The sequence below is a fragment of the Sander lucioperca genome, chromosome 1, assembly GCF_008315115.2.
Source record: "Sander lucioperca isolate FBNREF2018 chromosome 1, SLUC_FBN_1.2, whole genome shotgun sequence".
In the NCBI taxonomy this organism is placed as follows: domain Eukaryota; kingdom Metazoa; phylum Chordata; class Actinopteri; order Perciformes; family Percidae; genus Sander; species Sander lucioperca.
This window is the reverse complement of record NC_050173.1, coordinates 276,709-344,846: the sequence shown is the minus strand read 5'-3', so window position 1 is coordinate 344,846 and position 68,138 is coordinate 276,709. Positions and strand designations below refer to the sequence as shown.

Here is a 68,138-nt window from a genome sequence, read left to right as displayed (position 1 = left end):
AAGAGCATACAGTAGTTTAGTAAAACACATTGCTGGTTTGCAGCACACCAGTATCTGATTAACGTTACAGATGGTAGCTAGCTAGCTTTGTTTCTAGCTCCAGGCTAACTTTTTTCCTCCCACCTCCAGCTAGCCGTGCTCTGCTCTTGGCAGCTAATCTTGTCAGCTCATCCTTCTGTTTCTTCCAGTATTGGATTCTCCCGGGGTCAACGTCGAAATATCTCGCAGCTTTTTCACCCTAGTTTTCCTCCGCATACTTTAAAACTCTTTTCGTTTAGTCCGTCAATAGCACCAGAGCCTGTCATTCTCTGCTGGCACTAAATGGGACCTGTGTTACATCCAATGTAGCTACTGCCATCTATTGGCACCTGTATGTTACTACAAACTACACTTGGCTGAGTAACACACACAGCCGCATTGACTAAAATACCGGTAGGACAATAATACTTTACCATAATCCATAATACCATAATATGAGTACCATAATCCAGAAAAACAAAGTGTGGAAAAAAGCATGAATATATTGTTGAATCTGTTAAATTAAATTGGTAGAAATGTACATTATGATGAACTTGAATGCACTATGCATTATATGAAAGGCACTTAGGAGATTATCCACACAAATTTTTCCCCGGCCTTAATTTGAGGCCGGCCTTTATTTGTCTGTGTTGTCCACGCCCCCGGCCACTATCAGAGGCCCGGCTTTTAATTGACTACCGGTTTTTATTTGAGGAATTACGGTAGTTGTATTTGTATTAAATTATGAGGACTTGTGTCAGTTTTTGGTGTGTTTGCATAGTTGTGTGTCATGACGGATGTCATACTCTTGCTGCAGAACAAATCTACCTATGGGTACAAATAAAGTAACCTGCACCTGAGCTTATGAGTTTGTTCCTGAAGCGTTTTCGTACATGTGAAAGATCTGCCAACCAAACATATTTTGTATTTGCAAGGGAGAAAACTCTCCTACTTGATAAATGGTGTTCAGCCGGTAACGTGACAGATTTTGCTCAGCTCCTTGAACTGTTGGAGGAGTTTAAAAATTGCCTTCCAGAGTGGATCGTGTTTATTAGAATGAGCAGAAGGTTTCCAAAGCTACTGTGCTCGCAGACGAGTTCGTTTTGACTGATAATCAGACTAAATGTTGTTTTCTCGTCACTATTCAGATTGTTTTGAAGGGGCGCTATTTTGCTATGACCAACCAGTAGTGACTAGGGGGGTACAGATTAACTATTAATAAGAGTCAGAGGTACAGTTACAGCAATACCACAGATTAGTCAGGAATTCTGTTAAAAAAAAAACAATGTCCTATCAAATCTGTACAAATAACTCTCTTACTGTCTGTGTGCCCCTGTCCCTGTGTGTGACCGTGTCAAGAGTCATGTTTCCATTCAATTGTCATGCAAATTTTTGAAATATCACAATGTGAATTGGGCGCGTTTCCAGCAACTGGTTTAGAGAGAATAAACTAGTGACTGTATGAAACAGTACATTAAGGACAAGCCCAGAAAGTAGGGATACAAACCACCAGTGATGGACTTTCTACCATTCCCTCATTAGTGGAGGTTACACAGTTTTTGTACAGACCATTTTACATAAGCCCTGCCCCCTTTCAGGATTTGTTGAACAAAAACACTGGTTGTTGTGGGACCATAAGAACAAATTGTATTGGTTTTCCACAGACTGAGCAGAACAACAACCTGTTTGTGAGGTTAATGTACATCTGTGAAGTGATGTGCTCTTAAGTGCACAAAACCTTCATTTGACAGACTGTGAAATGTAAAGTAAAAGGTGCTGGTGTGTGACAGCAGAAACACACCGCACACGGAAGCGCCGTGAATAGCCGTGAAGCATAGATTCATGCCTGATCGAGCACCTGGCAGCCGTGCATTTCTCCGCTGCGGTCGGACAGATTGGATAACATTTGCGGCTTTTCGTGGCACTTGGTGTGTGGTGTGTTTCTGGCGTAAGGCTGTACCTGTTCCGGACGCTGTTACTGATTACAGTCAAAACATGGATGGTGTGGTGTCTGACCCAGTAGAACCACGTTTCTGTAACAATTTCTGGCCATGAAGTTCCTAGGTGCCTGTTGCTCCACTGCTGCCGGGAACTGTGCCATTGAAAAACCCAACACTGTAAAGCAAATCAAACAAATGCAACTGAAATGTGAAAGTCTGTGAAATGAGAAGGTCTTATTTGTCCTGTTTACTGTAGGGTCTAAGATGAAAGCAGCCAAAACACTGTATCACTTTAGATCAGGGCTCACAAGTGTGTGCACATACACACAGATATACACACCATCAACAGCAGCAGAGTTAGTCAATCTGTGGTGTCTGTTTATTCCTCTCTGAAATAGAGTGCTCATCAATAGAAATCAGATTGACTGAAACCATGTGGCTCAATAAAAGCAAGTGTGTGTGTGTGTGTGTGTGTGTGTGTGTGTGTTTGTGTATTGTTCAATCACTATCCCAAACCTTATATTGCCTTGGTTTGCCACATATTTTATAATTCTGAAGAATTATAAAATAACCAACAACCTATAATATTTAAAAGTTAAATAACATAGTAAGCCCTTTGCCGATACCAAACTATTATAGATTGAAGAAAAAGAAAAGAGAGGTAGTTTCAAATTGACTGTATTGATGATCAAAACATAGTTGCACAATATAAAAACATTACTATACAGCAATACAAATAATAGGCTGAAATTGAGAAACTGTTGGCCCACTAGCGTGCAATGCTGGGAAGCAGGGCGATCCCTTCCGTGAAAAAAAACACCTATATGGACACGTACCATAAAAGATAGCCTCTGGTATAGCAGCAGATGTTTTGGGGCCACGTACTCTTGGCAAGTTTGCAGCTGCTAAGCACAATGAAATCTGAATACATTTCCACAATAATTAACGCAAATGTCATTGATATGGGCTAACCATGTGCTATTTGTTTTCATTTATAGCACTAAATTGCATGGTATTGTTTTTACGTAATACATAGAAATGTTTACTGACTACAGTATGATGTTAATCTGCAGTTTACAACAAAACATTTTTTTGTAATATGAACTACTGTCATGATTATTTTCTGTTATGTTCCGTTTCCTGTTTTATTTTGTAGTCTGTCTTGTCTCCCTTGTCTTGTCTAGTTTACTTCCTGTCTTTGTTTGTTTCCCGCCTTTTTTGATTGTTCTGCCCCACCCTGATTTGTTCCACCTGTTGTATCACCTGCCCCTTGTTAGTCCCCGTTACCTCTTGTATTTAGTCTTTGTGTTCCCCTTGTCTTGTGTCAGGTCATTGTATTTCCTGTGTATGGTTTTCCATGTTGGAGTTGTTTGTCTTCTACCCCTTTTGGTCTCGGTGTTCCTGTTATTTTTGATTGTTCCAGTTTTGGATTCTGCCTGCTGTATCAGGGGCCTGTTTCACAAAACCAAGATAAGGGATTAAGCCGGGATTTATCAGTTATCCTGGATGATTTAAGCCTTGACTCGGTTTCACGAAAGTGGAGGCACATAAATCACCATGGAGATTTATTCTGTGCAGCTAGCCTGCTCCCGACCAGGCTAACAGCCAGGATTTATTTAATCCTGGAGCCTTTTCTGATCACCCAGCAGTGGTTTTACCCTATTGTTATCAGCCTGGATTAAAATACAACAGGTGCATATTGCTGTTCCTTTAAGTACTGTTATTATTTAAAGTTGTGACCATTATTTTTTTTAAATAATTATTCATGTGACAGTCATCATTACTGTTATATTGCTGTGTGCATACTGCTGTTCATATTGTTAGAAGTTTGATGACTATGACAGTTGTTGAGATAATTAGAAAAGGCTGATATAATTTCAAATGTTTTAAATGAAGTCTGTTACTAAGGGCAATACATACAATGCTGTACATTTCTATAGTTGACCAATGCACCTTGAATTATTTTAGTTGATTCATTTATTTTTAATTCTTTAACAATAAGGATCATGTTTGTTCCGCTTCCATGTGCATTGTATTTGGCATTCTTAGCACACAAATTGTGTTGTCCAGTAGACTGGGACTATAATTTGGGAGGATTGTACAATTTAAAGAACATATCCTAATTGTACAATCCTCCCAAATTATAGTCTTAGTTCACTGGACCAGTAACTATCTAGTGATGTAGGCTACTCACTAGATAGTATTTTATTATTATTCATGTAACAACAGTGGAGAGGACACCTCAATGGTTTTTGACCTTATATTTAGCTGGAGGGGAAATAACTGATGAATATACTCTGTTCCATTCATGTTTACAGTGTGCATGGAATTTATCACTTAATTATCTTTATAGTTTCTAGATTTTAGAGTCGCATTTCTTCAGTGTCTTTATTTTCTATGTTCATATATACAAGGGAGCAAGGCATATAATATGTAGAGAAGGAAACTCGTCCTCTATAAAAAATTAAAAAAAACACGAGAAAAAGCATGGCAGATAATAGCGGACAGACTGAATGATAGTCTAAAAATATACATTTATGAACTACTGCTCTTAACTGAAACCATTCACTGAGTCACTGTCATCTGCAAAAACGAACAGTTGTACACTTTGCATTAAAAGCGAGCAGTGGACGTTAATATGACTTAGGAAATTTATATTTTAGCCCATAAGAGAAAGGGAGAAACAGAGTGAAAGATATTTATGCATCATTTTCTAGTGTTGTAGAAAATTGATCTTCATGGTAAATTTCCTGAGTAACATTATCTTCTGCTTACTTTTAAGGCAAAGAATACAACTGTTAATTTGTGCAAATGATTAGTAGCCTAATCCTTGAATGGTATGATTATGACGGTTTCAGTTCAGAGCAGTGGTCAGTTAATGTATATATTTAGGCTACTTACGCATTCAGGCGGTCCGTGATCGTCTGCTACACTTTCTCTCTTCTTTTTATACAAATAATGTGTTTCACGTCATCATACTTCCACAAGAAGCTGCTGCTCACTCTGTATAAAGTATGTACAATGCGTATTCTCCATTTTGGCATCAGTAAATCTGTGATCGACCTTGCGGTCTTTTGAGGAAAGCCGTGGACGCGCATCTATCTGAATTACTTCAGCCTGGCTTAACCTAGTCGGTCCTCCTCAGCCTGGCTTGGCCTTCGTGAAACGCACCAAGCCAGGATGCACAGATTAGACTAGGTCAAGCCTCGCTTTATCAGTTATCCTGGATTTATATATTCTGCTTTTGTGAAACAGGCCCCAGGACACTTGTTTGGTATGAACTGTGATTTATTATTAAATCTCCTGACAAACCTACACTACCGGCCTGTCTCTGCATTTGGGTCCAACTCATTCTCTGTAGCCATGACAACTACAAACACTCCATACTATATTACTATTGTAGATGTGGTTACTGTGGAGGTAGTGGTTCATTACGTGAACACATCTGTGCAGTATGTTACTATGTAATATATGGCTTGTGCAGCGAGAAAGCAAAATACCATGAGTACCAACAACATGTTAAATAATAGACTGGTAACCACATGGGTTTAGCGTGTGTTTTCCAACAGTTAGGTTTCTCCATAAGTAGTCTCACATTGCCAGCTCTATTTCCACAGCGCTGCGGAGTAAAGTCTGGCTACACCACAGATAGAAAAAAATGTTGGCATTTCTTTAAACCAATCACAATTGTCTTGGGCGGCGCTAAGCTTCGGTCGTAAGGACGGTGGATTGGCTAGACTCGCATTGCCAGACCTTCCTCCGCAGCACTGTGGAGAAAAGTCTGGCTAGTCCACACAGCATTCCGGGATGAGAGAAAAACATGCTCTGGTTTATTGGCATTTCTTTAAGCCAATCACAATTGTCATTGGTGGCGCTAAGCGCCAGACGGAGCACAGTGCCGCTGCAAAATAGCCTCGGGAAGGAACTTGTTTTGGTGGAACGTGTACGTTCAAAAGTTGTATAGCTAGCTGTCTGGATTTACCCTGCAGAGATCTGAGGAGCAGTTAACCACCTCCTCTCCAAAGAAAGAGGAAGGTAAATTACATCCGGCCGAAAAAGAGGGACATCTGGCGGAATTTCCGGCGGCACCGGAGCAATCCCGAAAATGAAACGTTGTAGCTATAGACTAGTATCAGCAAAAGTAACCCGGGAACGGAACTTGTTTTGGTTTAACATGCATGGTTTTCAAAAGAAAACGCAGCATAAAATATTGAATATAGTTATATTAAGTGTTGACACAATATAGTAACGTGAGCTATTTAAATTAGCTGGATACATGGTTAAACCTCATTAACTCCTACCAGTGTATCTCCGTGTGTACTTCGTCCACAGCAACCCCACCAATCTGTCCCAAAACGTCCAAGTTAGAGAAGAAATGCCCTAAACATATTCTTTGTAAATCTTTACAACCATTCCCAGAAAGAACCAAGCAGGCCTGCCTTGTTGCACCATCCACATTTTCTTTAAAACTTGCCATTTTCAGCAGGTAGCTCGCTAGCTCGAAGGTTGTTGTTTCCCATAGCAAAGGGATTTTGAGAATTATGTTCACCCATGATGCTGCGATTGAAACAGACTAGGTTTTCTTTGTGTAGACATGCGAGTAATCAACTTATGTATGAGAGGTGTGTGCATGGCGCCTGGAGGATACAGAACACACGCACGCAGCTGTTTGGTTCACTGTTGCTGGTTGACATGAACACTAACATGAAAAAGGAGGAGTTCTAGGAGCACTCCACTGCAAGTCAGAATATGGTTCTTTCCATCTGCTTTTGGAGGAATCTGATGATGTGTCTGATAAATTACAAATATTGGGGGGGGAGGGGGTTGGAAGCTGGGGAGGTTGATTACATGTCTGGACCAATCATAGTTCTTGTGATCTCCACGTTGTTATGATTATATATATTCTAACTGGAGCCACAAACCACCAGGAAACAGATTGCCAATAAAAGTCCATTTTATTTTCCATAGAATGATTTCAAGTCCTTTCTTGCATGTATGATGATTGCCATGGTTCTAAATAAAGAAGATGCACATTGCAATATTCCCAAAACTCATAAATCCAGTCTACAAAACATGTTAAACATATTATACATTTAAGTCATATCAAAAATCATATATCGTAAATATTTCAAAATAAAGTTTAGACTGACAAACCTTTCACCTTTTTTAGGCTACAGCATTTTTTGTCACATACAGCAAACATCTCCTCACAATCCGCGAGCTGCCTGTCCCCTGAACACACTGTAAAAAAAACGCGGTCTCTGTAGACAGCCCAGGTTCCACAAACGGCAACAAAAACAAACTGTGCCAACCTGCACCACGAAACATGCAAACCGGCAAGAAGGATTTGGGGGGGTTAGTGCGTGGAAGCACGGAAGGGAGGGAGAGGGGACGGGATGAGGAGGAGGGAGGGGCGAGCTAGCCTCGTTTGGTTTGAAAATACTTCGAACGTCGAACTTTAAGAAGTGCCGTCACTCAGCATCACTTAGAGCACCTTTAATGTAATTTCCGTTAATATAAAAAGACTACTTACAATGAAGGTTCATCAAAAGACACGCGGCAACATCTACATACTGCAGCCAAGGTGAAATGTTTAGAGACAAAGGGGAAGTCCAGTCCAGCCCTGTATTTATAATGTGAGAGGTACTCACAGGTACGGAACCACTAGTTGGAGCCTCCTTGTGGTGTGGAGGGCAACAACACTTGCAGTTTGTAACGCGTGGTATCTCTGTAGTCGCAGTAGCCCCCGACATGAAGTAACATTTTTTAGGAGGCTCGGCTCCATAGCTGCTCTGTAACCGGTATTTTCCATTAGGCGCGTCTGTGCTGCGTTTCGGAGTAGCCGTGGGCCCAGCGAGCCATTGAAGTCAATGCTTAATATTCCACCAGCCGCGCCACGGCGCATCCCAGAAGCGTGCGTGAAGCGGCTCTCCGCTCTGCTAAAGATACACGACAGGTCTATTTTCACGCGAACCACGGGGCATTCGGACAGCCGGCCAGGAAGTGAAACAGCGAGTGTATCATGTCAGTTTACCTAACGACAACCCCCAATATCGTTTATGTCTCCTTTACAACTCCGTGGACGACGAGAGATTCATCTTGGAGGTTGAAAAACCAAAAAAGAGAAGGCATGGAGTTTAATTACAGGAGTGCTTGGAGTGGAAGTTAGACACTAGCTTATTAATCACCTGATTGTTCTGTAAAGTACACGTAGAGACAATATAATCTGCGAGTCGGGCAGCAAGACGCTCCGCTTCTGAGACGCTCCAGGTGTCTCTGCAAAATAGCCTCGGGAAGGAATTTGTTTTGGTGGAACATGCATCCGTTCAAAAGTTGTTGAAGTCGTGCAACACGAGGTTGTGAGACGAACAAACCAGGTTCCAGTCCCTCCTACATGCATGGTGCTGCATCCAGATCTAGAGCCTAAACTGTTTGAATCCCTAAAACCTGCAGAACAGTCATAACATGAAACTACATACTCAATTGTGAGGGTGTGAATCTTCACTGGTCTCACGATTCGATTACCATTATCCTGTCAACGATTGAAATCGATTCCATGTCACGATGCATCACGATGCGTCACCTCCTCAATATTATGAAATGTTGCTACTAATGTGTTTTTTATCAACAAATTCAAGCAGTCAGATATATATGAACTCCCTTTTTTATTGTATCTGGCTCTTAAAAAAGACACTTCCTCAATGAGTCTGAACACAGCAGACAGACAAAAGGCAAAAAAAACAAAACACCCTTACTCAATTGGTGTCACCAAATGGAGGCAAAGACAAATGCAGACGAGGAGTTTCAGGCAGAAGGGCTTTATTTTGGGGGGGAAAGCTGCCTTTGGCATGAAATGTGTTTTTGTTTTACTCTAAAGACCTTTTTAAATACACACAAAAAACCGATATAAACCACTAAAGGATGGGGGGAAGCCCAAAAAGCATAACAGGGCCTCTTTAAAGTTGTATAAAAAGATGCTCTGTACTCCAGACATGTCTGACTTCTCCACTAAAATGTGTCTTATTAACAGGAGATTGTAATGTGATCACTTTTGCCAGAGGCTGTAATGCATTCTGGTGACCATCGTTGTGTTAACTCCCGTTTGTGTGGGCACTCGTCTGTTGTCATGCTTTTTCATGTAGCGCGCGGCAGCCGGCAATATTTCTGTGCTTTTAACATTTGGACAGCCCACGTTTAAAGTGCTGTTTAACCTTTCAAAACGCTGCCGAGGCTCTGAGCAACATTTGAATAATACTGTCTCTGCCAACATTTTTACCTTCTGTACAGGCAGAGGCTTGCAGGCAGTCAACGGTATACAGCTTACTACATCAAAAACAGGCCGTGTCTATATTTAGGGTTCAAGGAAAAAAAGTGTATATTTATTTTTAAAACAAATGTTTATTATTCCTTTTTATCACCCGGGCTCTTGAAAAACATGTCAGATACAATCCTTTACTCTCTCCTTTCTGTTTGTCTCCATATTAAAAAACTCATAAGAGATATTTAAACAGTAAAAGGGGTGTTTAAGGAGGCGGATGGAGATAAACTTTGGGCCCTGTGTATTTTCAATCTCAGCCATTCCCCCGGGGCCCTTTCCTTTACCGCCTTTAAGAGAATACAAATCACTTCAATTATTTAAACCTCCAGAGAACTCAAGGGGAATAAAAAACGAATGCACGAGGCAGAAAAGCAGATAAATAAACCTATGTATAAACAAACTCTGCACGCATTAATTACAGATTTCAAAAGACAGCGAGGAGGATGCTGTTAGTCGAGAATAAAGCACAGCGTTCCAGTGTGCTTTGTTGGGCCCGGTGTTGTTTCTACGCCTTACCTACCTTGGTGGTATAAAGCCCACACAGGTAAACAAAGCAACTCCCTTGGTATGTTGGAGTGAAACATCCTCCTTTTCTTCTCTGTCTTTTGTCATCCTTCACTTGATCTGAGATGCTTTAGTCATCTCGTACACAGGGACGACTGCGGCTTTCGTGGGAGGATGTTAGCAACGTGCAGAACGGAAGCGTCGAGGAAATAGTGACCTAGTTTTTTGGGGATCTGTGGTCCCTCAACGCAACAATGTAAAGCCGTATTTGGAAAGCGTTGGGTAAGACATCCTGAGAATGACCACTGCCGAGCTTTTTTAACCAGAAATACACAGACTGTAAAAAGCTGAAAGTTATACTGTGTGTTAGACACAGTGTGAGTGTGTGTGTGTGTGTGTGTGTGTGTGTGCGTGTGTGTGCGTGTGTGTGTGTGTGCGTGTGCCCTTTCTTGTATCACATTGACTGCTCTGAGTCCTGTACAGCCAACACATATTGTACCTCTCTCTCTGTCTGCTCTCTTTTTTACAGCCACACTGTAATATTTGTTACCAAACTGTAAATCATATTCATGGAGCTCACTGCGATGTCAGATCATCACAGCCACTCCTGTTCCTGGCATGTAATTCAGATGACATGCGCAAATCTTAAAGTTATGACCCTTCACATTCCTGTCACTGATTGCTGTGACACAGGAGTGCTTTGATCTGCATCCACTTCATGTAAGGTTTGATGTTTTGTTGCTCTAAAGAGTGGCTGAGCACTACTCTGTATGTACTGCATGTACGCAGGGTGTCACTCAGAACACAGGACCAGCACAGCGGCCAGAGACTGAGGCCTCACGACTGGCTGTCGGTTACTTTTCCCATCAGCAGCTTTGTTGTTGGGCTGCTTATGCTCTGGACCCCTGGGTGGTTGCCACCTTAACCCACGGATACAGGCTCCAGTTCCAATGCCGGCCCGCCGCCTCTGGGCAGGTCAAAATGACTATCATCAGCGACCCAGCAAAAGCCCAAGCACTGGACCAGGAGTTATCTGCCCTCCTGGCCAAGAACGCCATCAAGGCTGTAGATCCTCTGTCGCACCCCAGAGGCTACTACTATGGGTGACAAGCAGAGTAAACCACACGTCCCAGAGGGACCAATAGTGGATATGATGACAACATTTTTTTTAACTGCTCTTTAATGTTTAATTTCTTATACTGCACTGTAACTTTTATTCTCGTATTTTATCTGTTTTTATGTAAAACACTTTGAATTGCCTTGTTGCTGACATGTGCTATACAAATAAAGCTGCCTTGCCTTGTCTTACTACTCAACATACTTCCTAGTCACAAAAAAGACCGGCGGTTTCTGTCCAATTTTGGATTTGAGGGGACTCAACAGATAGTTTTACCGTTCCACATGCTCACTACGGCGGATGTGCTGTGATTTACTGTCGCTCAGGGAGAGTGGTTTGTGTCCATAGACCTTAAGGATGCCTACTTTCATATCCCCATTGTACAGTACGTCAGCACAGACAGTTTCTGCGTTTTGACTATTCTGACCAGCCTGCGGGCAGTGTATCTACCGGTAGACCGGAACCAGGTGGCAGACTTCCTTCTAATTTGTCATTTGTCATAAACATTTCATACTGTTAAAATGCTAATTAAACTCACATTTTCAATTTGAATTCTTCACAAACATTCCTGATTGCCTCCTCCCCTTTCTCTTGTATGATCCGTATGATTCTCTCCACAGCCATGAACGTTGAATTCGACCGTGTTTGATTTGGCCGAATGAACTGGAGCTGGAAATTATCTTCCACAACTTCTGCTGCCATGTATGAACGACACGTTGTGTTCCACATGGCCGCATGTGAAAGCCTCTTGTATGTATCGTTCTTCTTTTCTGCCATGTCAGCATCTGTTGTGGCAACTAAGTTTAACAAGTGGCATGCACATCTTTGGTGTGTGGGAAGCTGGTACTCCAAGCCATTATCTTTCTCCCGGATGCTGCAGGCGTCCAGGTAGTTGACATGGGCCTCCTCAGAAGAATCTTGGTCGGACTCTGACTCTGCATCCTCAGACTGGCTCTGCTCACCAAAAACACTGAATGCTTTAATGAAGTTCGAGCCACTATCTCTGGTGGTTCTTACCACTTTCCCCCTTATTCTATATTGACAGTGTATGTCATCAAGGTCACCTGCAAAGGTGTGGGACCCTTTTAGTCTCTTGCATGCAAGTGCAGCGGACCTCTCTAAGGTTCCCTCATCTATCCAATGAGCTGTAACCCCAGTGAAATTTTGCTGGTGCGCAACAATCTGTGGTGGTGGCAACATAGCTGACTTCAATAAGTTGCAATATCACATTCCTCCTCATTTGATTAGCAGAATCCTTTATTCCACTGTGGATCTGGAAATGACCTTGATGTGGGGATTGAGTGCCACTACTAGCTCTTTAAAGGCAGGTTGTTCAACAAAAGAAAATGCATGAAGCCCTTCACAAATTAAGTTAATAATGAGCTTGTTGATCTTTCCCTGTGTCACACAGCGGTTGCCTCCCACTGACATCGCAGCTGATATTTTTGCCTGCTTGCTTGGGTTTGGTGCTTGTGGATTTGGGGTTTGATGGGCCCTCTTTGCATGACTGAAAGCTGTCAGCTTAGATGGATGTTTCCTCTGTGAAGAAAGAAAAGGCTTTCATCAGTACATCAATCAATGCGGTGTTCATTAAACACACTGAAATAAAAACATTGATAAACGGTTTTCTATTTCTACAGTCATCACATTTTGTCATAGTACTATTACATTTCATAAAGCACAATTCTTGCTAACAGATTCTTGAACAAATGAAAGTAACCATTAAAACAGTTTAAGATACATATTAGTAGACATCAGTTTGTAGTCTGAGATATTTATATGCCTACTCTCATACTGCAGTATGAGTGCCATCTGACAGTAGACACTGCTCTGGGGCAGCAACAACAAGAAAAACTTTGATTTTCATAAAATATTTCTCTGGATCTATCCCTGCACTACACCAGAGAATGAGGAAACACAACACTCAATGAATCCTCCATAGAAATGTATGGGGTTAGCAACATGCTTCCGCAGATTAGATGTGGAGTTACTGAATGCTGACAGTTCAGTCACCTTTGGCAGGCACATCTGGCTTTCAAAGGTGGCCAAGGATTTGTCGTTTTGGGCAGCAGAATTCGATGTTTCAGCTAGCATTTCTACTGAAACAGTCTCTGAACCGTCGTCCCTCTCCTGATCCTCCTCCATCTCGGTCAATCTCCTACAGAAAGACTTGGCGCCTGGCAGCCGATTCGTCACTGTAGTGGTTCCGGTTGTGTTTTCTTTTTTCTTTCTTTCGGTTTTCGTTAGTCAAAGTTTTTTTTTTTTTTTTTAAACTCAGTAACGGATGGAATTTGTAATGTAGCGAAATACAATACTTCACTCAAAACATAATCAAGTACATTTTAAAATAGAGATTTTAAAAACTACTTGAAAAATACAAAATACACAACAAAACTACTCAATACAGTAACGTGAGTAAATGTATTTTGTTACTTTCCACCTCTGTCATGCATGCAGTCCACAGATCCTTGGTTCAACAGTAAACAGCGCTGCTCTCTCCCTCTCTGTCCTCCCCTACACATAATAGAGAGTAGACGCTGCATTGGCTGCTGGGCACAAGAAATGCGGCCGCCATTTTGGACTGGTCATGCTCCTAATTGTGTAGCAGCAGAAGAATCAAGATGCCAGAGCACTGTGCAGCTAGCCTGACAAGCCAGACCCACATCAAGATGTTGGGTCTGGGAACTCACCATTGACAGAGCTCAATCCAAGGGGCGGGATAAACGGTTGCCTTTCAAATTCCCTCTGCACGCAATAGGATAGCGCTACAACCAGGCAGAGCAACGAAGAAGGTAGTGAAGCTAGTTGATAGATTAAACTTTCGCCGTATCCGGTCGGCAAAACTCTGAACACATCTTCCTTTTTTAAGAATTATTTCAGTGCCGTTCTTTGTTCTTTTCTCAAAGAAAAGCTTAACTCCAAGTCTTCCAGAAGACCGCTGTTCCCAGCAGCAGCAGCCATAACCCCGCCTTGGCCGCTTGGCCACACAAGCTACACTTTTCTTGTCATGTGAAATTAGCGCAAATTACAGTAGCTTCCTATGAACTAGCCCTACTGCTGTGTTTGTGTTACTTAGCTTGCTACATTTGACTGGGTGGTAGCTTTTGTGTAGTGAAGCTTTATTCATGGCAGAGTAACTGATAGCTTAGCCTACTACAGTTTCCAAGTAGCTTGCCCAACACTGTATTATTCAAATGTAATTCACCCTAACAAAAGTAAGATACCTCTCATGTCTCATACCCACCCCACTTACTTAAAATAAAAGCAACAGAACATCTGACTGTAGAATGGTTTGCAAACAAGCTTATTCACAATTTCAGCAACGTTGGTTCATTATCAACAGATATGCATCAAAATAGGAGTTTTGTTGAAGAAAGGTTCTAAGAAATGTGAAGGAAGAAAATAAGCTTCACCTCCTTTTGTGAAATGTTTTTTGTGTCTTCCGTTTTCATTTTGAAGATTTTCCCAAGGACAAAGATGTGAGGAAGAAGTGGGAAGTGGCTTTGAGGAGAGAAGGATTCACTACCAGTGTTTTATCAGTGCTTTGCTGTCAACATTTTAAGCAGGGCGATTTTGATAGGATGGGTCAGATTGTCTGATGATGATGATGATGTTATTCCATCCATCTTCAGCTTCAAAAGCTCCAAAGAGTAGGTGTATCATCATCATAAGGCTATTAGCATTCATAAATGTAAATATTTTATTATCAATCACAGGGCAGGGTGAGATACTTATCCCTTTATATATATGTATATATATATACATATATATATATTGTATTATGTATTATCCTTCTTCATTTTAGTTGGAAAAGGGCAGGGCTACGTCTAACTCCAGAAGAGCTGAAGAAAGCCTGTCCGTGGCCTCTCAGGATTCCCAAGAAACGGCAACCTCACACCCACAACCTCAGACTAATGATGTGAATATTTAATATATTCTAATTTAAACATCATATCATAATGTTCCTGGACATATTAAAATCTCACTTGTTTGCTGCTACTGTGTGTGTATGACAAATATAAAAAGCAGTAGACTATAAGTAGACTCTAATATAATATAATCATATATTGTTTCTTCAACTTATTCAAATATCTGACTTTACTGCCACTATCTGTTTCTGCTTCTCTATCATATACAGTATATAGTGTGTGATTTGCAAAATACCTATCATAGCCTACATCACATATCATAGGGTGACAGTCCCCGTTTTTGGTCGCCTGTTCCTGGCTAAATACAGAAAAAAACTACCTCTGTCCCTGTTTTGTTTTTGAAGACACATTAGGTTTTTCAATCAGATTGATAGTCAAACTGGAAATGTCCCCATTTTTTCCCCGTTTTCGGAGATTATGTTCCCAGTTTTGATCTCGGACATCTGGTCACTTTATATCATATATCAGAATATTCTATTACTGTTAAGCCCACTATGAATATATAAATACGCTGAATCGTGTCCTGTATCATAGCTACATGTATGACCTTTGCAGCAAAAAAACCCGCGTGAAAATCAGTTTGGTATTCAGTGAGGTATGATTAATTAAATGCGCTAACAGCTCATTGCATCTGTCAGATTTGGTCTGTACCATCTTAACATGTTAAAGATGAAAAATTATTAAAAGAAAAAATTTTCGTCATAGGGCATGACCGTGGCGGGGTGGCCATTTTGTGCGTTTCGCCATCGAAACAGGAAGTGGGTGTAACTTGAGTGCACATGTCCAATTGGCTCAAAACCTTTCAGGATTCATAAGAGTCCAACACTGAGGATTTATAAAGTCTGATATTTACTCAAAGTCATAGCCCCCCCTAGAGGCAACAGGAAGTAGACCTAATAGTCAAGGTGCTAGACTTTAACGAACTCCTAGAGATTTCATCACATTAAAATTCGGTCTGCACCATCTCAACACCTAAAGTGCCCATATTATGAAAAAATCTCTTTCTGGGATTTGGGGTGTTATTTTGTGTCTCTGGTGCTTCCACACGCATACAAACTTTGAAAAAAAAAACCATCCATACTGTTTTGAGTGAGATACGGGTTTCTGAATGTGTCAAAATCTGCACGGCTTTCTACGTCACTAGCCGAGACGTGGAGCCTAGGGGGCTAACCGTTAGCATGCTAGCTCTAGCATGCTAGCTCGTTCTCAGTGGCAAAACACTGCTACAAAATTCACCCTAATCTACAAAATAAATTGTATAGAAGTACTTACATGTCCCAGTTCTGCAGGTATTCCACACAAAGTTGGAAGTCATAACTCATCCTCTGTAATCTAACTCATTTAGAAGAAGGCTCCCGGCTGATCCTGCCTTGTACAGGGCGAAGTTGGAGAAACAGCTAGCTAGCTCATGTAATCATTACCTAGCTACTGCGCATGTGCGACTGACAACAAAGATGTTACAGAAGTTGCGAGGTCTCACTCTGTAGCTAAAACAGAGACCTGACACAGGGTGAAAAGAGGAGCTGCAGCAATGTGCAGTACAACAAAAATATGGTGTTTTTTGAAAATTAAACCATGTAAACCTATTCTGATACAATCTAAAATTACAATTATGAACCTGAAAATGAGCATAATATGGCCACTTTAAAGATTAAAAGTTATTAAAAGAAAAACTTTTCGTCTAACGGTGTGGGCGTGGCGTGGCGCCCATTTTGAGCATTTATCGATGAACGAAGAAGTTGTTGTAACTTTAGTGTACATTGTCCAATTTGGCCGAAATTTCTCACCATTGACAAGGGTCCAGGCCTGAGGACATTTATAGGCGAAAATTGACTTTTGGTCATAGCGCCTCCCGCTGGCAACAGGAAATCAGCCTTATATAACAAACATCATACGATGTACATGAAACTTATAATGTGTAGTCTACATGTGATACTTTAACCATGCCCACATACGCAGGTCACGCCCCCTTTCATAACATTTGAACCGTTTTAGGTAGTCTTGTGTGAGGTGTCACTGAACTCAGCAGAGTTCCTTCTTCATTGTTGATGGATTGGCCCGCCCCCTATGCTTAAGCCACGCCCCCTTTCATAACTGGTGACCCTTTTGATGTAGACCCTTGTGTGAGGTATCATTGAACTCAGCAGAGTTCCTTATTAATTGGTGATGGTTTGGCCTGCCCCTCTATGCTTAAGCCACGCCCCCTTTCATAATTGGTGACCCGTTTAAGGCAGAGTCTTGTGTGAGGTATCAGTGAACTCAGCAGAGACTTCCTTTTTTATTGGTAAAGGTTTGCCCCGACCCCTATGCTTTGGCCATGCCCCCTTTCATAACTGTATGACATAGAGTCTTGTGTGAGTTATCATTGAACTCAGCAGGGAGTTCCTGCTGAGTGTCTGAGTGCTGTGCAAATGCACGGTCGCAAAGAGCAGCGTTCGCCATTAACCCCGATGCGTGCAGAGGATGCCAGGGCCTGTCCAACGCTGCTTGCAGCTTTAATTATTATTATTATTGTTATTATTACTGTTTTTAGCACATAAAAATGCTTACATTGTGAGAACTGACAGGACAACATTTCACTGAAATTGTATTTTATATGATTTCTCGTGACAAATAAATTGATTGATTGAAACGAAAATTGATTGAAACTAAAATAACACTGAAGAGCCCATTTCTACACAAAACAAAAAAAAAATTGACAACATGAAATAGAGGGAACTTGCAGAACAAGAATTGCATGACAGAGTGCATTGTACGGTGGCCGACAGGGGCAAACGCACTGCAACTTAGTGAAACACATGCAAATAGACAAACCACAAGCAAATTAAGAAAACATCTTCATATATTTGACAACACATACGCAGCATTTAGCAAACGTGCTGCAAATACAGAAACGATGCAAAAAGAAAAGCACACAAACTCCAAAAACAGAAACAATGGAAAAAGAAAAGCACACAATCCCCAAAAACAAATGCACTGCATCCAGATTACACAACGGAAGTTCTCCAGGCCTCTAGGGGGAGTGCACTCTGCCTTTTTATTATGAGTTTACAGACACATCTCTGCTGATTGAGTATCACCTGTGACCTGAGCCAATAAACTAGAGACACACCCACCAAACGAGAGAAAACATATCTCAAAACATAGACTTAATTTACAGTCTATGATCTCAAAGCAGTTGTACACCGTTTCACAATGGTGCACACCGTTCTGAGATTGAACATGCCCCGACTCTCTCTCTCTCTCTCAGTGGGGTCAAAAATCAAGCTGTTCCACTTAGTGCTCCCCCTAGAGGCCTGGAGAACTTCCATTGCGTAATCTGGATGCGGCATGTTTTTTGTTGCATTTGTTTTTGGGGATTGCATTGTTTCTGTTTTCAGTTTGTGTGCTTTTCTTTTTAGTAAGTAAGTAAGTAAGTAAAATTTATTTATAAAGCGCTTTTCACAGATAAAATCACAAAGTGCTGTACAAAAGAATAGGTAAAACAAACAATATAAAATGTATATACATATGTAAAATTAAAGTGACACTAGTGAAAACCCATCAACCAAAGGCTTTCCTAAATAAACATGTTTTCAGATCCTTTTTAAAAGAGACAACAGAGTCTGCCAGACGCATGGACAGGGGCAGGGCGTTCCACAGTCTGGGAGCAACAGACTGAAAAGAGAGGTCCCCTCGGGTCTTATAACGAGTCTTAGGGACTACAAGCAAGTTCTGGCCAGAGGACCGAAGAGTCCGGCCAGAGAAATACGGCTTCAAAAGGTCCAGGATGTACTGTGGGGCCTGACCGTTTAAGGCTCTGAAAGTCAGCACTAAAATCTTAAAATCAATCCTGAATTTTACAGGGAGCCAATGGAGAGCCGACAAGACTGGAGTGATATGAGACCTTCGAGGGGCATCTGTTAAAAGTCTAGCAGCACAATTTTGAACAATTTGCAGTTTGTTCAGTGCAGACTTATTCAGACAGGTAAAAACAGAGTTGCAGTAGTCAAGTCTTGTTGATATGAAAGCGTGAATTATCATTTCCAGATCCTTCTTTGACAACATTTTGCGAATTTTAGAGATGTTCCGAAGATGATAAAAGCAATTTCGGACAAGCTGTTTTGAGTGTGTCTCCAAAGACATGGCCTGATCAAACACAACCCCCAGGTTTCTGAGGCTGGATTTGACAGAGGGGCCCAGAGAGCCAAGGTGCTGTTTGATCAGTGGGATCTTATGGTCTGGAGCAAAGATCAGCGTTGCAATCTTGTTTGAATTTATCTGCAGGTAGTTAGTGGCCAGCCAGTCTTTGATGGAGGACACACACTCTAGGAACAGAGACAAACGATGGAACTCAGCATCATTAAAAGAATACAACTGGACATCGTCGGCATAGAAATGATATGATACATCCTTGAAACAACCAATAATTTGACCAAGTGGCAAAATATACAGTAAAAACAAAATAGGACCTAAAACTGACCCTTGTGCCACTCCGCAGAACAAATTGGTCACATCAGACTGTACATTGTTTACAGCAACATTAAAGGTTCGGTCATGAATATAGGAAGAGAACCACTGAAGGACAGATCCTGATAGTCCCATCTCATTCTGAAGCCGATTGATCAGTATACTGTGATCCACAGTGTCAAAAGCAGAAGTCAAATCAAGAAGTACAAGTACAGTGTAACGGCCAGAGTCTGCTGCCATCATCACATCACTAGAGACTTTGATAAGGGCTGTTTCAGTGGAGTGTAATTTTCGAAAACCACACTGAAAAGTATCAAACAAGTTGTGCTGCTCCATGAAGGTGGTCAGCTGGCATGCCACTACTTTTTCCAAAATTTTGGAGATAAATGGAAGTTTAGATATGGGCCTGTAGTTTTTAGGTTCTGAAGGGTCAAGATTGGGCTTTTTAAGGATCGGGTTTACCACAGCGTGTTTGAAGTAGCTGGGGACTGAGCCAGATGTAAGTGACAGGTTAATTATTTTTTCCACACAGGGGCCGACAATATCAAACATTTTCAACAATAGAGTTGTTGGGACGATGTCAGTAGGGCTCGAAGACGGTTTCATATTTCCTGTTATGGTCTTCACATCCTGTAGGCTGACAGGAGTGAAGGACGATCAAGACGACACCGGTGAAAACTCAGTAGAACAAACACTAATGAATGGAGAATTTACACTGGCCCTAATGTCATGTACTTTGTTAAAAAAAAACGACAAAAAGTTGTTACAGTCCTCATGCGTGTACACAGGCACAAGAGGAGCCGAAGGTGTAGTAAGATTTTCAATAGTGTCAAACAAGACTTTTGGATTTTTCTTATTTCCTGACACAAGATTAGAAAAATAAGCTGAGCGAGCCTGCTTTATCAATTCATTCAGATCCAGCATCATGTCTTTTAAATGGAGTCTGTGTACCTCTAATTTAGTGGCTTTCCACAGACGCTCTGTCTTCCGACATTTTCTCCTAAAACTACAAATGTTATCATTTATCCATGGGAGGGCCTTTTTCTGTGACCCTGAAATCATTTTAACAGGCGCTACCATATCCAAAACCGACAGACAGTGGTTGTTGAAACTTTGCACAAATGAATCAACATCATCACATTCAACAAAGGAGCGAGAGTCAAAAGAGGCAGAGAAATCACTAGGTGTTGACTCACTAATGATGCGTTTTTGTGTTGCAACATTACAGACAGTAGGCATCATGGTAAGTGACAAATTAAAAGAAATACAACAGTGGTCACTAATTTGAAATTCTTCAACACTCAGTTTATCAATGTTTAGGCCACAAGAGAAAACCAAATCTAACGTATGGCCTTTTTTTTATGCGTGGGGCCAGAAACATGCTGTACAAAATTGAAAGAATCCATAATAGTCAACAGTTCAGCTGCAGTCGAACAAGAGGGATCGTCAATATGCAGATTAAAGTCCCCAAGGACTAAAACGCGATCTAGTTTGATGATAGACGTTAAAAACTCAGAGAAATCATCAAGAACCAGGAGGTCGGTAAACTAAAACACAGTAAAAGGGGTGTATTTTCCCAACCTTACACATCTGCAGCTCAAAGGAGTTGAACGAAGTGGTGTCCATCAAACTGCAGCAGAAAGAATCCCGAAAGACCAGCGCAAGTCCGCCTCCACGGCGCGCGAGCCGAGGAGTCCCAAACACAAAGCAGTCCGGGGGGCATAGTTCTTTAAGATGAAAGTGCTCGTTCTCCCGCTGCCACGTCTCCGTAATGAACAGAAAGTCCAAGTTCTCATTAGTGAAATGGTCGTTCAGGGTAAAAGCCTTGCTCGCAATGGAGCGCGCATTGAGAAGTGCAATCCTAGTAGAGCGTGTGCGTGACAAGGGCTGGCCTGGGACATGCTGGATGACATGATCCGTCCGACAGGTAACCAGGCACAGGACACGCTGGCGGGGCGCACGGTGGCAAACAGTAGTGATGGCGAACTGAAGCTTTCTGAACCAGTGAAGCTTTCAATCCAATTGTATCGAAAAAAGGTTCAATACTCGAAGCTTCAGAACTCTATGAGGACATCTAGTGGTGGAAGTTAAGGATAGCATTGTGTCACAAACTGTTTCACAGATATTATCCATGAATGTCTTTGAGTCGAAGATGAATACATTTTTAGTATGAATTCATGGATAAATAAATAATGACATAAATAACTAAGCCTATTTGGGACTTTGCATAAGTAAAAATGTAATTGCCTTCTCCACAAAAAAAAAACAAAAAAACCCCCATAAAGTTAGGATTTTGGTTGTGTTTGTAAACAAATACATCAATTTGGGAGGGAAATGAATGAAGAACACATTGCACACACATTTCTGTGATTATATTGAGTACGTAGCCTAGGCTAGAGCAACTTTCTACTCGCTATAAACTCTCTTTTATAAACTTTCTACTCGCTATAAACTCTCTTTTATAAACTTTCTACTCGCTATAAACTTACTTGCAATAAACTCTATTCTATAAACTCTCTACTGGCTATAATAATTGCTATAATAATCTCTCTATTAACTAACTTTCCTGACTGTTGACTCTTCTACTGCAAGAACCCACAAAGACGCACCCAGTGAACCGCTTTGAATTCAACTTTGAAGCAGTCACGTGGGGGGGTGTGAAACGAAGCTTCGGACGTCACTGGTCACGTGATTATCACAAAACGAATCAAGCTCCGATACAAAGCTTCATTCCAAATTGGTTCATTTCTTCGATACATGCCTCGAAGCAGGAGGTTCACGGGTAACATCACTAGCAAACAGGCCGGGTGGGGAAGATCCGGTCGGAGGTGCTCCACACAGGCGATGACGCACAGACCGCGTCCCAATCTGACTCGCAGACCGGAACCAGCCTCAGGCACCGCTCACTCCCAGGAGCTCTGGATCCGTTCGGCACAGATGAAAATCCACAGGATCGCCACTTTCTCCTCCAAACTTGGACCCCAGCCCTGAATCCCCGCTTCCTTCTCCTGCCGCGGCGCCGGGTAAGCAACAGATATTCCGGCAATGACGCGTGGCATTCCAGTTTTGGAGGGAAAAACTCAGAAAATCTGTCCCGGGTAATATAAAAGTCCTGCATATGTGCCTTAATGCGGAGCAACGCGGCCCGATCATACTGTATGATTGCGGAGACATAACTGGTAGTTGATAGGGTTGACACAAGGAAAATCACAAGGAAGATTACAAATGTATGAGAGCAGAGAGGTGACCGACGCATAGCCAAACACAGGCGCCATCTTGTAGATGAGCTCTCTGAGAGTTTTTGCATTGTTTCTGTATTTGCAGCGCGTTTTTGTATTTGATTGTGTTGTGTGTATTTGCAGCGTGTTTGCTAAATGCTGTGCATGTGTTGTCAACTTCATGTTAATAATGTTTTCTTAATTTGCTTGTGTTTTGTCTATTTGCGTGTGTTCCATTAAGTTGCAGTGCGTTTGCCCCTGTCGGCCGCCGTAGAATTGCCCCCAATGATAGTGTGTCTATATATAAACATGTACTCACATAGAAATGGACGCCTGCTGACACAATCTGATATTCCAGGTTATTTTTATTGCATAATGTCAAATCAACAGTAACGGACACTGCTTCAATCCAAGGTGACACAAGATAAAATAGAACAAATCAGAGCAGTGGAAAAGTGGTATATAGATGTCAAGGCAAATCTCACTTTATTTTATGGTCATCCCACAATTCGGCATTTGCATGCCTACATCTATCTCACAATTTAACTTGTCTGTGGTGTTATTGCACTGAGAAGAAATACAGCTTGAAGTGAATTGCATTAGTATGACAGCAAAGAAAGAGGTGTGTGTGTGTGTGTGTGTGTGTGTGTGTGTGTGTGTGTGTATAGGTGGAGGACGGCTCTCCTTTAACCACGTTGCTTTTGTTAAACTCTCTTCATGCTCCATGTAGCGCCGGGGACTGAGGTAATTTCACACCTGACCGGCCTTTTGCCGGCTCCGCCAACCAATGCTGGGCACCTTGGTGGGGTTGCTATGGAGACAAGGTGGAAGCTACTGCCAGTGTCAGTCTGTTAAGTGACTGTTTAACATGGAACAGAGCGCGCTGCGTCTCATCTGTTGATGATTTGACTCCCTGGGCTGTATGAAAATATGTCATTATCACAGGTGTCCGTACAGGCGGCGTGGAGCTCCAGTATTTTATTATCTGCAGGCTGAGTCACAGCGGGGTCACATTTAAAAGGATATATGTATGTACAGAGGACATGATTGAATGTGGATGGGACAGAGCAGAGGCATGCCCACACACTAATCCATTTGTCTTATATATAATGCAGTAAAAGTGCTATGCACTTACAAGTACTGTATAATGTAAATATGAGCACTTCTACTTCAGAATTCAAAGTCTTTCATCCTGCCTTATTTCGTACAAATGTACAATTTGTGTACACTTGTAAAAAAGACATTCAAATGTGCATACAATACAATTACCTGGGCACATTCTTGCTCCCGAGAGGACGAACTGTCCTTTTCAGAAACTTGATGAGCTTTTATGTTGAGCTACTCTTTTGACAAATGTAAACAGGTCAAACCTGCGTTTGCAATAAAAAAAAAGAAAAAAAAGAAAAAAAGGAAATATATTGTTTGCGCTTAAAATAGTTAAGCTACTGTCAATAGTGACCACACTTTTTTTATTCACTCAACCCAGAATAAAAAAAAAATGGCAGCCCATAAAACTACGCCGTACAGTGGATGAAGTGCAGACGTTTCTCTGTTTGCTTGCTGTTGAATATACCCATTCATACATGGTCCTTTAAATATATAGTGTCATCTTACAGTTTGAGTAGCCTTTCAATCGTTATATTTTGTTGGGCATGTTGTTCCCTATCTTCATTGTCATTACCATACAGAACTAACAACAAGGGCTGATGCAATTCTTGGCAGATCTAATGCCATTCATCTTAGGCTATGATGGTTTTTCGTATTTCGTAAATGCAGTTAGGAAACATATTTTCTGTAAAACAAAACATCCTAAATGTCATCCTAAAACTGAGATAACATAGGATTTCACACGTATGAGGCCCCTGGTACTCAAAAGCAGAGCCGTACCATACAGTGGTACATAAAATGCGCTTTTGATACTCAATCTTTGAAATGTAGAGACACGTCAATAACATCCACCGTTGCATAACTACGTGGCATAGTGTAAGTGCAGTGGGATTCTCTGACCACCACAGTTGTCCTCCACATCTTTCCTTGACCTCATGACGTCATCCATCTTCTCCTCCCTATGACCCCTTCACATTTAATGGCAACCAAGGGCTCTTTCAATGGCTATTCCTGTTCTGTGGTTAAGCCTTTCTGGGCCCTTGCTGTTCCTCAACCATGTTTGTAGTCTACCCAAGGCAGTGATGGAGCGCTCACAGCTATTGCTGCTAACAGTGATGGCAAAGAAAACACTGCCTCATCTCACAATTGTGTAGCAGTAACTCAGTGACTCTGTTCTTCTCTTGATGAAGTGTTTTACCACTCTAACCTCCTCACACAGGAACTAGAATTTGTATAGTGTTGCAAGCGTCTTGAGAGACTCTTCACTCAGAAATAATTCAGACAGGTTCGAACCTGTTTAGTTAACTCTGCTTCTATGCTTGGAAAAAGAAACTCTCAGTCTCAAGCTCCTGTGTCATTTGGTCAAGGTGATAGTACAGTTTGGGGTGTAAAGGGTAATTGATCTGATGTACTCAAGTCTGAGTCTGTGCCACGTGCTGATTCCACCTTTAAACATCCATTTGTTTCTGCTTTCATCTTTGACCAACAGAGCACTCTGGAATACGTTATACTGTAAGTCTTTGTAGCATCAGCACCTTTGCGGAGCTCTTTAGGACAATCACACTGCATGTTGGATATTGTTGTACTGCATTGCTTGGGCCAGGTCATCAGATTTCTTCACAGTCAGAATTGGTGATGGAAAGAAGTTTGTAAAAGATCACAAAGATGCGTGAAGACCAAGTCCAAGGGCTATTGTTGTTGGAATTGTCTCCAGACATTGCAAAATAACAGAAGTTGGCAAGCGCAGTAATGACTGAGACATGACCAACGTGTTATTGACATGAGCACAAGCTCACTCTGTTTCAATCCAATCCACTTTTTGGAAGATCAGGAAACATTTTGTGCAATCGTACGCATTGACGAATGAATAAACACTCTCCAGAAGATCAAAAAAGTTGGTGGCTTAAGGAACAGCCATGCAACTATAGCAAAGGATGTGATTTAACTTATGTGCATAGCAGTGTAAATATATTGCTTGAGGGCAAGTTCCTCGAAAGCAGGCTTGTACACCCCCCCACTGCTCCACTCATGACCGATGCAGCATCATTAGGATCGGGCATCGAGAAACGGTTCCAACTTGGAATCGATTCGAAAATTACAATTACAATGGAATCGTTTTTATATTGGAATCGCTTTTAAAAATTGTTTTCGAATCCGATCATTGGTTCAAAATTTAACATGCGAAGGTTTTGGTTACTGTGGCAGCCACCACACTTCCAGGCGCTTGTTGTGTTGCAGCCATGGAGTGCAAATAAGATGTTCCCCTTATCTGTAAAATAAGCATGTGACCCCTCAAGAAATGGATAAGAACCAGAATTGAAAGGAAAATTAGGACTCACAATTGTTGCATATCAAAACGATGCCCAACCCTAACCTGTCATGATTGTGATTTTCTGTTTTGTTCTGTTTCCTGTTTTATTTTGTAGTCTGTCTTGTCTCCCTTGTCTTGTCTAGCTTTCTTCCTGTCTTTGTTTGTTTCCCGCCTTTTTTGATTTGTTCCACCTGTTGTGTCACCTGCCTCTCGTTCCCTCATTACCTTGTGTATTTAGCCTCTCTGTTTTCCCTTGTCTCTTGTCGGATCATCTCGTTATTTTTGCTGTGCGTTCTGTTCTGTTTGAGTTCCCTGTCGTGGATTTCCTTGTTTTCTGGATTTTTGCTCCCAGTAAGTGTTGCCTGTCAATAATAAAACTCTTTAAACTGCATTTGGGTCCCAACCTTGCCTACCTTCGCACCAGCCGTGACATAACCATCATAAGCTTGTGCTTAGACACACATCAGATTTTCCACGCCCTTCGATTGCAGCATATGCTCTATGACATCAGTAGTTGACTTTGCATCACACCCGTCCAATTTGCACAATCAAAGGAAACATTCCTTGAACATGCCCCCAGGTGTATTATTGTGTGTACACAGTGCACAAGTTTTTCAGAATGCATGTCTCTTGCTTCATCTGTCATCAAAGAATATATGTTTGACACCTTCCTTTCATTAACTTTTTTTTTCTGGGTCTTCCTCTGAACAGCATGCAATTATTTTATTTTGTGAGGGATGAGACAGGTAGGGTGAATGGGACGGAGCATGGTAGCGTTGGAGAACAAGCTCAAACTGTTTCAGAAGGTTCCTGCACTCCAGGAAGTCCCCTTGATTTAGAGAGAGAGAAGATGACCCAGAGGGAGGGACAGCGCTTTCATGTTAAAACATTGGCTTTACGCATGAGCTTTTTTGTCACAAATGCATGCAAATGCTGAATAGTGGCTACCATCCACAGTGTAACAATGCAGGGGCTGGCCAAGGCTTTGACTTGTGTCAGCACTTCCCTCCGTCCACTATGTTAAAAGCACATTGGTTCCATCTTAACTGTGATTTGGCTTTATTGGCCAATAAATACCACAGAATATCAGACGTTGAAAACCCATGGGTTGCATTGGTTGTCTCCAGTGACCCAGTTTTACTGTGAAAAGTATCTAACCGCCATTAGAAACTTCTCAAACCACTCTTGCAGCTTAATCCACTTCTCCGCTGACTGACTATACCTTCTACTGTATGTTACAATGAAGGAGCAAGTGTTTGATACATGGATGTATTATAAGACCGGGATACAACAGTTGAGACCCGACCGTGAGTTCCCGCTCGGCCCAGAGATTTTACATTGTGGTGAATTCACAGGTTTTAAAATCACTTTTCTTGGCTAAAAGGTGACTTTTTCGAATATAAAAAGTCCATGGATTAAACATTTAGTCAGACATTTAGAAAGAGTCATAACTGAGCTTGTTTGCATTTGGAGGTGTCACGGCAGCAGTTTTACAGACGTCTCCTTTTACAAAGGTAGCCTAGAAATCTAGACGCACCCTAGTGGCAGCAAATTTAATTTGCAGCCAGGGGGGTCTAGGCACTCTCCGTTGGCTTGCGAGCTGGAAAAACCAAACTCTGGTCAGGCCAATCACATCGTGTAAAAAGTTGGTAGGCGGGCTTATGGCTGATGCTGCTGGGAACAGCGGTCTTCTGGAAGTCTTGGAGTTAAGCTTTTCTTTGAGAAAAGAACAAAGAACGGCACTGAAATCATTCTTAAAAAAGGAAGATGTGTTCAGAGTTTTGCCGACCGGATACGGCAAAAGTTTAATCTATCAACTAGCTTCACTACCTTCTTCGTTGCTCTGCCTGGTTGTAGCGCTATCCTATTGCGTGCAGAGGGAATTTGAAAGACAACTGGATTGAGCTCCAACAATGGTGAGTTCCCAGACCCAACATCTTGATGTGGGTCTGGCTTGTCAGGCTATTACAAAGGTGGCCTATGGGGACAATCCTTTGTGGGATTTCTCATTGCAATACTGCGAGTGGCACTGGACAAAATCAGCAGAAAAGCTGAGCTGAGCTGTATGTGGGGGCTTGGTTTGACATCCGAAACAAAGGCACTCTTTTTGAACCTTGGGTTGCACTGGATCTAAATGGGTCGGTTAGCTCCTCAACCTTCCCCCTGACCCGCTGAACTGTGGAGAACAGGGGTCTCTAGCATTGATGGAAATTTATCGTAACGTTTAACATTTATCATTTACTTTGACTCTTAAAATATATTCACAATATCATACCAGCAAAAGGTTCACAGATCTGAAAAACTGAGGAACCTTGAAATAACAGAAAAGTAGCATGTTCAGAATACTTACAGAACATTCAGGATACATTAACTCACAATGGTTTATTGAAAATACTGTAGGTTAACAGGAAACACAACTTATTGAGAATGAAGTGTATTCAGGTGGAGATAAAGGAAAGGACACTGCAGTAGGTTACAGCACATCTAATAATAGAAGTAGTGAATGGCATTCAGATTGCTTAGCCAAGGCTCCTCTTTTAAACAAGCTGCTCTGAACATCAGCATATTCTGCATTTCATTATTTTCATGTCAGGAAACAGTGTTCCTCCTTCCAGACAAGCTTGAAATGTCATTAAAGCATTGAAGCATCCAGGACAGCTTCATTTCCTCATGAGCCATGTGGAACTGGATTAGTGCCAATCCTGATTTTATAGATACTAATATTGTATCTCAAAGGACATGGCTTACTTTGTGAATTATTAACACAAATTTGAATTTGAATTAAAAAGTTCCTTGATGTTGTCACAGGTTGCCCAAAAATAACTCCAATTAAAATATGTCATCTCATTGTATGTCTTTTACAACAAATGAACTAAAATATCCAGGACAATATTGCTGCATATACAGTTCAAACATAAAGCTTTATTGATCCCCAAGAGATAAATCAAGCAACATAGGTAGACAAAAACAGGATACAGATAAGTGCAAATATCATAAATGAGTATTCCTTGAATTTTTTATATAAAAATAGAATAATATTCCTGTGCTATCTTAGTCCACACCAGCACAGGATAGGATGCATAGGCTCTGTGGCATGTGAGCTGAGCTGATATTTTCAAGCTAATCATAGTAATTTATTACGCCTGATGGGCATACAATAATCAACCATAATGTATAAAGCTCACAGGTCATGGGAATAAAGAGTAGGGGCATATCTGCATCATCACATACAGTTAACCATTAATATGCTAAGAGACCTTGTACATAATCAGCACCGACACTCTGTCAGGCTCTATTTAAATGAATATTAAACAGTATGCCACAGCTCTGCAGTATTATATTACAAACAGTGTAAACTAAATAAACCCCTTCCTGAAGGAGTTAACTGTGTAAGGCTTCTCCTTTTACTGCCACTTGACCTTATCATCAGCATCTTTGTTTTTATTGACTTCGGCCCACATTATACAAAGACACGTGTACAAACTCACCAATACAAAAAATACTGAGGTGAAATGTAACCAGTACAAGAGAGTAAAGTCTTAATATGTAAGAGGAAATTTGTAATGTCATCAGAATAACATTCTTCAAACATGTTGTTAGAAGAAATAAATTCAGAATTTAACAAGGGCAGTTTTTGAAGTTTATTAAAAGTAGGCTACGTTTATTTTTAAAACGAGACAACATAATCTTTTTTTTAAAAAAAGACAATGACAATGCATTGACTGTGGCGCAGTCTCAAAAGGGGGTGTTCACGTAAAAGTGCAGATATTTACTGGCTATCTTACATTTATGAAGGGAACAGTGAAGGAGTGAACTCAAGCTTCAGAAAGTTTGAAAATCAGCAACTTTCCCTCTTTAGTGTTTAACTTAGCACGGCGCCACAGCAACCATAAACAACACTGGCTCTAGCCAGTTTGGTGCTTCCTGTTTGGTGCTGGAGGGAACACACCCATTGGTTGTTGACAATTTTCACATGATTAAACTTCACTACCAAGACTTAAAACTTAGGATAATATCAAACATGTTTGTCGGAACGACAAGATGGGAAAAAGACCGACTGGGACGAGTTTTATGACCACCTTACACCAAACCATTGAGACAATGGGAACGCCCCAACTCTAGCAAGACTCTCAGGATTTCATTCCGATATTGGAAAATAGTCTGCAAGAGTGGAATCGCTTGAAAAGTCGTTTGATGAATAAAGAGTGTGGGTCTTGTTATTTTTTTCCTACCCGGTCCCACGGCAGTTCGTGAAATGGTCATGTTATTTTGATCTATTGATTCGTGTACAGGGAAATGATTTTCTACTTTATTTCGTGGTGGTCACCACGAAATTGGAACGTTACCATTTCACAAACTGCCATGCGACTGGGCTGCAGCTGGGCTGGGGGAGATGGTGACAACATGATCCGCAGTCTCTGGGGGACACAACAACGGGGAAATTAAACGCTGCACGCTGGCGACAACTGCCATGACACTGGCCTGCTCTGGGGGATGCAAAAACGGGGACGCCACACGCGGTAGACGGTGACAACAACGGCCGCCGGGACACGATCCGTGGTCTCTGGGGGACGCAACAACGGGGAAATTAAACGCTGCACGCCAGCGACAACAACGGCATCCATCTTTATTGTCTATATTGTCAACGTAAAAGCCAGCTGCACCTGCATCACCTACATTACTACACTACACTGTTGCTTACAGTTGTCTATAAATAGGTATTTTATGGAGATCATTTTACCTTTATTCAAAAGTGGATAGAATCGAGATTTGAAAAATGAGAAGAGAAGAGGGCATAACTGGACAACACATTCTCACTCCCATCGCGTAAAATATGGATGCTTGGTCAGGTGCCTTTGGTGTTGTTATCGATGCTAAAAGTCTCCTTTAGAGTCATATCTAAACGTGCTTGGTCGGGACTATTTGCATCACTTTTGACACAGTTAGGTTAAGGGTGGGCATATAAAAGGCACGTTTCCGTGACACGCGGGACAAGAAAGCGACAGTTGGGTTTAGGAAACGTGACCTCGGTCTCCGGGGTGAAATTCCTGTGTTGTTTGACCCATCCACCCCCCCAACATACCTCCCTACGCGGAATTTCAGGCTTTCATACTACTCTCTACCATTGTCTCTCTTAATACTACGTCATCGTACAGCGCTGCGGTCGAGCTGCTGCTCTGCCCGGTGGATTCCATGCAGATGCTGAAGGGAGATTTTTGCATCGTATCTGACGCAAAGAGAGAGCCACTGCCCAAGCAGCAGTATTTTATGAGTTTGGAGTGAAAACGTGTTGGACTGGAAGTGAACCAGGGCTTTTTAATTACAGTATACAGTATGTTACATGTCTTAACCACTAACCCAGAGTTTTTCTGCTATACTAATAAATTAACTGTTGACAAAACAATGTTCTCCAGCTTTTGATTGTAACACATGGTCTTCATCAGCAGATGGAGTTTCCTGAGTTCTCAAGGCACTATAGATGTTAAAATGAAATGTTTCAATATTCTTCTAAGACTTTTCTCATGCACCTCGAAGTTAAGCTTGAAAGTTTTTTAGTTGACCTCAGAGTTGACCATGTAACACAATCAGAAAACTTTTTTATCAATTGTATAAATTGTAATAATCCCACATACTATTCATCCTACCTGACTTACTTGATCTACTTTTTCTTTGACAGAATCCCAGCAACACTGTGGAGACACGCTAGAGAGTGTGAATATGTGAGTGTTACTTTGCTATCTTCCCGGAGCTGGAGATGTGTCTTAGTGGTGAAGGGTGGCCCTCCTCTTCCTCTGTTCTCTGATTGGATGCAGCAGGAGCGTATGTTCTCCTGTATGGCGGCAGGCATCCTGCACACTCTCTATGATCAAAACCCCTTTTTTGCGAAATAATAAGCCAGCTCAGTACACACAAAAGCACAGATCCATACATAGAGATGCATGTCATCCATTATCGGGCAGCCTGATGGCCTGCTGGCTGTGTGATCAAGGGAAGGGATCAGGAAGCAGCAGCAGGCGGTGGGTGGCTGCCTCCCCAGATGTGGCTTCCTCAGGGCCTATATGACCACGTGTCTGATACCTCTAACAAATCAAACGCCTCCATATCAAATACCTGCTATTATCCTCTTGAAATGTAAAAGCCACAGCTGAGCCGTCGGATGTATGATTATACGTTTAATGAGCTCAGGGCACCAAGGGGTCAACATGGTGGGCGAAAAAGAGACTAGGTGTTTGGGAGTATTAACATTGAAATGATTTATCTTAATTTCTGCAACTGTCTTTGCTGGCTATTCAAATCACCACAAGGAGACTGAAGTGTAGTCTCGCATTGCCAGACCTTCCTCCACAGTGCTGCAAAGGAAGGTCTGGCTAGTCCACACAGCATTCTGGGATGGGAGAGAAACATGCTCTGGTTTATTGGCATTTCTTTAAACCAATCACAATGGTCTTGGGCGGCACTTAGCGCCGGATGGGGCCCGGTTGTTAGTTTTAACAAATAAAGTTTACTCTTGGCGGTGCCCTTATTTCAATTCAAGGTTCAGCTTTGCAGCAATACTGCTAGTTGGCATTGTTTTTTTGGTCAGAAATTCAACAGTATCTGATCGTCTTCGAATGGAGGGGTTAAGTGGTTAGCATTGCTTTAAATAGCATGGACTTTTCCGGGGTACTTTGTCTGTAGAGATTACATGTTATCCCCATCTGCATGGGTTTGTTAAGGCCCAGTCGCATGGCTTCTAGTTCCATATTGAGTTGTGGTACCTCAAAACTTTTCATTTTACCTCTATTTTGTCATCAGGTGATTGGCCTGGAGCGCCATGCCAGGGTTAAAAATGATGACTGAAACGGTTAAATCAAAGCGAAAAGCAAAGCGCCTGCTTTTAACTGGGTGGTTTGATCTGCCTGTTGTAAGACGTGATTGGTCGCACGCACATACAACGTTCAGTCAGTGTGAATACACCAGGTGAGCAGTGAGGAGAAAATAAGTATGGACAGCGCAGGACAGAGAGAATGAGATAAAAAAAAAAAAATAAAGATGGAGCTCAGGACAAGACGAATAAAATGAGAAACGCCCTGCAGTTCAACGTTTGGGAGCAAAATTATAATATATGTTCTCGAGCAAGGAAAATTAGTTAGTGTTTTATGAATAGTAACTAGCCTTTTCCAGTTGATTCTAGGTTTTAAAAAAACTAATAAATGGCATCAGCACTTGATCATGCCCTGTAGGAAAGAAGGAGATGGGTCTGCATGGAGATAATATAGAAAATAAAACTGTATAATCTTTTTTCGGTCAGAGCTACCACAGCTTCAGGATGATCAACACAAGTCCAGTCGAAGCTCACAGGAAATGCCAGGTGCAAAAGAAACAAACCAAAAGAGTACACAAATTATGAACATTTAGATATTTCTTTTCTACAAGTTAAAAACATAAAAAAGTGAAATGATTTATACAAAGTGAGTTCAGCAGAAATTACACACGGAGGTTAATTAAGATGTCACAAAGCAGGTCTGGAGCCAGCCCACAGGACCAACCGTGAAGAAACAGAAGAACTTAACAGTCACTGTCAACCAGGGCTTTAAATAAACTTTTTTAACCCACCTGTGTTGGGAATAATGTTACATTATATTGCATGAGAAGTTTGAAGAAAGTTGTTCTCAACACTTCTGACAGCCAACAGGTAAACAGGTACAAAACGCTCAGACCCTGCATCCATTCTCTACGCCTACTCATCCCATGCAGTCGACTTAAAGGAGACCTATCATGCTTATTTTCAGGTTTGTACTTGCATTTTGGGTTTCTCTACATGCCTTTTTGTTCAAATATAAGATATGTGTTCACCCTCTGTCTCTTACGCTCCGTTTTAGTGCCTGTCGCTTAAGCTCCCCTCCCGAAAAGATGATTGGCTTGTGAGAAAAATATTGCATGTTTGCAAAGGTACACTGATGAAAATGCAGCTTTGGCCACTGGTCGGCACATTGCTCCTACATCCTCGACAGTATTAACAATCTCTCTCACCTCAGCTCCTTTAAATCAATCTCTTTTGGGGGTCTGTAACTAGTTCGAGTGACAATACTCCACAGACAGATCCCCCACACTGGGTCTCCTCCAAAACCCTTTGGCTTCTTACATCTGTCCCAACTGGCCTTAACGGAAAACTTCCTCCCTCACATTCATCCCCTTCATCACATCCATTCATCCCTCATCAACATCCCATACATATATAGAAATACTCAATTTATTAAACCTTCATAAATGACATGATTGTGCAACCTGTTCTCACTCCCAACTCGTAAAATACATACGCTTGGTCAGTGTCTCTCAGCGTCAGATACCGATGCAAAAATCCCCCTTCAGCGTCTGTATGGAAAGCACCGGGCAGAGCAGCAGCTCGGTAGAGAGTGGTATGAAAGACTGAAAATCATCGTAGGAAGGTTAGTTGGAGGGGGTGGATGGGTCAAACTATACAGGACATTCCCCCAGGAGACCGGGGTTCGTGTCCCGTTCTTGTCCCGCGTGCCACTGAAACGTTTGTAACCCCAACCACCATCTTTTCCTAAACCTAACTGTCCCGTTCTTGTGCCGCATGTCAGGTGAACGTACGTCCCGACCCAGAGCGTCAAAAAGTGACGACAAAGAGTCTCCACAAGGCGCATTTAAATATGACTCTAAAGGAGACTTTTTGCCACAGGCACCTGACCAAGCGCTGCCTTTTGACAGGATATGAGTGAAAGTGTGTTAGATTGTGGTGTGCTCCTTGCTAGTGAAAGTATCTTGTTATGGTAGGATAGCTTAGTAGCACCCAAGACATTCATCTATGCAACATATTTATCTGCAGTATAAAGTTTAAGTAGGCTCTTGTTGGAAATTTGTGGTCGATACTTAGAGCCATAAAACATTATATTTCATAGTTTTTCTCTTGTAATTTGTTGCAAAGATTGCATTACATGCTGCCAGAGAGATGGGTGTTTTTCCCTGCATTAAAAGTGATGGTTTCACTATAGCATCACCAGCTTTCATTGATTTCATTCAGCACTCTAACTTGTCTCCTGTCAAGTGCTTTTAATAAAAGCAGATGCTTCAATGGAAAAACGAGGCTATCACTGTCAATTAGGTGGTGACATTCAGTTTAAGTTGATGGAAAGTGACACAGATGTGTGGAATGTAAAAGTTGATTGAATTTGAAACTTGATGGAATCTTAGAAGCAAGAAAATGATGCATGTTATGACATTCTGCAGGTAAAGAAATGATGAAGAGAATTCTTACATTTCTCTTCAGCCGCAGATCTCAATAAACCTGGTCTTCTAATAATCTGAAAAACTCAGTTTGTGTTAAAAAAAAAAAATGTCACTCGAGATCATATAGGAGAGGTCTTCTGAGGCTTTATGTTATGTATGTTTGTTAGTTGTTCATTTGTTAGTTGTTCATTTTTTCTTTCCCTCCCCTAAATCTGTCCTTTCTGGCCATGTTTTGGGCGAACTAGCAGCAACAGACACGTTTAATGATCCCTGCTTGACCTCCACAGCCCCCTTTTCCCTGAGTGAGCAAGGCTAAGACTCAATAATAGCGCTTTGTATGTTTAGGGCCACATGGCTGCATCCTCGGCTATCGACATTGTGGTGGATCATCAGAAAATCTTTAGCGTGTTCAAACTGTGTCTCCTTCACCCGGCGCTGGCCTCGTCTCTGGCTCCCTCCCGCCAGGCACACCCAGATCTGGAACTCGCACAACACTTTAAAAAAAAAGGAGCCGTTGGTGTAATTGTGTTGGCATTGGCACGGACGCCCCACCATCGGTGCATAAATTACTGTGGTCAGGAGTCAGAAGGAGGAGTAGGGTTGTTTTCGGGAGCGTGGTGCAAGAAAAAGGAAGGGAGGATGGAAAAAAGGAGGAGGGAGAGAATGAGCGAAAGAGAAACCGGCGTCTCCAGTGGCAGTAAATTGGAGATCTATTGCCAGTGCGGCAGTCCTTTCAATCTGAGTGTGGGAGGGAGGCATTAAAAATTCAGTCGTTTTCAAACATGACCATCACTTTGGAGCGATAATGAGTGTCCTGAACACTGGCTAACAGACCCACCCCCGACCCCGCTCTTTTCTTCCCTGCGCCTACATGACAGATAACACTTCATTTGACTACAGAGACATGAGTGATGATGAGAATTCCCCAGCAATGTAGTTCCTCTAAAATACTCTTGCTAATTAGTTCAATGGGTCACCGGGCTCAATAAACTCTCCAATAGTCCCTCCTAGTCCCCCTCACAAAAGCTCTTTCATCAGCACGCTGAGATTAGTGGCAGTTTCACCTCTGTGTTGTTAAAAGCGCTGCCGAGCTTTCAAGGTGATGCAACTCTAGTTATACTGTCCACTAAATATGCACAATTAGGTGTTACCGCGTCAATTTGTTCCTCTAATAACACACTTGACCACTGTGCACAGTGCTGGTTATTAGCGTAAACGCAAACACTAAAACACCTGAAAGAACCATAGAGAGATAAAGATCCACACAGGGATCTTTATTCTTAGCTGGAGCCTCTGAATAATTACGCTTGTATGTGTCAGGCACATGGCACACCAGAGTGTTCGGAGGCATGTGATGCTTCTGTCACAGTAGGGTGGAGGAAAGGCAACTTCAGCCGATGTAAGACTGGCTATTAGCGAGATTGTCCATGAGACAAGTGGAGAAAAACTATTTTTGATTCTCCTGCTGAATTACTTTCTTAGCCGCCAAGGGCTCCTCTGGGATCTAGTGGGCGATAGACGGAGCACCCAGAAGCGTTAACAGGATGGGTGACATTTGATTTGCCGCTTTGTTCCTCCTCCCTCGGCATATGTCTCCTAATCTCTAATTTGTGCCTCTTAATCCTACGGCGTACACTCCTGGAATTAGCCGGGATTCCTGATGGGAAGTGCTAGTCTGATCTACCGGCTCAGCTCATCTTCATGCAAACTCAAAGCCATAATTCCCAATCACAGCTCAAAAGCATTTTAAATCTCTGTGTGTGGGCACACGGTGTATGCATCTTCACATACATCACATACAAAGAGGTACACACAGAGGATTAACCTTTGATTTCTTGGCATTCTCTCGGTAGAATCAGTTCAGGATGGGGATCAATGGAAGTGGGCTGAAAATGTACTGTAAATATATCACCATTCCTTAAATCCTTTGGGCCTACTCTACAGTTTGTACTTTTCCTTGCTGTTGTAGTCTCAACCCTCTGGAATCATCTTCCCCAATCTATCAGATTTGCTGAATCTTTGGACTCTTTTATCCGGCTTTTAAAAATCCCATCTGTATTTTATAGATCTCCATCCTGTCTTGTGTTTTGGTTTGTTGTAGTTTGTCTCTCATTGTGCTGTGTTTATATTGTGATATCTTTTTTACTTTAGGTTGCAAGCAGCAGGTAGCAAGTAGCAAGCTTTTGCACAATTTATGTGATGTTGTGCAAGCAGCGTTTCATTTCTGCATCTGTAATGTGAAGGCAAGGGTAATACAGAAGAGAGATTCTAAAAGAAACGGCATTGATAACTTATTCTAAACATTTCCACACCTGGTAAAGACCAAACTTTCTGATTGTCTTTAGCCAAATTATTACAGAACGTCAGGGTGAATTTTGCCCATGTTTCCATAAAGGTAACATTTTCCAACTTTTAAAGTGCCCATATTATGAAAAGAATTCTGAGATTTGAGAGGGATTTCTGGGATTTGGGGTGTTATTTTGTGTCTCTGGTGCTTCCACACACATACAAACTTGGAAAAAAAAAAACATCCATGCTGTTTTGAGTGAGCTACGGGTTTCTGAATGTGTCCTGCGTTCAGTCTCCGGGTGAGCTGGTCAAAATCGGCAGGGCCGTCTACGTCATCAGCCGAAACATTTGGTGTGTGCTAACCACTTTAGCTAATACCACATCAGCTAGCTGTTTCTCCAACTTTGGTCAGTACAAGGCAGGATTAGCCGGGAGACTTCTTCTAAACGAGGGCACACTTCCAACTTTGCGTGGAATACCTGCGGAACAGGGACATGTAGGTAGTTCTATCCAATTTATTTTGTAGATTAGGGTGAACTCGTGTGTGTTGTAGCAGTGTTTTGCCATTGAGAACGAGGTGGCTAACCGCTAGCAGCGCTAGCTTCTAGCTAGTAGTCCTTACCCAGCTACTGCGCATGTGCGACTCCCAACAAAGATGGGATAGACGTGAGATGTCTCACTCTGTAGCTAAAACAGAGAGCTCAACACACAGGGTGAAAAGAGGAGCTGCAGCAATGTGCAGTACAACAAAAATATGGTATTATTTTTCTTGTGTTGCAAGTCATTCCAGCATCACCTGCTTAATTAATTAATTAATTATTATTGTATTAATCACTTATGACAGGACGAATTAAACAAGTTTCTTTATGAATATTTGAGTATAAATTAAATGAGCTGTGATGCATCTTTATATTTTGGAATTGTGAAATTACAAGCAATTCATTTATGAACACATGCACACTTAAATTAGTTATTTTCTCACAAAACAAAATGTAATCTTAGTAAATATAGAGACAGAGAGGCAAAACACACTTGGGATTTCTACAATAAGATGAAGCAATTACTATTTCAAATATCAAAACTTAACCCAAAAAATCCACTAAAAAATAATAAAATAATAAGTTGAACCCAGCATATTCATAGTGACAACATACAGACCACAGCTGGTGCAAATTGTTAGTGTGTCAGGGTGCCTTCACTGCCTAATAACTTTTTAATCAAAGGTGTTACAGGGATGAAAGAGGAACCACTCTACGCCAAAGACTTTAAGCCTTCTCTTGATCTTGAATCTTAATAGGTAAATACATTTGGAGAACTCTACAAGAGTACACAGTGTGCCAACAAGCTCCGGTCCCTCGTCTTGAAGGATGATTTGCCTTTTTCTCTGCTCGTTGCATATCCAGCCAAATGTTTCAAGGCACAGTACTTCTACTACATGCGGCTGCTTCGGAAATTCTGAGTTCCTCCAATATTTAAAGCAAGACATTTAGGTGGTTCTATTAACGGGGCTTATGTAGTCTCATATAGCCAGACCCTCCTCCACAGTGCTGCTGAGGAAGGTCTGGCTAGTCCACACAGCATTCCTGGATGGGAGAAAAACGTGGTCTGGTTTATTGGCATTTCTTTAAACCAGGGGTGTCAAACCTAGCTTCTCTAAGGGCCACACTAGAAAAAGAGAATCACGTCAAGGGTCAGACATGTATAGTTCATTGACATGCTTTTATTTCATTGAAAAAGCCAAATATCTTGACTGTATTACTGCATGTCAATTTTTTTTCCATTATTTTGGTGCTATTTCCAACTATTTTGTGGCTTTCTCTGACATTTTTGCCACTATTTAAAATAGTGTTGTTGTTTTTTTTACCTTTGTCACATATTCCGAAATTTTTGTCTCTTTTTGAGACATTTTTTGTTACAATTTCTGACTTTTGTCGCATTTTTGTCGACATAAGTCCTACAAAAGTCAGCAAAAAAGTTCCTTAGCCATCATAGAATTTAGCAAATGAAGCAAAACAATGATTACGTTTTTTAAAGCAACCTGTTTCACAGCCCGAATATGAAAACTCCCTGCTTCTGTGGGAATTTCTGAGTCTCAAAGTTGTTAGATCTGCCAAATTCAGTTTTGAGTGTCACGTAATTACAGTTTGAAAAACAGTTTCTCATCTTTTTGGTTTGGTAAACAACTAGGCGGGCCAAAATCTATCGTGAACTGAAACTGATATGCGGGCCGGATCAAAATCTGCGAGGGCCCGGGTTCGGCCCGCGGGCCTTGAGTTTGACACCTGTGCTTTAAACCAATCCCAATCGGATTGGGTGGCGCTAAGGATGCCGGACGGAGCCACGGAAGGAACTTGTTTTGGTGGAACATGTGTACGTTCAAAAGTTGTTTAAGTTGTGCAACAGAAAACTCAGATTGGACAGATAGTCTAGCTAGCTGTCTGGATTTACCCTGCAGAGATCTGAGGAGCAGTTAACCATAGTAACAGACATCCGGCCTAAAAGACGGACATCCAGCAGAATTTCCAGCGGCACCTGAACAATCCCGGAAGTGGAACGTCGTGGATATAGACTAGGGCTAAAGTAACCTAAGCATTGCTGTGACCCATCACAGTTACAGCACGTTTCCATCTGTGAGTCAGGCGGAGGCAGGTTATGTCTTCCACTTTGATTAACCTGTGTACAGACAGCAGGCCTCCTTCCATCTCCAGCACCGTGTTCCTCTAATGAGGTTCTGATGTAGTGGATCCCACCGGGGACCAGTGCCACTATTAAGGGTGAGATCTCATCCCCTCAAAGGCTTTCATTTTACCTCCACCTACATACACCAATGCAGCAGCCATGACTTCTTTTGTTCTGCAGTGGAGGATCCGAGCTGACTGCCACTCATGTGTTCTATCCTGAGAGATGTTAAGTGCAGCCACATGGTACATGTCTCCTTTTTGTTCCCTCAGCTCAAAAAAAAAAAAGTGGGGACACAGAGTGGTACAGTCTGGATTTCAGCAGGAAAGGAATTCGGGTTTGGCAATATGAGGGGGAAGGGAAGAGTGCAACAGAAAAAAAGATCTCAGAAAAAAGGAAACCGATCCTTTGTAGTGACACATGGAACAAGATGTTTCACCAAAGAAAAATGCAAATTGCTAACAACGGGAACAAAATGTAACAGTATCAAACGCTCTTGACAATGAGAAGTCACACAAGACATGTCCTAATGAGGAGGAACAAAAAAAAAATGAACCTCAGATATTTTAATCTTTTAAAACCCCGGCAGGCGGTACATTGTTAGACAAAGTGTATGTCAGAGTGTTGATTTTTTTTCCAAGCACTCCTTTCCCTTCTTCTACCGGCTTTATTTATTCTTTTCGAGCCCCTAATATGCATTTTAACAAGGTTGTCTTTAAGGGCCCATTACATTGGATCAGCTTTTATCTTTGAACTTTGGGGACAAACATTGGCTGTTAAACCTACCTTTGCTGAGAAACGGGCATAAAACATGCACATGTACAACTAGCTATGTGCACACCAGTGTACACTGATGTTCCTGCCCTTGCTGTCGTTTAATATCCAGCGAGTGTCAGAGCTAATCTGGCACACACAACCTCAAATATGAAACAAACACACCAAGTCACATTATTAAACCTTTGTCACCAATAAAAGAAAAACATCTGACAGTGATGATAGAGGGAGACAGTGTGACAGACATAATGTTAGATAACGATATTACAACGGCCACTACTTTGTGGATTAGTGGCAGACGAAGTATTCAGATACTGAAAGTAGCAACAAAGCAGCAGAAATTTAAAGAATATGCCCATCCAGTGTAGTGCTGTGACCCTTCAGTTTACAACACACATTGTGCCTTTGTAGGTGCAATGATATAATGGTTTGAACCATCAGTGGTAGGAAAGTGGCATTTCCTGAACTATGTCTATCGACTAAAGGGTCTGGTATTTTTCTTTTCTATCTCTGCAGGGTAAATCCAGACAGCTAGCTAGAGGGTTAGCCAGACTAGAGAAGGTCTGACAATGCCAGACTAATATACTGCAAACAGACATCCCTTTGCAGATATGGGCAAATGACAAAATTCATGCCACATGACCACGAGGCTATTCTAGCACCAGAGTATAACTTGGCAATAAGACAGCTAATTCCAAAAGCACAGTTCATCTGTGAGAAGTAGCACTTTAGGTTGTTTTCAGAAAGGTCTATATCCAGAATGAAATGCCAGACAGTCTCTCTTACTGTTCATTAAAAATCTTGTTTGCTGTCTGAAGAGAGTTGGCTTCTTTATTGCCACTGTGCCCCCTGACTATGTCTGCACTTGTGGAATTATCATTTTCAAAAGGCTCAGTTGTCCTCGGCCACACTAAATCACAAGTCACAACAGTTCCAAAAAAAGCTTAGTGTGGAAGGAAAGCCGAAAAAAAAGATGCATTTTCAGATTTAGCTGAGCTTGAGTTTGTACACGGTCTAGATTTCTGCAACCTGTGTCTACAAAGGACATCATTGGCTAAAGGGCTATGACTAACTACTGTAAAGCATGACCAATATTTTGGCAAATTGACCGATATGAGCTTATTTCATATACTATTGGTATCGGCATAAATGTAAGCAGAAATGCCAATATGTTTGTGGTTAGTCCACTAGAGAGCACTGGCAAATTCATTTTTACACTGTAAAATGTACCACTCAATACATTTCAAAGTTCCAATTGTTAACGAAATTTAAGGGATCCTTATTATTCTTGTTAAAATGGAAAAAATTTGAAAATTTGTCAAAATGTATAGTTAACAGATTTTGTAACCCCCTGGGGATAAAGCCGTTCGTATATAACAACACATTTAAACAATTTAAAAAAACATGTATGTCATATTCAATATCTTTAGATCCCAAAGGTGTATAAACATATTTTTGTATTATTAGAAGAAGAGAAATGCCCAGAAACCTTGTATCTCCGTATTTCATCATTTCATTTTTTTTCAGAAATCAATGCTATTGGTCACCCTTTATCTGTGGTTTTTAACAAATATTGAATCAGTGACTTTGTCTAAGGTAAATAGCTCATTATAACATTTTGAAATTCGCATTTTTCCATTTCCTATAAAGCAAGGATTTTGGACAAACAAGGTTTTTTCGCCCGACAGCGACAAAATGATATTGGTATCCATATCTCTGCAAAGTTAAATATTACTTGCATTCCATATATAGTTCTTATCATAGTTACAAATGTCTGTCATTTCTCTAATACACAACTTTTTCAGAGCAGTGTTGAAATTGGTTTGTATTAAATGTGTGTATAAGAACACACATTTGCACAAACACACACACACACACACACACACACACACACACACACACACACACAATAGGTGAGAATGTGATGCCATATACATTCCTGCTGGAGGTTTCACACTAAACTATTAAGCAGTCGGTGACATTAAAATGCAGAGGCGTGTAGCAAAGGGCAGGCAAGAATAATGCTAGGTGATGTAAACATCAGTTTAAAGAATGCAGGTGAAACATATTCAGAAAAATCGACTTTGCAAAAGGGGGATAAAGTGCAATCAACATGTTTGTTAGGCCTCAAGGATATGCACAGTGAAATGTGTTAGTTTACCTCCACATAGTACATTTATTGGCCCAAATCCAAAGCACAATCCCAGTTTTCTTCAAAGATAAGAAAGCAATTGTTCCCCCAAAGGCTTTCTTCCTTTCCACATAAACAATTGGTCAAAAAATTCATTCTCATTCCTACTGGTCTGTATTCAGATCAAGGTCTTATTGAATTTAGCTTGAAGTGGTTAAAACAGGCCGAACAACACTGCGGACTTGACACTGCATGAGTCAGTAATAAAAGCCTGGAGAAGTGAGGAAAGTGGAATATAGTGGAGCATAAAGGTTAGGCTGCGTTCAGACTGCTTGCGTTCGGCAGAAACGCAGGTCTTTATATTCATGTTGAAAGGGGGTAGTGTGTTTAGGCTGTGGTTGGGGTTGCCTAAAAAAAACGGTATCATCGGATCGCTTTTCTTGGTGTGAATGCCCACTTACACTACATTGTATGATAGCCCTGTCCACAGTCCTCAGGTGTAGCTTGGTTTCAAAGGTCATTCATTTCCACGAGGTTTCGGTCTCTGTCTCTGTCTAATTACTGCACACTCGCTGCTACAAGGGTTTACCCTTCTATCTGACAACTCCTTCATCTCTCGCGGTCCAGCAGCTCTATGTGGGAGAGAGCTACTCATTAGACGGACTCTATAAAGAACGATTTGACCCCGCGAGGTCATGTGTTGCAATAGGGCCGACAGCTGGAACCTGCACTGTCTATTCTCTGAATTAGCCAGGCAGGAGTTTCGTGTGATAGAACACAAAACCTTTCTGGGTTATTCTCTGTCGTTCTCTTTTCTTCTTTAAACATATCTTTTTCATTAATAAAGGCATATCATTTTAGTACTCAAATATCTAGACCAGGGGTGTCAAACTCAGGGCCACACTGAAAAATGAGAATGATGAAGAGACAGATGTAGAGTTTATTGACATGCTTTTATTTCATCGAACAAGTCAAATATATTTGACTGTATTATTGCATGTCTCATATAGTCTTCTCACTTACAGTTTGGTTGACATAAAGCCCTAAAAAAGTTAGCAAAAAAGTTCCTTAGCCATCATAGAGTTTAGCAAATCAAGCAAAACGATTACATTTTTAAAAGTAGGCTACCACACAGCTAGTCTATATCCTTCGCGTTCCATTTCCAGGATTGCTCAGGTGCTGCAGGAAATTCCGCCGGATGCAGGTATTTTCCATCACCTTCCGCTTTCTTTGTGTTGGAATTTTAAATTCGGTGGATTTATGAGGACTATGGTTAACTGCTCCTCAGATCTCTGCAGGGAGAATCCAGACAGCTAGCTAGACTATCTGTCTAATCTGAGTTTTCTCTCGCACGACTATTTTGCAGCGGCTCTGTGCGGAGTTTAGCACCGCCCATGATGATTGTGATTGGTTTAAAGAAATGGCAATAAACCAGAGCACATTTTCCTCCCATCCCTGAATGCTGTGTGGAGTCCAAAGCGTGCTGAAGGAGGGTCTGGCAAAACGAGACTACCACACAGCCAACTCACAGCAACCTGTTTCACAGGTGTGGATATGCAAACTCTGTTCTTCTGGGGGGATTTCTGAGTCTCAAAGTCGGCAAATCTGCCAAATTCTGCTCTGAGTGTCGCGTAATTGCAGTTTAAAATACTGTTTTCGATTTATCGTGAACCTAAATTAATATGTGGGCCGGATCAAAATTTGTGAGGGGCCCCCGGGCCTGAGTTTGACACGTGATCTAGACTTTCTTTCCTGATAGCTTTTTATATATATATATATAAACTAGCATTGTCTGGATGCCTAAATCATGTGAAGAAATACTTCCTTTTATCTACCCTTCTTCCATTGACAACTTGTTGGCCTTCTTTCACATCACAATAACCAATTGGCCCTTGCAGAAGGTATTCATTGTCATCACATTTTCATGCATTACCCCGTCAGCATCACCAAATAAAACCCCTGATTTGGCTCATGTCTTTTGTTCCATTTTTAAGTAGAATGACTGATTTCTAAAAAATAGTAATAATAGTAAAACAGTAATGACAACACATGTAATTTGTTACTTGGAAATGGTCTATAGGCTATACCTTTTTTCTTTGTTGGATGGTGTCCCCATCCTGCTTGTTGCCTCCCAATGTCTGGCTCAAGATGTTGCCCTTGTGAGCAAACACATTTGATTTGATTTGATTTATTTTGCACATGTAAAAAAAATACAGTGTTACATATAAGACAAAATAAGTACAAAAAAGACAAAGGAAAGGGTGCAAAGGAAACCCAGAAAACCCTCAAGGGGCTTGACATGTTGGGTTCTCTAAAATAATTTAACGAAAGGTAGCACATAGAAAATAAAAACATAAAAAACATAGTGTATAAAAAAGGGACAGAAGAAAGGGACAATCAGATGAGAAGAAAAAATAAAGAATGAAGAAAGAGAGAAAAGGAAAAGTAATAAAATAAAAAAAAAGACAAGAGACATGTTAGGGGATACATTACGTGTCTTCTGTTAGGAAGATTTCTACCTCACGGCTGTTACAACACTTTAGACACATTTCCTCATGTTTAAAGGAAATTATGTCTGAAATTGTAACTTTTTACAGTTTTGAGGAAGAACCTAACAAGCCTATAACAGCCCTGAATGTCAGTCAGAGCTAACTAAAGTGTTCATCTGGTCACTACCGTTAATAAGCTCAGCAGCTCACAGTTGAATGGTTTTTACTGCCTTTTTAGATTGGGATAATCAGGCTCTGATGGCCTGGACTCTATATTTTTCTTCTTCTGAAAAGTCCAGAGGATCCATATTAAACTTCCTCTGGTGTTGTGTTTCGACCTTACCTCGGAACCCAGACCCAGTCTGACTGACTCAAAATGCATAATGTATTCGGTTAGTTCAGGTCACATCATGTGACAGTGATTGACAGAGCCTCCTGCCGAACACACATATACACAGCACAGCACGGCACAGCCACACACACACACACACACACACACACACACACACACGCGCATGCATGCACGCACAGCAAAGCACAGACACACACACACAGCACAGACATTCACTCACAAGCACACACACACACACACACACACACACACACACACACACACACACACACAAGTGAGAAGGACTGCTGAGGTTTTGCACATTGTCACCACTGTCGTCAGATTCTAAAATTTAATAAGCGGTCTGCTCAGGCCATTCTCAGTAGGCAGTGCTCATAAAGGATTGTGGGTAGTGAGGTGACAAAAAGCTTGAATGACGCAAATAAAAGAAGAACTTTTTTTATATTCCCTGATCAAATAAAAGATTCATGGCTAATCTCAAAATGTAAAACTGCACCACTGAAGACCAGACCTTCTGACATCAATGGTGTCCGTGTTGGTGAGTTCATATCTGTTGTGCATAATGAGAGCAGTATATTGAGATAATGCCATCAGAATATAAGAGCCCTATAAAACAAAAACAAACAAGCAAGCAGTCGCCCCGAGAGCTACACTAGAAGAAAGGCTATAAGTTCATCCCTGACCTTTACAAAAATACTTTGAATTTAAACCATTGATGTGTTATGAGAGCTGAAGACCTGACTCTGAGATGACTCTAGTCAAAGAGTAATAATTGACCTTGTCTGCAGTTGCAGGTGTCCCTGTCAACAATGTTATGAGGCTAAACTAACCTGGGCTCCTAAAGACACACAGCTACTATAAAGGCTAACCTAGCTGGTATTAATCCCCCTTTCTCCTTCTCCCTGCGTGTCGCGTTTAGCGGGAATGAGACTAAGCTGACCTGGATGAGGGGTTGTGCTGTGTTAAACTGACTCACCCAGCCGCCGTGTCGTTTTTGCGCCTGAAAATTGCTTGCTTTGGTGAGAACCTTCGGGACCACTGCTACGCGTGCTCCGTCGGCACCATTTGCCGGGTCAGCCCAGCTCTTCCTTGTTGTTGTAGTTCAGGTTTTAACCCTTGCGTTGTCTTCCCGTCGACCGTGCACTTGTTGTCCTCCCTGTCCTTTGATGCTTTTTTACCCAACCACCAAACACCACTAACACCAAGTTATTACCACTAGGACTTATTTTTGGAATTTATGGACAAAAATCCTCATTTTTAGGAAATTATACCTAACTTTTGAGTTAAAAAAGCAGAAATTATGAAATATTTAGATTAATATTAGAGGAACGTTTAATGATGGATAATCAGAGACTTCAAAGAGCCAAAGTTTAGTCAGAATACAGTTTTGAAACCATTTCAAATTTTTTTTAAATGCTACAACTTTTTTTTAAATAAAAAAAAAAACATATTTCCAATTTTGAAAACGGGTCAAATTGGACCCGAGGACAACATGAGGGTTAAAAAAGCGTTGTGCTGTGGGAAAACAAGAATACGTCTACGTGATTGAAACAATCTCTTCACCTGCAGCTTTGACCTGGCCTAAATTTAGCATCACACAGACACGTCCCCTCTCATGTGACGTGTCAGTCTGTCCCTGTCAGTCAGCTAACCACACCCACTCCTCTAAAGACACTAAACTAATATCATAACAAGAGTTTTACAGATGTCTCTTTTATCATGGCGGTCTATGGGAAACACATTTTTGGGCTGCAGCAAAAACGGAAACTTGCAGACTGGCCAAACCAAAACGCCATGTGTGCACCCGCGGTCTTGTGCATGAGCGTTTCAAATAAAATGAGAACCCACACGTAAATTCATCCCTCCATAGCACTGCAAGTAGTCAAAGACTCAACAGGACACCTTTAAGGACAGGCCAAGGTGCCAGTTATGCCCCCTTTACACTGGCAGTTGAAATCAGCTCCGTAATACGCAATACGCCCCCAGCGGACGTCGTACTACACCGTTGAAAAGCTTCGGAAGCGACTCACAAAAATGGCAGAGAGACTAGAACGACTGATAAGTGTCTGAATGTACGATTCTCTATGACCTCTCTTATACAGGTATAAATAGAGAGGCTGCTGCGTGAAAAGTTGCCCAGGATGTTGACATGTCACGTCGGTTAAATGTGATATAGCGCTATAATGTCAATAGTTCGATGTCTGATGCTAGCTAACTAATTAGCATTAGCAGGTTTGTTTATCAGTACCATAGCAACGCTGGAATTGTCGGATAGGAACCGTCCGTAGCCTTTCGCAAGAGTTCAATTTTTTGAACGCATCCGGATGACCAACTGACACAATTTTTTTCGCACCGCACTCGTTCAGACCCAGTTCGGACCCGTTCGCATGCAGTCTGTTAATCTCCATAGGAAATTAATGACTTCCAGTCGTTATGAAGCCGTATCGGAGGTGATTTCAACTGCCAGTGTGAAGGTGGCGTTAGAAAAAAAAAAAGTATGATAATAAAGAGGTGTGGTTTACTTCATAGGCTGTGTATTTGTGTTATTACATTATCTGGGTCACATTACAGGGATATAACCGAAAAGATCCTGGAATTCATTCCAAACTTTAATTTACAGTAATACGTAAATGAATATGTTTAAATTTGACTGAAAGGGACAATTATATTGTTTATCGCAATTATTTCTGAGACAATTAATTGTACACTAAAATTTGGAATTGTTACAGCTCTAACACACACACACACACACACACACACACACGTCTTCCATTTTGTGCCTCATGTCTATGGCATGTGCTTAGTTTACCCAAGGATTCTCAACTCTCTCAGTCTCGGTCTCAATCATGTAGCTCACAAGCTTTGCATATTAGCTCCTATATGTATGCTGTAGATTCATCTATATCTGATTAAGTTAATATGATTGTTCTCATGGGTGAAAATCATATTCGTTGTAGTAAGTGGAGATGTTCTAGGCCTTCCTTTGTTTGGTTTATGAATGATTTAAAATAGTTGTTTTTTTTCCTCGCTGAAAAAGGTAAAGTCTAGTAATATTTGATAAAAGATGTGAAGTGATATATCTAGGGAAATTACTGTTTTGATTAATCTCCCCTTATATGTTGCTGCTAAATGTTGATTTTTATTTTCTGTAGCCTTTTTGCTTTTGACTTGTGATTTTGAAGTTATTCCCCCTTTTGTTTCTCTTTTTTATGTTATGCTTAGGGGATTCTTTTCTTTCTTGTAAACAGACAACATTTGTGCTGAACCTATTGATGTATATTTTCTTTCCCCTAAAAAAAAAAAAAAAAAATGAGGTCCTATTCCTGTCTCTCAATCTTTCCTTCTTTCCGATATTATAACATATAAGACTATAAAATGAGACTATATATTGCACTTGCAGAGTCATCAATCAGCGCTTTACCTTGAGCCCATCTCCCCATCCAGCCCTCAGCAGCAGATACATAAACATGTGATGGTGTTATTATATTTAACGAGGCCTGCCTCCTGTACCAGCGTTACCCAACATGAACCCGCCAAAGAGTTGACAGAGCCGCTGGTTGCCTGCGTTAAAGTACAGCGTCAGGACGGAAGAGTTTGAGCGCGTTGAGCCACGGAGTGGCTGAAATTGCCAATGCTGTGAAAAACTACAGTAGAGCTGCGGCATCAGCAGTTTCATCACTGCTATTTCCGACAACAAGAGCATTTTCTCCGATAAGGGTTTGTGTCTCTGCTTGGTTCCCTTTCCCCACTGTGATGAACGGCACTGCTCAAGGTCAAGTCTGCACTCTCACACTCACACACACACACACACACACACACACACACACACACACACACTCTCTCTCACACACACAACAACACGCATGCACACACGCACACACACACAAACACACACACACAACACGCATGCACACACGCACACACACACACACACACACACACAACCATACACACACACACTCTCTCTCACACACACAACCACACACACAACCACACACACACACACTCACACACAACCACACGCATGCACACACGCACACACACACACACACACACACGCATGCACACACGCACACGCACACACACACAAACACACACAACCATACACACACACAACCACACACACACACACACACGCACACACACAAACGCACACACACAGCCACGCAACCACACGCATGCACACACGCACACACACACACACACACACACACACAAACACACAACCATACACACACTCTCTCTCACACACACAACCACACACACACACACACACACACACTCCTATACTCCACTCCTGATAAAACACAAGCTCATCCTTGTCCATAAAGGCCCTCTGTAAACTTTGTTTCTGTCGCTATATTCAGAGCTTATGGGTCAGTGGCTTTGTAATGTGGAACATATTTATATTCAATGCAAAGGGCAGAAAAATCCTTCTGGAGGAAAGGCATGCAAACATAATTTCAGAAAAAGATATGAGTGTGCATGCAAATAAAAAAATAAAAGGTTCCTATACACAGGAGGAAGACGACAGAACAAAGCTTAGGGCATATTTGCACTTTTCAATTGTCTCATATCCAGTTAACAAGCAGTGGGGGGGAGGCTTTGACCCAGGGCGTCAAATACCAATGCTTTGTCATCGCCCTCGGAGTTTGATACTGACGCACAAGGCACGCTTGAGCGTCTGTATGAGATCCACTGGGTTTTCAACTGTAAACCCCTCTGTGACAATATAAATACTTTTTTACGATCACTATGACACCTTTTTCAATACTTTTAACAACTTTCCTAAACTCTTAACACAGTTAGCACAACATCTGTCTGTGTAGGCTATACAATTAACATATTTCTTGTTGCTTTGACACAAAATGCATACAGTTAACACAAATTTAAAATGCTTGAACTTCTTTTACACACAAGCTCCACCAAGACCAAAACAATGGATTTTTACTGGCCAATTTGCAAATGCTTTCACACTGTATGTCTGAACAGATAACAACATGTTCTAAACCTAACTTATAGGCTGAAGTCAAAGTGAACAGCTGCACATATTATTATATATTATTATACATAGAATTGAAACACAAATATATCCCCTGGATTTTATACAGAAACAGCTGATTGAAGTTATGCAAATAGATCAATCACAGCTGATTCCCTTCTAGGAAACACACTCAGGTGTTGAGGTCGCATGGACCATATGGTAGTACAGTAAAAGAGGACCTATTTGAACAATATACTGTAGAACACAGAAAATAAAAAAAATGCCTTCACGAGGGAGAGGAAGAGGAGTACCAGGACAATTCTGTCTCTGTCTCCTTTTTTTCATAAACTGTACATTCTATAAAGCTACTCTGAAATGGGTCATTAATTTTTTTGTATTGAATATCTGCAGCAAAAGAAACAAAATGGTGGCCGGGTTGGCTCAGTGGGTAGAGCAGGTGCACATATACTTGGAGGTTTATGCCTCGACGCAGAGGTCCAGCGTTCGAATCAGACTTGTGACGTTTTCCTGCATGTCTTCACCCTCTCTCTCCCCTTTCTCAACTAGCTGTCCTGTCAAATAAAGGTGGAAAAGCCCAAAAAAAATCATCTTTAAAAAAAACAACAAAACAAAAATGTAGAGAGGCTTTCAAGAGAAACTGCAGTGAAAAACACAATCTATGATCAATACAATATACTATTCTCTGTTGTTTAAGGGTAGACCTGACACATATCAAATAATGCAGTTTCTGTAATTCCATGTGATATTGTTCTATGATTGACTAAATGTTCCTGTTGGGAGAGAACATGTGTTAAGTGTTTTGGAAGAATTATTTGATTTTGAGACATGTTTGCATTGTTTTGGTAGACATAGTGTATTGTGTTAGTGTATTATTGTATTTTGAAAATCATTGTTGGAGTTTAGTTTTCAATGTGTGATTTTGAGCATGAAATTAACTGTTTTGCCAATTGTGTGTTGTAGGTGTGTTGGTGCGTTAAGAGTTTAGGAAAGTTGTTCACAGTATTGAAAAAATTGTCATAGCGATCGTAAAAAACTGTAGACGCTCAGAGCAAGGGCTTCGGAAGTAACAGTGCCAGAGTCCGCGTAGGGACTCCCGGTTTGTGTCTTGTGTGTCTCGTGCTTCACATTACAGACATACTACTTTTAACCCCATCCACAATCTTTTCCTAAACCTAAATATGCGGATTCATGTAGTTCTGTTTAAATTCACGTTAACCATGAGTTCCCCGTGTTTAAAACGGCTACCGTAGTGGAGCATCACATGCCGCCAATGATAAAGTTGAGATGAGAACCTGCTAGTTTGACTTTCTTATTTTCATGATATTGATATCATTTTTCTTTTTATTTCAAAAATCTCTTTTTATTTCATAATGTCATTTTCCCCAATGACACTTTTACTTAGCTATTTTATTAATTACATAATGAAGTGTATAGAGCCAACACATTTTCACATGTAAATCGGTAAACTATGTGTTTATTTCAACCAAAACTAGAGTTGTGATGGTTGGAAAAGTGGAAAGACGACCCAAAACAGCTTTTCATTGTTTTATTTTGTTTCTGTTGACTTTGAATGTGTGTAAGTGTATTTTATGATGCTAAAATTACTGTTTATTTACATGGAGTCTGGTGGCTTTAGCCAACACAATTTCACGGATGTTTTTATGTTTAAAAAAAGGATCTTACTCTTTAACAGAATGGTCGACCTCCTTAAAATCCTTTCCATAATGTTGTCAGACACTTAGAATATTAATCTGAGCCTGTCAGTGGCAAAACAAGCTTTTTTAGTGGACGTAAATACAAGCTGCACAATTGACCTACTAACTTACATTGTAGCTTGTTTTCGCCTCTGCCGACTGCAGCGATCTCGCTTAATACTGGACCAATGTCAAAGATTGTTTTTCCCATCAGTCACTAAAAACAAGAAAATAGGGTCCATTGGTCCATCCTTTAAAGTAGCAAGCCCAGTTACTGCTACCAACTTTAGCCATTTAGCTCCTGTTAGACAGCAACTAAACATCAGAGGGCGAAGGTAGCGTCTGCGAGTCGGGCAGGCAAGATGCTCCGCTTCTGAGATACTGCTGGTGTGAAATAGCGCGTGGCGGAGTACGGAACAAAACCGCGGTACAGCCCGAACGCAGAGCAGAGACGCCTGCTGGATAATAGAATAGGGATAAGACCCAGGAAACTGCTGTTTGTTTCCCATTTCCTACCAACATACACCTTTGGTTTCTTTAAACCATGACTGAAATGTCTCCCTTATCTTAAAAAACCAAGTAGTTATTTTAACCATGGTGAAGAATGTCCACTAAAGTTAATGAAGCAGTTATTTTAACACAATCTATCCTAAGGTTGTTAAACCCTGATCAGTTTGTTGGGTCAGAAAATGCTTAAATGGGTCATTCTGGAAGGTAATTAAAAATGTTATTTTGTCATTTAGTTCAGGTTTAAGCAATCAGATTGTAGTCAGTCTGTAGTGCGTGTTGGTTGCATTTCCACTTGGCTTTTGTTTAATATCAAATATTGCAGATATCTCCGACCTATGGCCCTTTGCTGCATGTCATTCCCCTTTCATGTCTTCATCTGTCTTGTGGAAATAAAGGCCTAAAAATGCCCCCATAAATAATATATACTGCAGATATCTGATCTGTCTTAAACACAAAGTGGTTAAGTGAAAATGAGGTGTTAATGACCTCATTGTGGATGTAAAAGCATGATTGCTGTCTTCCAATAAATATCTCTGAAGCTCCAACATGATAAGCGAGTATCAAGCTTTTGTATGAATTTATGGGCCGAGTGCTCCCTCCCGGGTGCCTCTAATCGTGATGTGAAGATGGAGACATGCGGGGGGAGAGGACCCTTTCTTAGGCATCAAAGTCCTACAAATGCCTTCCCCACTGGCAGAATAAGCCATCTCATTAGTTAAATAAGTAGTGTGCATATTGATTAGAGGTGTTTTAATTTACATCACCTCTGACTGAGCAGAGAGGGCCTTAAGGAAGGAGAGAGAGAAAAGGAGGAGAGAGAGGCACGCAGAGTTCAAAGCATTGAAATGACAGATTACAGCGTGAGCCATAAACACAACATACAGCTGAGGCTGACGGGAGTTAGAGCTGTAACAATTCCAAATGTTGCTGTACAATTAATTGTCTCAGAAATTGCGATTAAGAATTGTCTCTTTCAGTCAAATTTAAAAATTATTTATTTATTCCTTTTTTTTTAACAAATTAAAGCTTAAAGTAATCCCAGGATACATCTTATGGTTATATCACTGTTACAGCATGTGAACCAGATAATGTAGCACACAGTATAAAGTAAACAACGCCTCTTTATCATATGTATTAGGGTGTAGTAGGGTGGTGATGGCGCAGTGGACATGACACACACCTTTGGTGTGGGAGATCCGGGTCTGAGATCCGGGATCGATTCCCACTGCAATACATCAACCAATGTGTCCCTGAGCAAGACACTTAACCCCTAGTTGCTCCAGAGGCGTGTGACCTCTGACATACGTATATAGTAATTGTAAGTCGCTTTGTATTATAACGTATTATAACGTTTAGCGTTGATAGCATTTCATTTGGACAAGATATGTCAATGTTTGTGTTTTCATAGCTAGCTACACAAATTTGTTTGTACGTACTTTGCGCATTATTTAACAGATTAAAATTATTTTGAAACTGATAAAACATTTTTTTGTAACTGTATCACCCTGTATAGGGAGGATCAAGTGCCAACAAAATGCAGCGCTTTAGCTTAACAGTCCGACCAATAATTAGTTATATAATTACAATTATACCAATTACAATTGGTATATTAAAACAAAATCAACAATTACCATCAACAGGTTCAGCCCTTTGGACGTTAGCTAATGTAAGCAATTAATTGCGGTTAAACAAAGAAACCGTGATTACGTAAAAATATTGACAATTCGACAATTATGTAATAATTGTTACAGGCCTAAGGGACTGTCATTGGTATATAAGGCAACGGATTGGACACGTGTGATTTGTTTTCTTTTTTTATTTGAAATCTAACCAAAGTATTTTGAATTAATGAACATCATTCATTTATTTATTGAAATGTATTGAAATTTATTGAAAAAAATTCTGGTACAGGATATAAAATCCTCTATTCCAGACTCAAGCAACACAAAACAAGTATATGCACATTTTAACATGTTTTCATAAAACATTAATTTTATGACTGAAATTTTCTAACAATTCATAAATAAGTTACATAAATTACTGACAAGCTTCATAATTACACATTACACCTTTTGACAGGCAAAATGCATCCAACCTATTCTTAAAAGAATTAATTGAAGGAGAACGCACAACTTCTTCTGGAAGCTCGTTCCATGACTTTAGTGTGAAGAAATTCTTTCTCTTTATTCATTCAACCTTTATTTATCCTCGAGAGATCACTGAGGGGCGACCCTCATTTATAATGACGCCGAGACAAATTACAAAGACAGAAACAGGACAACAACACAGAAAAGAAGCAACACCGTGATCAGCAAAATAAAAAGACACTCAAACTCTCTGAATTGGAAAAAAATATTTGATAAACAAATTAGGATAATAGGATGCAAAAGAAAGTACAACTTGTGTAAAGCAGTTACAAGTACGTAGAAGTTTGCAGGTTTAAAGATCCTATGACAGGGGTGGCCAACCAGTTAGGTATAAAGAGCCACAAAAACAAACGCACCATAGCAAAAAGCCACACAACACATGCACGTCCACACTACAACAGCAACAGTGTCTTCCAGATCTAATGACAGTCATAATACATAGCAGTTTTCATAGTTTTTTCTCACTTAGATTGACTCAGTGGGAAACCTGACAGTCTTCGTTATCCACAATCCTTTTCAGGTCTTGCTTGAACTCGGTTGTGGCCACTCGAAGAACTCTCTCACTCATTTATCACTAAAGGGGCTTTCAAACAATCGGATTCAGTAGTGAAAGGGTTAACGAGGAAGGTGATCTGTGGCCGCTGTTTTTCCTCAGGTTGCAGAATCTGTCCTCAAAACTCTGCTGCATTATTTTCCATTTTAAAATAATTGGCAAATGTATTGGCAGATGCATTCAAATGTGTTTTTTTTTACTTATCTGAAATACTGTATGTTTCAGAAAAGTTAAAAACAACAATCAACCAATGACACAGCCCCCAGCCACACAGTAAGAGCCTCACAGGAGCAGGCAAAGAGCCGCATACGGCTCAAGAGCCACAGGTTCGCCACCCCTGTCCTATGACATGCTGCTTTTTGGATGCTTTTATATAGACCTTAGTGGTCTCTTAATACTGTATCTAAAGTCTCGAAATTCAGCCTTGGTGCAGAATTACAGCCACTAGAGCCAGTCCCACAATGAGCTTTCCTTAGGATGTGCCATTTCTGTGTCTGTAGCTTTAAATGCTATTGAGGAGGAAAGAGGGGGGGCAAGGTGGAGGGCGGGGGTGTGGCCTTGACCAACTGCCATGCTTCGCTTGTTTTCGAGCCATGATGTCTCTCTCTCATGGGTGGGCCAAATTCTCTGGCCGGGCAAAGCAGAGAAAGGGGAGGTAAACTTCCTCCTTATGACGTCATAAGGAGGAAGATTCCAGATCGGCCCATCTGAGCTTTCATTTCCTCAAAGGCAGAGCAGGATACCCAGGGCTCGGTTTACACCTATCGCCATTTCTAGCCACTGGGGGACCATAGGCAGGCTGGGAGAACTCATATTAATGTTAAAAAACCTCATACAGTGAAATTTTCATGCCATGTGACCTTTAAAACCAGATTTCTAAATAGTCCAAAAGGCAAAAGTGAGTTGATTTTAAGAAAGTTTTGTAATTTGTTCCAGGAGTCAGGTGCAGTAAAGTTAAATGCAGTTTTTTTGTTTGTTTTTAACATACACGTGTCAAAAACACTAACCCTAACCCTTCCAAACCAATGCACAGATATAAACCAGTTAGGAACATTGTTACTTTCATTCAATTTTCACTGTACTTTTATCCTAAAATCACAGGTAACATGCAACGTTAATACTGTAGAGCAACACTGACAGAAGAAGCCAACAATTACTACATTTAAATAATAAAAAATAAAAAGTACAAAATAAAACTAGGGAATTTCTTTTTTTTTTCCCTTTACAGTGACATTAAGTACTATTCCACTGGTGCCCATGTTTCATCATATTCTGTCACATTACTTCACAGTCCTAAAGCTACCCTTTCCAACTGCATCATTTATATTGCTTCAGTAATCCATTCTTTCTGAGCTGGTGTATTTGACAAATTTATTTTGAATTGATGAAACGTCAGAGGCTCAACGTCAGTATAGTCTATATCGACAACGTTCCACTTCCAGGATTGCTCCGGTGCCGCCGGAAATTCCACCGGGTGTCCCTCTTTTTCGGCCGGATGTCCGCCACCTTCTCCTTCTTTTTTTTTTGTTGGCATTCTAATCTCCGGTGGATTTATGAGGACTATGATTAACTGCTCCTCAGATCTCTGCAGGGTAAATCCAGACAGCAATCTGAGTTTTCTGTTGCACGACTAAAACAACTTTTGAACGTACACATGTTCCACCAAAACAAGTTCCTTCCCGAGGCTGTTTTGCAGAGGCACCGTGGCTCCGTCTGGCGCGTAGCGCCGCCCAAGACGATTGCGATTGGTTTAAAGACATGCCAGTAGACCAGAGCACGTTTTTCTCCCATCACGGAATGCTGTGGGGACTAGCCAGACCCTCCTCCGCAGTGCTGTGGAGGAAGGTCTGGCAATGCAAGACTAACATTAGAATGATATGTCCTCCGGGCACCACCCACATCTGCACCAAATGTCATACTAATCCATCCAAGAGTTGTTGAGATATTTCAATAAAAGCCATGCTAGAGTAAAAGGATTAGCAAAGTCAGGCAGTGTTATCTTCTGGGGACCACTGGAGGCGTTTCAGAAGAGGAGTCTCTAATCATTTACTTGTGGCAATAGATGTACTCTCCTCTCTGTCTTTTGCTACTGTTGAAAACAGTTTTTCAGTTACACATAATTATTTCTATCTGTCTTGTTCGTCCTGATATTTACTTGTCATGGCACTAAGACTATCACCCACATATCGGTTGATGTTGGCTTTACCTTATACTGATGAACTGGTTTCCTGGAAGATGCATCCAATATAAGAACAATCCGGATTAACAAACTCTTTAACATAAGTAAGATCAAATCACAGAGTCTGCACACAAAATATGTTTCATGAATCAGATGCAGAATGTTTTTCTCTGATTCTGTTTTTACAAAGAGAACAGCTGTCAAAATGTTTGTGAATGAGGCCCAATTAGGGCTTTACAGATCTCAATACATAGCCTCAGAATATGTCTCTGTGAGTGATTTAATATGCTGCTGCGATGACATTCTGGCAAAACATCATCCTACATTCACACATTGCAAGATGCACTCCCCTGCCCTTCTGCACAAATGAAGCATGGTCGTTTCTGAACATTTACATAATACACTCCAAGTAGCCCACGCAAGTGAATTTACATGCTGCAGCACGCTAGTTACATTATCAAAGCCCCAATGCCAATCTCAGACCACATTAAACACTGCTGCTCCCTGAGAGCTCAAACACAGCTTATACCCCTCCCTCCGTCCATGTCCGTCCAGTGGTCAGGACAAAATATGGCTCGGAGGGACAGATGGACACAAGAAAATGCTGTCTGTCACCACTCTCCTGTCCAACTTTCTTAAGTTGCCACTAATCAACAAAGAGCCTGTCGGGGTTGCAGCCCAGGGGAAGCCTCAAGCTATTTTCCAATTAGTGTCACCAGAGAGACAAATAGGAATTCTACACAGTGCACTCAGGGAAGAGAGTGAAAACAAGAAGGGTGGAGGAGGTGGAGGAGTGGGGGATGAGAGAGGATAAGATTGTGCTTTGCTGAAGAGCACATTGCAAGGGCAAAGAGAGAGAGAGAGAGAGAGAGAGAGAGTGAGAGTGAGGAGCCAGGCGAAGAGAAGACCAGTGAAAGATGTCGAGGCGGGTATCTCTTTTCTCTGGGGTGAGCAGATTAAACGATTGTGACAGCAATTTGGGCAAAACAACATTCGTAGCCGAGACAGACAGATAGACAGCGGGGCCTAGGCCTGTCTCAAAGAATGGTCTTTCATTACGGCGGCCATTGGAAGGGGAATGAGGAGACGGACAGGGCTCCGGCTCGGCAGCATCAATTACCCGCAGCCCGCTTTGTATGCCAGGGCTGTGTATGAAACTACACAGTCCTCCACTGAGTTCTCCTAGCTTTTTAAGATGCAAGCCCTTTAATATCGGGCGTGCTCTATGAGCTCAAACGGGCTTGCAGTGCTCCTCCCGCAGCTGCAGCAGCGCTCCACACACCTGCATTCAAAAACAAAGGCACCGTGACTCAGCTGGTTCATCTGGAGGTGTGTCAGCAGACTGTGTGTGTGGGGAAAACGAAGGTCACAGAGTTACGCAGAATCATGCCATTCCTCCTCCCTGCGCCTTTTGAAGCTACGCTGCATGTCTCTGATTATTCACCTGTGTGAGTAATACGCTCTCTCACACTTCATACAATGTATGAACATGTTGGTAATCAAGAAAGCAGATCCCACGAATAACGGCTCAGTTGTTTCAGAACCATTATTCACATAAGAGTATTGATCATTGGGCAGACCTAGGGAATCATCAGGGTGGTATTGTTCTCGTCTTTTGCACCTTGTTTCTGCAACGCATTCTCATGAACAGGTTTCTACGATATCGTACGAAAATGTATGCACGCCGATACGTATGATATCTTACGAAAATAGGCGACCGCCAGCTGGTCACGTGACGCCGGCTACAAAGCTCTGTGAGGTGACACAGGAACAACGGCAGTTGGTAGTTCAGTTTACCCGATTAAACGTGACTGTGAACCGGGTACAGGGCACTGCAGGCTGCCGGTCGTTTCGGCGGACTTTATGGTTAAGGTTAGGTGACAAAAACTGAGCGTAATTCGGCTGCGACGACAGTTAAAGCAACACTAAAGCACTTTTCTGCTTCGGCCCCCCTACAGGTTGGAAGCGGAATTGTCCATTACCGTAACCATTTCCATTATTCTTATGTGTCATTCGAACTACCGATCTCCTACCCGATCTGGCAAACTTGCACCAAAATAATGTACCTTAAAATAATGTTTCCAAAATCGTTTCAGTGGTTCATCAACTTGCAGCAGGGTGAACGGCACTTCTGCATTCGCTTTGCGGCCCTCTATCGGCTATAACCGCACTATGCAAGTTTGCCAGATCGGGTAGCGGATTTGTAGTTCGAATAAGACATAATGAGACATTACAACAGCGGTAATGGACAATTCTGCTTCCAACCTGTAGGGGGACCAAAGCGGAAAGGTGCTTTAGTGTTGCTTTAAGTTTAGGCACCAAAATGACGTGAGATTGTGGTTTGGATTAAACCCCTCCCAAGGAGAACGCGTTTCCTGGGTGAAAGTCTTGTGTTTTCCCCCCAGGGAAGCAAACTGTGCTCCGTGGCTTGAAAGTGTGTTTTATGACCCACACATCCACCCCGACCTCCTCCCTACGCGGTCCACAGCGTTCTTATACAGCGGCAATCACTGCGGCAATCTATGTGGTGTATAGAGCAAAAAAATATGCGGATTGCTTACGAATTGCAGTGCATTACTTTATGTAGCTTTTTGTACGAGTGGTTCAAGAGAACAGCCTGGTTTCAGACACTTATGGATTTATGAGAAGCGCATATAAAACATGAAGAGATTGAATGTTAGATCACAATCTCATCACTGTAATTAAAAGTTAACTGGAGGAAGCTCACAAAAAATAGGAAAGAAGATTAAACACAATGTGAGCAGTTACTTAGGAATGACCTGGAAATGAATGAATCACTAATGAGTAGTTCTTGAATAACTTTGATTCAAGGAATAAATAGTAGATATCCAGGAGTTACTAGAGCAACAAACTGGGAGATATTATATTCATGAAAAAGAAAACTACACACACACGAACCATAGCAGTGAAGGCAAAATGAAAAAGACAAAGTTTGTCTTTGGCAATGAAAAATACCTTGCAGAGCTGCTTTTTCAGAACGTGAAAGCAGGTGACGCGCCTCTGCTCTCATGTACAGTCGTTTTTTTTTCTAATGCCATCGCAGTTCTACGATTCTCCACACATTCATAACACAGCCTCAAATTCATATCGTACAGTGTGACAGGATTTTATAAGATCTGTTTCGCACAGTGTGAAACGCAGTAAGCTCACACCACCGTTGTTGTGAGACAGTCCAAAAGGACCTTCAGTTGTAGTAGTAACGTTAAGTTTACTGTAGTCTATATCGCCTGGATGCTCTCGCTGTTTGACTTCCTGCCCAGCTGACCTTCTTCTGCAGCACTGTGGAGGAATTTCTGGCAATGCAACACTATGGACCAGCTGACTGGGGAAGGAGGGCAATGCACCCATGTTGGAAACCCGTTCATATCAGCTAGCACAGTGTATCGTGTGGCACACTTCACTGAGCCAGAGGATTACGTAAAATAATTACCAAATAAAATGTAAATCTCTACTTCTCTCGCTCCTTTTTCAGCGAGTTAATTAAATACATAAATAGATCTTTATTGTCATTGTGTTCAGAGTACAATGGAAATCTGTTAGCAGCTCTTCAGCAGTGTGCATAAAAGTTCACTAAATAGAACAAAAATTAAATAAATAGAACAAAGACTTGTAGAGCAAATATAAATCAAATTGTTTTTGTATGTTGTTTGAAACAAAAAAAAGTGACCTTAAAAATTGAGATACAGCTATATTTGGTATTGATCCGATACCAAGTAAATACAGGGCCAGTATCGCCGATACCGATACTTTTTAATTATTCAGGTGGATGCATCATCAAATTGCTAAATCTGAATGAATTTTTATGACCTTTCAACCCGTTCTCATTCCAAACTCGTAAAATAAGGACGCTTGGAAAGTGGCTGTCAGCGTCTGATGCGATGAAAAAGGCGTCTTTCAGCGTGTTTGTGTAACGCACCGGGGAGAGCAGCAGCTAGATAGGATTTAGCGAGTAGTATGTAAGGGCGAATTTCCACGTAAGGAGGTTAGTTGGGGTGGTGGTGGATGGGTCAAACACAGGACTTTCACCCAGGAGAGCGTGGTTTGCATCCCGCTTGTCACGCTTGCTATAGTCGTTTTTTTTCTTTCCTCCCGCGTGTCACAGAACCGTACGCCCACCCACGACCCTTTCCTAAACCCAACCGTTTTGTTCCAAAAAAATGTTGGAAAAAAACAGTGTAGAAAAATCAACAAAAGCATCGACAATAACAGAAATTTGTGACAAAAAAATTGGAAAAAAGTGACCAAAAAGTCGAAAAAGTGACAAAAACATTGGAATTTTTTCCAATGTTTGTGACGAAATGTGACGAAATGTTTTGAAAAAAGTGAGAAAAAGTCACCAAAAAAAGTTTTAATTAGCAATTTTGACCCAGAAAAGAAAAAGATGCATGGTCTATGGGAAGACAACACAAGGGTTAATAAGTTAAAACCCAGACAGTTTTCACATGCTTGTATAAATTTGTTGTGTTACAACTGTATCTTACAGCATTTTTACAAATTATACAGCTTGCCGTTGTTTGATTTTTGGCTTCATAGAGCTGCATGGCAGTACATGTCATATACAGTAGATGGCTTTGTTAGTGCCTAACAGTGCCCCAAAACTGCACAACTCCCTTCTGTTAAGCTGCTCATGTGTGATGCAGAAGACTATGATGGCTGGTTCAATAACTTAAATGCTGCACCAGTTCATTTTATTGGATTAACAATGGGTAAAATGGGGTTAGGGTTAGACAGAAGCTAAATATTTATATAATTAATATATTTAATTTTCCAGGTATGAATGTGTAGCTGTGTGAATGTGACAGGTTGTCGTTGCAAATGTGAAATTGTTCTCAATCGACCTAACTGGATAAATAAAGGATAAAAAAATAAAAAAATAAAAAATAGCTTGGTTTCTCTACCGTTCAGTCAATAAACCAATCAGAGTGTCAGCTCCCATTCCCTTTTAAAGCCAGGCGTGTTTGTACCTTGGCGCATTGCTATTAGGAGGGCGGATTTGCTAAGCAGGAAGGAAAGATTTTCAGGAGAAGAAACTGATCTGCTCATGCGTGAAGTGAAAGCGCGCAATCACATATCATAATAATATTTCACACTGTAGTATTTTTATTTTTAATCTTTTGCATGTTTGTGTGCTGCTGTGCGTCCCTGTGTGTGTAACAAGCATAGTGTGCGCGCGCTGTGCACGAGCCTAGGCGCATTTTACTAATGTGCTGTTAAAATAACAATGAAATGCTGCGTTATTGACTTTAGACCAGGTTTTTGTTGGTCAATGGCGCGATCACTTTCCGCTGCCTCAAGATAGCAATACGCCAAAAATGCACCTGAACACACCTCCCTGTAAGACCAGCACGCCCATGGGCGCACAGATGGGCGCAGGTGCATTTGCTATTTCAACGGCGTGGGCGCTGGACGGGAAATTGACAACTTAAACTACCAAAGACAATTGCGTCGGGCTTTGCTTTGCGCTGCGCAAGATAGGGCCCATGGCCAAGCAGTTGCATATTGCATATAAATGTTAAGACTTATGCACAAATGCTTTCAATAAAACTGTAAATTTACACTTTGCACTACCCTTCATCCTGGACTTAACATCTGCCTGTTGCATGTACTACATATTCTTTGCACATCTGCACTTAACCCATTCAGCCTTTTTTCTTATGCAGATACAGTTATTTTGCATATATATATTTGTTTTCTGTATTTATAGTGTATTTTTTTTAATGTTTAATATGTTTGTTTGTTTCTTCATGTATGTACCTTTCACCAAGGCAAATTCCACATAAGCGTACTTATTATTTCTGATTGTGATTCTGACTTGCTTTCTTGCCATAAAGCACAGTGTCGGAGTTCTAATCGATACCGACACCCTTTAACTCCGGTGAATGCTGAGTATTATGTGCGAGGCTGTGCGCTGTGCAGAGTGGAGCAGTGACGAGATGAGAGGAGAAAATCGAGAAGGGAACGGGAGGTTTGGTGAAGCTGCCGAGCCTCCCTCCCCTGCCTCTTCTGATCCCATCATCACGCCATGCATTAGTCAAGCCTTGTGGGCCCCTCTGACGTCTGCAAAGAATATGTGAGCGAAGACGGAATCCATCAAGAGTAATGGTATTGCTGTATGCCCTCAGGGCAGCCATCTTTAATCCTTACCCATCATGCCTCAGCCATAAACTATGCAATCTCGGCCCAGTTTGCCGGCAACAGGCTGGTCCCACTAAGCGGCGTGCGGTCTTCATGCTCTATTTAAGAACAAGTCAAGGGGGTTTTACTTTAGATCTGCTCCCTCCCCGTTCTGCTTTTTTATGTTTTACCTTAACCAGATGTGTCAGGTCCCCAGCTTCTCCTCCATTCTCTCGCTCTCTTCCTCCTCCACTCCACTTCTCCCCTTGGCAGCTGTTCCCTCACACTGCCTGCCATCTCTTTCTCTGCCTCCCTCTAGCTATGTCTTCACTCGCTCTCTGTTGAGCTCTCGCTTGATCTCCTGGCTCGCCGGGTTTTTGTGATTAAAATCATAATAAACTGGAGCGCCGCAGCCTGCAGACGATACTACTGTACGCGGATATTCCTCCGAAATTGCAAGGTGCTTCCGTGAGCAACAAACCGGTAGTGAGTTGCATAATCCGTGGTGATTTAAAAAAGAAAATATGTAAGAATGAAAAAAAGAATCTGCAATGGAGTTGTACCAGAACGCCACCAAAAACAGTGTTGCTGTTGTTCAGTTATTTGACAATGTGGTAATATTCATAGAGCTGCATGGCAGTACTTTGTTAGTGCCTAACAGTGCCCCAAAACTCCACAACTCCCTTCTGTTAAGTTGCTCATGTGTGATTCAGAAGATTATGATGGCTGGCTCAATAACTTAAATGCTGCACCAGTTCATTTTATTGGATTAACGATGGGTAAAATGGGGTTAGGGTTAGACGGAAGCTAAATAGCTTGGTTTCTCTACCGTTCCGTCAGAACATAAGAGTTATCTCAGATGAGAGACGAAACGTCTTTGGAGCACCTTTAACCAAGCAACGCGTTGTCATAAACGGGTTGGTACAATATCGTACGAAAATGTATGCACACCAATTTGTGTCTCTCAGTTGTACAAAACTCAGCATAATAAATGTGAGATATCTTATGTGAGTCTAAATCTAACACAGGACCTAAAGTGACGTATCATAAAGGCATCAACATATTTTATATTAATACTATGTCTATTAACAATTAATATTCAATTATCTTTTGATTATTTATTTTTTTTAAACTACATTAATTCGTTAGTGTCAGATCATATCCATCACAAGTTGACGTTTTCAGATGTCTTGTTTTGTCCAACCCTCAGTTTAAAAAGCCAAGGATACTCAGTGTGCAATGACACAGAAGAGAGAAAACATCCTTACATTAAAGTTGCAACTAGAGTGTATCATTTTTGCATGATAGACGACAATTGTGACTTAATAATTAATCACTTGTCAACATTGATGTTGACAACAATGTTTTCGGCTGATTGGAGCTCCAGATACTATTTTCTATGTTATCCAGAATGCTTTGTGCAATGCCAAATGATACTGGTGTTATAGCTCATACAGTAACATAATAAGACCTATTTTCCAATCCTCCATCACTAACTGTAACCACAGGCCGAAGAGTAAATTCATTTTTTTGTAAATAGTATTTTATTGAGTATTTGTACAACATTTGTTAAATTATAGTCAACAGTTCAACTGACATCTGTACATGTATCCCTTATTAATGATTAATAAATTAAATCAAAACAAATCACATAGTCTTACAATGATAAGCACCACAATCTCATCTTGATCTAGATCTTTCCACAGTAGCAATGTATTGCAAGTGATCTCCCCATTTCGCCACATATTTAAGAGTCACTTAATTTTGACCTTATACATGAAACACATTTCCATAAACTTCCTGTAAAGTGCAGCATTTAATGACTTGTATGAATGTGAGCACAGCTGATTGTTGGCGCTGAGCAGATGAGCAGTAGCCCATCTCTACTGTATGTCTAATTCATTGGCCCCATTCTGTCATGTGAGCTCGGCTTTGAAATGGACATTTATTACATGCTGTTTTGTTTCCAGTTAGTGTTAACCACATTCAATTACAGTCAGGTCCTCTTTCATCCTCTGTGGACCGCCGCTCTCACGCGCACGCTGTGACACGATGTGAAAGTGAACGAGCGGCGCGTGGCGAGGGCAGGCCTAAAGCGACGCCATCACAGTCACATGACTGGAACACTTAATTACAGTTCACAACAGGACAGACAAACCATTTTAGGTCACTTTTCGCTACTTTTTTTTATATACTGTTAACTTATATTTACTCCAGCCTTGTATTTATTATTTATCCTTTCCTTCTCTCTGTTCCAAAGGTTAGAACAGAAATTGAGCGTCAGCGTCAGTTCTGGCAGGCCAGGTAGTCAAGACGCTGCTAACCGCTATTGGTCAACAACACGGTCTCATCAGCTGATCTGCATCAGCTAAGTTGCAGCAGCTGATCTGCATTAGCGCATCAGCTGGTCACTCCCCTCGCTGCTAAATGGCTACACTCAACAGGGCGCGCTACTTAAGCTGATTCAGTTAGCTCCTTCTGCTTGCTGCCTTAGCTGCTCCTAAATGCTGCTACTTTAGCTTGTTCCTACTGCTGCTTTAGTTTTCTCCAAATGCTTGCTGCTCGCTTTGCTACCCACCTCCTCCCCTGCTCCACCTTGTCCTGTATAACGTGGCATTTGCTTCTATGTCATTGTTGCTGCTCTGTTCATATGGGGGAATAGTTTAGCTCTCCCAGTATTAAACTGTGTGAGCGTCCCCTAATGCTGCTGCTGTCCCCTGACTCTCTGCTTTTTCATGGTGCTCATGAAAGGTCAGGGGACTCCTCTGAACAGAGCCATATCGCCAAATTTAATTCCTAATTTATTCAATAAATTCTTAAAGCTTTCATTGTCTGTGTTGTTCTTGACGTTATGGACCTGACAGAACTGGGGAAAATGGTGTTTTGAGTATGCTGCTCTCTCTTTCTGGAATGAGTTACAGAAATCCATGAAACTTAAAGGGTAACATCGTTTTTTGTTTTTTTTTAACCTGGACCCTATTTTCCTGTTTTTGTGTCTAAATCAGGGATCTTCAACAGGGCATCCAGGACCCCTAAAGGGTCCTCAGAGTCAATGCAGGGGGGCCTCCAAATTATTGTTAAAGTCTGGTGTGTTTAGCGCTAGCGACCTCAAAGATATTTAAAAAAAGTCTATCTCTGTAGGGATTCTTTCCATAATGTTGTCAGACACTTAGAATATCAATCTGAGCAGGCAAAAACTTTCTGTCTGTCAGCGGCAAAAACAGCGTGAATTGATGATACACATTTGTTCCATAGTTACATTGCAGCCCGGTCTGTGGCTGCCGGTTACAGCGTTCACGCTTAATACTGGACCAGTTTCAAAGATTGTTGTTTCCATCAGTCACTTACACACAAAAACATGGTCCAGGTTGAGAAAACAAAACAAAATTACCCTTAAATGAGTTGGTCTCATTGGTCGCTTTTAACCCTTGTGTGGTCAAATTTGACCCGTTTTTCAAAATGTCTATATCAGAAATGGGTTTGTTTTTAACTTCCTAATTTGGATGATTCCATACATCGCGCTTCGCAAGTACAACAAAAGATAGGATCTCTTCTACTTTTTGAAATTAGCATTTGAAAAAAAAAACCTGACTGAACATTGACATTTACCCTTCTGTAATTGTCCTTCCTTTAATATGAGTCTAAATAATTCATAATTTCTGTTTATTTAACTCAAGAATTAGGTATAATTCAAAAACTGACCATGAATTCCAAATATGAGTGTAAAAATGGTAATAAGTTGGTGTTAGTGGGGTTTATAAATGGCAGTGAAAAGAAGCGTTGAACGTAAAAATAAAAAAAGAGCCAAAAACATTGAAACAAAAGAGATAAAAGAGATGAGAACTTCAGAAAAAGTGTTGATTTTCAGGACGACAAGTACATGGTCGAATGGAAGACAACACAAGGGTTAAGAGGATGTTGAATGACTTAGAGGCAGACACATCTGGTTGTAGATGTTTTGCCAGATGTATTCATGATTGTGGCTGTTTTAATGTTTTAGTGTACTTTGTGTGTACTTTGTGTATGTGTGGTTGTACTGCTTCCTGTCTTGGCCAG

General features: G+C 41.2%; 1 long non-coding RNA gene across 1 annotated transcript; it reads left to right on the top strand.

The window, feature by feature from the left end:
* The first annotated feature begins 39,482 nt into the window (after positions 1–39,482).
* On the top strand, positions 39,483–44,662 carry LOC116042188. The gene is made up of 2 exons (XR_004103141.1): positions 39,483–39,531; positions 44,615–44,662. It is a non-coding gene; the product is annotated as an uncharacterized LOC116042188 (long non-coding RNA).
* Positions 44,663–68,138: the final 23,476 nt, after the last annotated feature.